Source organism: Hyposmocoma kahamanoa, unplaced genomic scaffold (assembly GCF_003589595.1).
Source record: "Hyposmocoma kahamanoa isolate Upper Pololo Valley unplaced genomic scaffold, ASM358959v1 86, whole genome shotgun sequence".
NCBI lineage: Eukaryota > Metazoa > Arthropoda > Insecta > Lepidoptera > Cosmopterigidae > Hyposmocoma > Hyposmocoma kahamanoa.
The window spans coordinates 10,726,097-10,798,185 of NW_020654289.1; the positions used below are offsets into that span (position 1 = coordinate 10,726,097).

At 36.7% G+C, this 72,089-nt stretch overlaps 2 protein-coding genes across 2 annotated transcripts in view; both read right to left on the reverse strand.

Moving 5' to 3' along the window:
• Window positions 1-4,533, reverse strand: part of LOC113234903 (alpha-(1,3)-fucosyltransferase C-like) — a 5,457-nt gene extending 924 nt beyond the window's left edge. The window contains exons 1-2 of the mRNA XM_026470425.1: window positions 3,991-4,533; window positions 2,559-2,770 (exon numbers count right to left, since the gene is read on the reverse strand). Of these exons, the coding sequence (XP_026326210.1) occupies window positions 2,559-2,770; window positions 3,991-4,481 (703 nt within the window). The 5' untranslated portion in view covers window positions 4,482-4,533. The remainder of the gene's footprint in view (window positions 1-2,558; window positions 2,771-3,990) is intronic.
• Window positions 4,534-34,717: 30,184 nt separating this feature from the next.
• On the reverse strand, window positions 34,718-35,521 carry LOC113234904 (alpha-(1,3)-fucosyltransferase C-like). The gene has a single exon (XM_026470426.1). It carries the CDS (start codon window positions 35,519-35,521, stop codon window positions 34,718-34,720), a length of 804 nt encoding a protein of 267 aa, XP_026326211.1.
• Between the last annotated feature and the right edge of the window lie 36,568 nt (window positions 35,522-72,089).

Below are 72,089 nucleotides of genomic sequence, written 5' to 3' on the forward strand. Positions count from 1 at the left end.
ACAATTGATTGCTTAAAAATTTTAACTTTAATTTTTAGTCAACTTCAAATATTAAAATTATTGTCCTTGAAATAATATAAGCTTATTATATAACTGTCTTTTTGTAATAGAAGATCTTATCTATTTCTTATTCTTTTGTTATTTGTTTGTTGTTATTTCTCGGATTTCTAACTCTGCTACTGTGCATATTTGAATAGCATCTTAGGTGGGATAAACTAGACCACCTTCGTCCTCGAAAGCAACGATCTCATACATACCAACTCCAGGTTTTTGTAAAGACAGCGCACTGTTAATTCTTTGGATCATACTTTTTTTGTATTATTCGTAATAATTAAATAATAGTAATAATTAATATGTAATTATTGCATCACTATATTCGGACATTCGAGGCAACGTGGCCTCGAATGTCCGAATATAGTGCTAAAATTATCGAAATTACAGATACTACTAATAATAGATACTACAATACTGAAAAAAAAAAACGAAACGTTATACCAAACGTTACAACACAAGAGTTATAAAATATTTTTATAATATTGCTAAGGTCATAATAATTTTCGTCCCTTTGTTTTCAAAATCGATCAGAATCGAGAACAGTGTTGCTTAACGTATACATCACTAAATGTTAAATTTAGCCAAAATAATGTACAAGCGGCCGCACCACAGAAACTAAATGCATTATGCAAAAGTGCGTTCGTTCGATATTCATGGCGTATTAACAAAGGATCACAAATATATCGCACCAAGTAAAAGCCGCAATGTATTACAAGTCAAGAGGCATACACTGGGTTGCATATTTGTTTTCTCGAAATTCATACAAAACCAAAATAATTGTTTTTAAAATAAATTATGAATCTTCTCATTACAAAATCACTTGCCCGTGGAAGGTAACGTCCCTGTTTACCCCTTTACCCACAGTTATGGTGCTTTTCCAATTTATAATAGCATAATTATGCAAATTTTCGCGTTTTCGACTGGTGTTTATCTACGATAACGGTCGAGCGCGTTCTGAAGTGTAGCAGCGGCAAGTAAGTGAATTTCACTTACTTTGGGCAAGCGAAGTACGTACACTTGCGGCGTCCTATCTAGATATATGTCTATGTTATGTAAGGAAAACCGCTCGTATGACTCAACTGAACAAATCGATTCATTCAATTATTTAATCGATGTGTATTTGGCGTTACAATTGGACATCACTAAACCGTCTTTGGTCGGGTCAGTGACTTGTTTGTTTACTTTTTGTTCAAAATGGATTGAAACGAAGTATACATACATAATTTTGCATACCTACTACATCGGTATTTGCCTTATTCTAATTATACACTCGTCGCTTCTAATGTGCAGTTGATACCCTAAGATACGAATATGTGACACCCTAGCCAACCTTTTGGTTCTGAGAGCCTTCTTATGCATTGAACCGAAATGACGTCACACCCGTACGATTACTCAAACTTCTCGACCGGCAAAGGCTACAAACATTGTTCAGAACACAGTTATCGAACGAAAGTTACCGAACGTCCTATTGTTTACAAATCAAGAATGTAATATGGAAATCTCTTATTATTTTACGTAAAGTCTGGATTGTTTTCAATTTTAAGAATTTATTTTAATGCAAGACTAAGGCATTCCTATATTTTAGGCCTTTAAAGTCTTAAAAATGTATATAAAAGGATTTTCATTCTTCAAAAGGATTTACATTTTTATTACAATGTATTTCACCGACTAACTCCGTAAACGCTCTTGGATAAAGATGTCGTATCCGAATCCGAATCGAACGTTTAACTCGGAATGTTCTGAACAGCTCCGAAAGCGCCCTTCGATTTGATAACGATATCCAAACGAACGATTCGGTTAAAATATCGAAGGGTTCTGAATCAGGGGCCAGGTATCCCAGGGCATCAACTGCACATACATAGCAAAGATAGGTTTTCCATGTAATCGATTGAACATCCTAACAGGTATAAATAAATAGAGCAGGTTTTATGTTTGCCAAGGGAATATTCATATGTTCGAGCAAGAAATTCACTAATATTATGCAATTGCAATTAAGGGCAACTAAACGAAAAGCACCAAAAGTGTTAGTAGCAGTAAATATCTTTGTGAAAGAGTTCGTCCAAGGATGTACTGCCACTTTACCTATTTCTGCCGCCAAGCAGTAATGTGAACATTACTGCGTTCCGGTTCAGAAGGGTACGGGTGTAAATTGCAGGCACATGGGACTTGTCAACTTATGTCTTACGGTGTCGGGTGCAGTGGCCCTTCAGATCTTTGTGATTTGGAGCTCTGAGTGGTACTGCAACTGTTATGGACAGGCGTGTCGGTTACTTATTCGTCTCGTCACTTAGTTATTACAAAAAAAGACACTTATAACGTAATAAAATACGATTATATTGACGTCAACATCAAATTATTTTACGTTTTAAACATAATATCATTTAAAATTGAAAAAACATTATATATAATACTTATTGTACCACTTTTGTTTATAATACTTTGATTTTCTCCTTCTTTATCATTCCACCAATGGGTGATGCTTGTATACACAGATATTTGTTTACCTTGGATCCTTTTATTTAGCTTAGTACAAACGTTACAAATGAAATATGTATCATTGGAGTCAAGCCTATGACTGTCATAGAAGGTATAGTATCCATGCCATTTGAAAAAGTCAATGTATCTTTGTGGATTGCTTATAATGCTACTCATTTCTTCTGCGAGTTTCTTCACCCCTAACGTGCGAGCATTTAAATACATCCCATCGGGCATGAACCTAAAAAAAATGTAAGGTATACATGAACCAAAACAATAAAATTCACCAAAACTACTTCAATAAATCAATCAGCTTTTTATTGCTGAACTGCCACGCAGGGATCCCGGGTTCGACTCCCGGGCCGGAAGAAATATTTGTATGACCTACATTTATTTCTCTCGTGAGTTTGGGTGTAATTTATGGTTGCCTGTGTGTATGTCCATGGTACTCGCGAGACAGGGTTTTCCTAGTGTGTGCGTTATTATTATTATTATTTTTAATTATATCAAATGACTGGACAAACAAGTCCTGCCTGATGGTAAGCTACACGCCTGTCCATAACAGTTGCAGTGCACTCAGAGTTTTAAATTACAACTGAGGGGCACTGCCACTGCCCCCATTACTCTAAGACGTAAGTTGACAAGTCTCATGTGCCTGTAATTTCACCAGCACTCCATGCCCTTCAAGATAGGAATGCAGTAATCCTGACATTATGACATGGCGGCAGAAAAAGGGTAAGGTGGTAGTACTTCCCTAGACGAACTCTTTAACAATGAGCTCTACTGCTACTAAAACGTTAACCCATTTACACGTCACACTGTTCGTCTGAAAAAAGACCCATGGTCTCCTTTCAGGTGAATGTTTGGGTCATTTCGAGGGTTCATTTCATGAGTTGGGGTTTTCCTTCATTAAAAAGCTCATGGTAAATTTTCGGACATATATTCCGAAAAACTCGATGGTGTGAGTCCGGATTTGAAAACACGGCCTCTGCTTTAGAGACGGTAGATCAAACCATAGAAGACCATGGCGTAAAAAACGGTCAAAACACTTACTTTTCGTTAAATATATTTGTGAACTCAGTACAAAATACTTTGCATATAATAAACGGTATCTCGTGTGCACTCACACGCATAGCCCCGCAATAAGGAACCCTGTGTCGCGGGTGCCAAAGACACACACATAGACAGCCACAAATTACACCCAAACTCACGAGAGAAATAAATGTAGGCCATACAAATATTTCTCCCGGCCCGAGAATCGAACCTGAAACCTCTGCATGACAGTCAATGCAGACAATGTTAACCGTTCGGCCACGGAGGCAGTTGAAAGACGTTCAGTAATAACGATGCAAAATTGAACACTACTGAAGGAACTTACTATTAATGGGTTCCTTTATCTTCTAGAAGAGTAAAGCTATTAAACTGTAATATGAACACTACTAACTATCTTTACATTATTACCGAGTATAATTTGCACCTCCGTAGACCACGGGCACTGCGAAGTGAATTAACGCATGCAATAACTTTTCTGAGACGTAGTCTTCACAATGCGAACTTTCAAATGCTAAATAAAAATAATAATTTGACTCTATTTCAGAAGAACAACCATTTATTACTCCATCTCTCTCTCCTTGTGCCCTCGGACATTTTAGATTAGCAAATGAACAGCCGCCATAGATGTCTAGTTTCTCTCCATATAGCAGTAATTCTTCTTTCAAACTTTTGATGATTTCACTACGATTATTCTTAGCGTTACAGTCTGATACAATCACCGCTGCAGCAATGCTTTTGTACTGCAACTTATTCATGATATCTCTAGAGGTGGGAGCCATATCTTTGATATCATGTTTCCAGTGCATATGTTTTCTAGGTCCTATTACTTTACCGTGTTTGTTTCTTATAACGACATATGGATATATAATGCTGGATGTGAGTTTGTAAGCCAAAGACATATTAAATATCCCATTGAATTTTTCAGGTATGGGGTTGTAAAATGCCGGTTCAAAACCAACCAAAATGTACAACTGAGACTGAGATCTAATTAGTGGAAGACTTGTTTCTGAATTAATAAATTTTACGTTAAACAGCAAAACATCGAAATCTAACACGCTACTAAAATATGTCCGATTGTCTGTTACAAAACAGTTTTGGTAAAAACAGTTATTTTTAATAAAAATGTTTGCACCATTTTCAGTAGTAAGATATTCCCACGCACTTTCAATTGTCCACCTGAGTATGTAAATCAACCCAGGTAGCTTTTTATTACAGCGTACGTGTGACGTAAATACCACTATAATTAACAGCACTCTGATTGGGTAAATGCAGGCACTTTTGACTAGTTTTAAGTTCATGCTTGTTGTAATTTATAAAAATTATTTTTATTTCAATAACTTGTTTTTCGTATTTTGTGCAAGAAACTAATCACTGCGTGTCAGTGAAGACAGTAAGATTCAGTTGTCAGAAGAATGTATCTGTTTTGTTATAAAGAAAAATCTTTATTAGAAAGGAATTATGTTGAATTGTCCATTCAATTGATCTATTCATGAATAATGTAAATTTTTAGGATTCCTCTACCATAGCCCCTGAGTTATATTATACATTTGTAAAACATTTATTTCTCTCTCTGACTTTAAGCTAGCACCTCGCTGGCACTAGTAGTACCCAATAGTAATAGTGCATTATTTAATAATCTTGATAGTTCACAAACAGCTTTATAAAAAAATATTTTAAATGCGCTGCTTCCCCATTCCAAACATTTGCTAAATGGTGTCGGTAAGTACGTAAACCAAATTGAAACTTTAAAAAAGTGACACTGTTGCTTATTTTTCTTTAAATTCCATAGCCGTGTAAATGTACATAGTAATATATATAGTATATAGATAGATACAGTTCCATTGGGAATTTAGTTCGTGTATCTTTTTTGCAATTTCTATTAATTATTTTGTAATGAAACTTTACTATCCCCACTTAGAAGTACTCTTAAAAAAACCTAAAATACGTCGCACTTGATATATGTTGGTCCCATATGGTTTGCCATTATAATAGCCACTTGTCGCCTTATGGTTACATCTAACAAAAATGTATCTACAGCAAATTAGATTTCAATATTACCTTAGTCAATCGGTTACAATTTTGAAAATAGTGTGCTCACGTACCCTCAGTGCGCTAGGATCTTCACATAAAAGATTGGTTACGTAAATCATAAGCAAGTCCACGCCATTGGCCAATCAGACGGCCGTCAGCCGTTACCATGAGACCCTTAAAGAATATACGCGATTTGTATCCGAACATTCTCAGTTCAGAGTACTAAAAAACCGACCCGAAAAGTACGTGGAATTACATATAATTACCAAGCTTTATTGACATCGGTTACCGGAAAGTGCACTAACCCGGATTCATCCCCTAGTTCGCCACTATCCAGGACTTGACAAGAGATAATAATGTTTGGAATGGCGAAGAAAACGATAGCTATCAGTTATAATAATATATATTCACCACAATTTTATCCGTGCGGTGACGGATTAGAATACAATTCACCGCCCCTCTCTTCCCGTGGGTGTCGTAAGAGGCGACTAAGGGATATTGAGCAACCAGCTGCTCCACTGGTGGTAGGGCTTGAAAACCCGCCTGGTTAGTGACCACCGTGCGCATGATGGAAAACCCGCCAAGTATTCGCTAGTCGGATGCGTTCCGGGATCAGTCAGCGTACAACCAGAGCCCGAGGGAACGCTGCCGCGACATTTGTGGTCTGTGGAGGCTTCCGCCGAACCAGTGCCAGGACAACTGCATTGACCCGCCGGCCAGGGAGACCCGTAGAAACGGTTGTTCCGCTGGCCGCCCGCGGTACAGTACAGGGGCCCAAGCGTGCTTAACCAGCTCGTGAGGCTGCCTCACCATGCCGCGCATAATCTCGGTGTGGTTCGTCGTGCCGGTTGGTGACCGGGAGGTGGGGTCCCGGCGGCCATTCCCGGGGGGGTTCGGGGGCCCTTCCGTCCGGCGGATCAGCGCAACTTGTCTGTAGGCAAGTCTCTGGGGAAGCAGGCCCCGCGATTTGACCGCTTGTGTCGCGGCACTGTTTTCTCGCTTCACGCCTCTTTTTCCCTCCAACATGTTAGCGCAAAGTACAAATTTCGGTCGTACAGCGGTGCACACCCCCACCACTAAAGCGCTCTTTAAGGTGGAGTTCACGAACATTCGAGGACTCCACAGTAACATCCACGCCGTCCATCAACATCTTGAGACGGCTCGACCAGAAATGCTGTTCCTTACGGAGACGCAAATACTCTGCCCGGCTGACAGCAGCTACTTGAATTACCCTGGCTATATGCTTGAAGAGTCCTTCAAAGCGAAAGCTGGGGTCTGCTTGTTTGTCCGGGCAGATGTTTGCTGTCGCCGTCTGCGTCATTTGGAGGACCCCTCCTTCTCCATCCTTGGGGTACATGTTGACCTGGGCAGTCATTGCCGTGTCTACATGTGCCTCTACAGATCCCACCACGGCGACATAGAGACAACTCGTCTCATGGACCACCTTACTCGGGCGGCAGATGACGCGCAGGCGCAGTTTCCTACAGCGGAATTGGTGTTTTTAGGGGACTTCAATGCTCACCACGAGTCGTGGTTAAGTTCCTCTAAAACTGACCATGCTGGAAGAACTGCCCACACATTCGCTCTCACACACGATTTAACCCAACTGGTGAATCAGCCCACCCGGATTCCAGATAGGGTTGGTGACGCGCCCTCTTTGTTGGACCTTCTGCTGACGTCTTGCCCGGCTGGATATCGGGTGGTGGTCCAAGCCCCTCTGGGCACTTCGGATCACTGCTTGGTATCCACTAAAGTGGCAACGTTACTGCCACCACCACCTACTGTGGCTAAACGCCGCATTTGGCATTATGCGTCGGCAGATTGGGACGGTATGCGGGACTATTTTGCATCCGTTCCCTGGCGGCAGCGCTGTTTTAGTGAGGTGGATCCAACAGCTAGCGCGACTGCCGTTGCTGATGAGATCTTAATCGGGATGGAATACTACATCCCGCATTCGGATCTCGTCAGTAAAGGGAGGCGCAACCGCTGGTTCAACCGCGAGTGTGCTGTGGCTGTTGAGAACAAACAGACTGCATACCGCGCTTGGATCAGGGGTCTAGCTTCAGACGATCCCAATACGAACTCACTTAAAACAGCCTACAATAATGCCACCAGGTCTTGCAAAAGAGCGTACATCAGAGCGGATGCTCAGCGCGTCTCACGAGTTGGCCAAGAACTCTTGACGCATCCCACAGGTAGTTGTAGCTACTGGCGTCTGGCCAGAGCCGTTGCGTCGAACTTCTGCCAGCCCTCGCTGCCACCGCTGAGATATTCTGACGGCAATCTAGCCCACAAGCCGCAAGATAAAGCCGACCTCTTGGCAAATCTGTTTGCGGCTAACTCCTGTCTCGACGACTGTAACGCACAGCCACCAACTCTACCTCACTGTGGCTACACGATGTCTGATATTCGTATCAGACAATGCGATGTGCGTACGCAGCTGCAGTCTCTCGACGTCCGGAAAGCTAGTGGTCCTGATGGTATCCCAGCGATTGTACTTAGGAATTGCGCAGCTGAGTTGACCCCCGTGCTAACGCGACTGTATCGTCTGTCGCTCTCTTCAGGTCGCGTGCCGGACTCTTGGAGAGAGGCTAATGTGCAACCAGTTCCCAAAAAAGTCGACCGATCAGACCCGCATAATTACCGTCCCATAGCCATTACTTCCATAATATGCAAGGTTTTAGAGCGGATCCTTAATAAACAACTGACCCAATACCTAGAAGATCACTCCATAATTAATGATCGGCAGTATGGGTTTCGTCCGAAACGATCAACGGGTGACCTTCTAGCGTACTTATCGCATATTTGGGGTGAGACTATAGACAAACGTGGCGAATCGTTGGCTGTTAGCCTCGATATAGCCAAAGCGTTCGATCGGGTCTGGCACAAAGCTCTTCTCTCCAAGCTCCCGGCGTACGGTTTGCCAGCCCAGTTATGCAGCTGGATTGCCGATTTCCTTCGTGAGCGGAGAATTCGCGTCGTTTCTGACGGCAGCATTTCGAGGTTCGTGAATGTGAACGCCGGCGTACCGCAGGGATCCGTCCTATCTCCCACGCTTTTCCTTCTGCATATCAATGATATGCTTCCACTTGGGAATATTCATTGTTATGCAGATGATAGCACTGTTCATGGGGGATATCATGGATTCCCCGCAGCTGGGCGCGCCGATACTGACAGAGAGCGATCTGATCTTGTCGTTGAGCTCAATAGGATATTGGACCTCATATCTGCATGGGGATCCAGTAATCTTGTTGAGTTCAACGCCAAGAAAACACAGGTTTGCGCGTTAACAACAAAATTGTCGCCGTTCCTTCCCATGCCTTCTCTGATGAGCACAGCACTCTCACCTCGGAGCAGTTTCACCTTGCTCGGTATGGAAATCTGCTGTGATTTGAATCCAAGGAGTTACATCGAATCTGTGATCAAAACAGCCTCACGGAAACTCGGAGTCCTGAACAAGGTGCGACGTTTTTTCACGCCGGACCAGTTATGCCTGCTGTACAAAACACAGGTCCGGTCTTGCGTTGAGTATTGTTCGCACTTGTGGGACGGCTCCGCCAAGTACCTACTCGATGCCTTGGATAAATTACAGCGTCGTGCTACTCGAATTATAGGCGACGAAGAGGTCTCATCACGCCTTGAACCTCTGCAACTGCGTAGAGATGTTGCATCGCTTAGCGCCTTTTACCGCATGTACCATGGTGAGTGCTCTGAGGAGCTGTTCAACCTCATCCCCCCTTCCCTGTTCCTGCTCAGAAGCACGCGTGCTGGCCTTCGTAGTCACCGTTTCACTACCTGCCGCATTCCATCGCGTACTAAAAGGTTCGGTGGCTCCTTTCTCTGCCGCACGGTTGACAAATGGAACTCCCTTCCGGCACATGTCTTCCCTCCCTCTTATGATATGGGGTCCTTCAAACGAGGCGTGAAGAGGCATATTGTAGGCAGGCAGGGTGGAGGCGGCTAGTGCAGTGAGGATTCCATCGCTGCACTAGGTTCCTTCGCGTTTGGATACCACTTTCCAATTAACATCAGGTGGAGTGGAGTCATTTGCCTGTCAGGTATAAAAAAAAAAAAAAACAAATAGAACAACCACATATTTAGACGATGGAGAAAAAATAATAGTAAAACAATGCTTGTCATCGTACAGCTATGAACAAAACTAAGCGGCCAGTATAAATCAAATCAAGTTATATTTAACATATGCCTGAATTTAAAGAATTTATATGTTTCCTAACGATTTAGTGAGAATGTTTGCAACATTATCTTCCGAATTAACTTTAACAATATCAATAGTTCCATTCTTAACATTCTCATGAACATAATATTAATGTACTTCAATATGCTTCGAGTTCTTCGTGAAATTACAATACCTAGCAATAGCTACAGCACCTGAATTATCTTCATAAATGTAACAAGCTTATCACAGTTACAGCTTCTGATAACGGTATATATTCAGCAAACGTGGAAGACTTTATCACAACAATTTGTTTCTTTGACTTCCAGTACAAAGCGTTACTAAATAATCGAATCACAAAACCAGTAGTAGACTTACGGTCAACGATATCTCCGGCCCAATCGGCATCTACGTAACATTCCATTATATTAGCCTTTAAATTCCGATAATAAGTGAGCTTTAGACCTTTTATCAAGTATAAATATTTAATAACACGTAATGCATATTTGAAATGAATCTCACCGTAGCAGTTCTGAAACCTGCTCAAGTAATTGACACAAAAGGCGACGTCTGGTCGAGTGCCAGAACTAGTATATAACAGAGCTCCTACCAAATTCTTGTATTTAACATCTTCATTAAATTCACATTTCTCAAGTTTGGCATTAATCTCCTTGGGTGTTTTAAACAATTTACAATTCTCAATTTTATATTTTTTGGCTAACGAATCTACGTACTTTTCCTGGCTTAAGGTTTCGCATTATCATACTCCACATCAATATCTATGTAGTTCCTAACCTTTCCCATGTCCTTCATTCTAAAATGGTTACTTAATTTATTTTTAATTGTAGCAATCATTTGCTCATCTTTGCATGCAATCAATAAGGCGTCCAGATATACTAAAATATACACAGTTTGATTATCGTCTACTTTGACATAAAGACAATAGTCATATTTACTCTTTTGAAAGCCAATAGTTGTTACAAAACTATTAAAGCATTCGTACCAACCGCGTGTATTATTTTTCACTAGGCTGTTCATCTCACGGTCCATAGCCTCTTTCCATTGTTCAGCCTCGTCACACGTAGTCGCCTCCTGAAAAGTATCTGGCACCATGGCGTCACAATAATTAACGGTTACACAGTAGTTGCCAATTTCTTCATCAAATCAATGGGGCGCTTTAATTTGTCTCTTAGAAGTTCTCTTCTCATTATTCATTATAACTTCATTACCACTATTATTAGGTATCGAGTCTCAATCGATTTCAATTTCATCTAGTATATCTTCCCATTTTTCTTTATCTTTTTTATTTTCCTCTTCATTATCATCAAAAGCAATAAGCTTAACATCTTCCTCAATTATATCCACGTGTCTTGTAACGACTACTCTATTATGGATCAATACTTTGTACCCAACATCTGTATATCCTAGTAAAATGCCCATTCTTGCCTTTTTGTCCCATTTTGACGTTCGGCTTTCTTCAGGTACTCTTATATAGACTTTACTACCGTACATTCTCAAGTATTTTGCAGTTGGTTTCTCATGAAAAGCTATTTCAAATGGTGTTTTTCTTTCTTGGGTATTTGTCATTATACGATTTTTTAAATAAGCGGCGGTCTTGACAGCTTCTAGCCAGTAACGTCTGTCAACCTTTGCTTCAGCTAAAAGACATCGTGCCATATCCATTATCGATCTATTATGTATTTCCGCTGTACCGTTTAATTCATGAACATATGCTGGGCAAAGTTTGATCATTATTCCTTTTTCTCTTGCGAAATGAAATATTCTACTATTTATACACTTAACTTTGTTTTTGTTCATATAAACAGGAAAGTAAGTTGTAATGCTTCCAACCTTTATCGCTTTCAATACTCTCCCATCTCCAACCCTTACGTTTGTTAGTTCTTTTAATGTTACATATTTGTCGAAATATTCGTCAGTATTTATTATATGGTCTGTCCATCCACTGTCTAAAAGCCAATTTATTTGTCCTGCCTTAATTGGAGCATCTTTACTAATCGTCGAATTGTTCACAATACATGTGTGGATACTCGTTTTATAATATTCCATGTTATAGTAATTGCCTCTACCTGTATTTGGTGCAAAATTGTAGTGGCTACTTTCGTGACCACGACTTCCAGCATAATGTCCGCGTCCGCGACCGTGATTTCTGTTCCAACAATCTCTTTATATATGCCCAACTTTTCCGCAGGTAAAATATGTTCGCTTATTCTCCGATACCACTTTGAATGAGTTCGAGGTACTCGGCATTTCTTCGTCTACATTTTGGATTTTCTTCATTCTTATTTTACTTTTTAAATATTTTACGGCTCTTTCTTTTTCTGGCAAAACACCTATTGAATCGCCAACGTAACTGTAATTTACGGGCAACGCTTTAAGCATATACTGTAATTTTTCACTTTCCGACATCATGGCGCCGGCCTTTTTAAAATCGTTGACACATCATTCGAAATCATCGAAGAAAATATTAATATCCGAATATTTTGCTAACTTTATGCTATCTAAATTATTTCTGCATACAACTTGTAACGCTGTAGATTGCTTTAAATACATTTCATCAAATTTTAAAATAATTTTGTATGTTGACTCTAGCTCGCTGATATATTCCAACTGTTGATTGGTAATCGCGCTATATATATAATTTGTAGCTTGCACATCCATTTCATCCCACTGAGTACCGTCATCTCTTTCCGTTTCTATTATATTAACTACTTCCTTACATTTCTTAAATTGAATAAATTTCAATAGTCGAATTTTCCAATTTGCATAATCCGTTCCGTCAAAAATTGGTATTGCGATATTATTACTCATTTTACTTACTTGTTTTTTCTCTTTTTGTTCAAAAGCTCTGCTACCATGTTTGGAATGGCGAAAAAGACGATAGATATCAGTTATAATAATATATATTCACCACACCGCCACCACTACATATTTAGACGATGGAGAAACAAAATAGAAAAACAATGCTTGTTATCGTACATCTACAAACAAAACTAAGCGGCCAGTATAAATCTATTATCTAAGGGTATAGAACATCAACAAATAAAAATCAGTTCTCAATAATCAAAGTATATTGAGAGAGAAAAACGCCTTGAATTGGAGAATAGCAAAATCAACCATTAAAATAATTGCTCCTAATAATAAAATTTAGGCGCTATTTATAAAAATGAATCTTCATGCGTGAACCAGCCAGCCACCTAGAGGTGGATGATTTTCTTCTAAATTAAATGGGACCACTATGGAGGTACCTTCTTTCCAACAAAAAAATAATCATGGAAATCGGTTCACAAATAGCAGAGTGATCGCGTAACAAACATACGAAAAAACATACAGTCCAATTGAGAACCTCCTCCTTTTTTTGAAGCCGGTTAAAAAATAGTTTCATTTCCTATGTGTAACAATCGCGAAAACTCAAAACCTATTATACTGGTGTTATTATTAATAAAAATATCGAAGAAACACAAAGAAAAATTCCTTAGATCCGGCTGAATTCGAACCATCACCTGTTTGCCAGACTCAATAATAAATGTATCAATAATGACACCAAACTAGTGGAGTATTGTCACAAAGAAAAATGAATATCATGGTAATAAAACATAATATTTATTTTAAAATAAATATTATAAATTAATAGTCGTTATTGGTGTTTCTCATACATTATATCATTATTAATAACATACATTCATAAACAATGGATGACGTCACGAACATATTTATTGTAGAGTTACTAGTATTTATGTGGTCTGTGGTAGAATTCAACGACATAATACGACAATATCATATGTAGTGTATACGTACAGGAATGTAAATAAAAATTCTGTTGTCTCAGACAACACACTATGCTGAACTGTGGAGCGAGAAGATGTCAGGACTCTGCCTACCACCATGGGCTAAAAACGTAGTGTGTGTGCTAGCGAGACGACATTCTATCCGTCCTCCAAGGACCTACCTACCTATTACGTAATGCTACACATACATAAAAAAAATACTTATATTAAGTACAGTTGTTAGTAAAAGTTAAAATAGTAGAATATGTTGTCTTCGATACGCTGAAACTTGATGTAAGTGAGTTTGTACCCTGCTGCGTAAAACATCCAAAACTGTATGGGTTACCAAAAATACATAAGGCTGACACCCCACTCCGTCCCATAGTTAGCCAGATTGACACACCAACTTACAAACTGGCTCAACACATGGCAAAGGTACTGTCACCATTGAGAGGGAACACTTCTACACATGTGAAGGATTCACACCATTTCATCAGTGGAATCAAAGATCTACGGTTAACTGATGATGACACCATTGTCAGTTTTGATGTTCAGTCGTTGTTTACCAACCTACCAGTAAAAGACTGCACTGAAATCGTACGTAGAAAGCTAAGGGAACATAATATGTCCATAGAATATGCAGAATTATTAGAACACTGCCTAACATCAGGCTATCTATTACGGAATAATGAATTCTACCTACAAATTGACGGTATAGCGATGGGCTCCTCGGTATCTCCCGTTGTTGCCGATATTTTCATGGAAGACTTCGAGGAGCGAGTTTTCCCCATGGCCCCAGCTAGGCCGAAGATTTTGAAACGGTACGTTAATGATACTTTCACAATATTACCTAAAGATAGCATACCTTCTTTCTTGGACCATCTTAATTCTTTTAGTACTAAGATCCAATTTACTATGGAACAAGAGAATTGTGGTACTTTAACTTTCTTAGATGTTTTAATTAAAAGAAATCCTAATAACACCTTAGGCCATACTGTATTTCGAAAGAAAACCCATACAGATAGGTAATTCCCATCACCATCGTAGCCAGTTAGCTACCTTGGGCAAATCTTTGTTTCAGAGAGCACATGGTGTCTGCGACAGTAATCATCTGGCAGGGGAACTTCAGCATATAAAGCAAGTCCTAAATGCGAATAAGTTGAAGATTCCACGCCAATGCCGCAGGCCCCGTGTGAAACCACCAACAGTCGAGCGAAGATCTGCCATCTTACCTTACGTGAGAGGTGTTACAGATAAGATCGGAAAAGTCCTCAGGCGTGCATCTATCAAGACCTATTTCAAGCCCCTGAGGAAGATTTCTCTGTTCATGAGACCCGTGAAATGTAACATCCCCTTACAGGATGCAGGAATTTACAAGCTTGACTGTGAGTGCGGTCTCTCTTATATTGGACAAACAAAGCGAAGTATTTGTACCCGCGTCAAAGAACATATAGCTGATGTCAAACACCGACGCGTAAACAAGTCTGCAGTCTGCGAGCATGTCATGGTTAAACCTACACATTCAATGAAGTTTGAGAAACCCCAGGTCCTTGCAAAAGAAGTCCGTTATCTACCCAGGATGCTGCGAGCTGCGATTTAGTATTTTCTGGTTCATTGGTAGCTCGATAGTCCTATATCATCAAATCCTATGGCCGCGCCGGGAAGAAATTTTCTCTAAGAGGCTTCAGGCCGTAATCCACCACTCTGGTCAAATCGGGCTTCACTTGTCTTCTAAGAATCATGTGAATATTCACCGATATGCAGATTCCAAATTTCATTGATTTTTTTGCAGGAAGTGATGCGATAAAGTCAACTAAAAAGTAAAATAAACACAAGAAAACGACTTTTTTTTATTAAAATACATTAGAAGTATGTTTGTTTTTACAGGGTTATTTGTAAAGTACCATAAAATACTAACACTCCCAGGACGAATTACTAAAATCATCAACAACAACTTTACTTCAGTTCCGTGACTTTTTACAAAACATAAAGAATTTACTATAACTAAAATTTTGAGTTTTGTTGTACTGCCTGACGCTTTTTAAACTCCCCCCACACCAGCGTCTTTCAAGCATCGGCGTCTTACCAACGTACACACAGAGTCGACTCGACGTCCACACGGCGCGGCGGCGCAATGCCAGTGAGCGACTGCTGGGGAACTACTCCCGTACTTTGAATTAGTCGAGTATTATTACTTAATTGACAGTAATTGTTTCGAATGAATGGCGGACGAGAGTAGACCCTCTAAATAGTGCCGAACATCGGGTATACGCCGCGCTGGCGTGTCGACGCTGTGCGTGTGTTGGCAAGACGCTAACGTTTGAAAGACGCTAGTGTGGGGGGGTCTCTTAGATCTGTTCAAACATGCATGATGCATGCACCGACGATCACCTCCACAGAGTCACCGATTAGAGCGATCGATTTAAATACATACGAAAGTAAATCTGTTCAATTATTAAAAGTTATGGAAACAAAATTTATTGTTCATGATGTTATTAATGTGGTCCGGCAAGGTTGTTATTATTCTACAAATAACTCTGTATATTATTTCTCCAATGACCTCGAGCTCTTATGATTAGCTGTTTATGCTAGCTGGAACTTTAGTCACTACATGAAACACAGCAAAAAGTGCTGCCAAGAAACCCAGGGTCCTTTGCAAAAAGATACTTTAGGCGGCACTTTACGTTGGAGTAGCTACTTCATCTTCATCAAGTTCAAGTTTGCTTTTACCTTGTCACAATTGGGACGGATCCACTGCTGTTAGTTGAAGCCCTAAAGTCGCTGTAGCGCCACGTTATTAGACTAATTGGCAATAAATTGCTCGAGGAGGTAAATCTCCAAAACTTCAAACACTGTCATTGAGTACCAGTGGCGAAACGTGAAAATTTTCCTTGGTAAAGCCGAAGCTTTAATTATTTCAAGAAAAAGAAAACACTTATTAGCACATAAGATTCAAATTCACTTCATTTCACTGGTTAACTTATTTTACACATAAAATAACTATAGTTTTTAAAGTAAATTACTAAATTTTTTGTTGCTCTTCGCGATAATAATGAAAGTTTGATGATAAACAATGAATGCTAAATGTTGCTTTTTTAATTACCTACGAATTACCATGACCTTCTACGTTCTTTATGTGGTTTAAGTTTTACATCTGGCAACGATTCTGACATTAAAGCATATTGCTCTTTAGAAATATACTGTAATTGGTTGTAATAAGGTTTAAATATACGTGAACGCTATTTTACTATAACCCGACTTATTTCTGCTTGTCGGCCCCCATTTCTTCCATGTTATGCTACGGATCTTTGCGAACGTGTGCGTGTATATTGATGGAAGCGCGTTGATTTCATTAATGGAATAGAGGTCGCAGACCCGCCGGCTTGTGCCTCGCGCTGCACGCTGTGACTAGTTGAGATCCATTGGGACAGGTTTATTACGCGTTTATTATTGAATATTTTGAATATTAGTTTTTTAAGTATCCCACAAGCGCGATGTCTAGTACAATATTTTGTTAATACGTGGAAAATTGTAGGCAAGCGGGTAGGAATCGCGTCATGTGAACGAGTACCCACCTTTCGGTATTTATAAGAAGTGTCTATCTAAGTGGGAATGTGTAAGTGGAAAAGTGGGTATCGTGTCCCGATTAATTTCCTTTCAACCACCGATCAACCAGAAGCAGCAACTGATTTCACCCGTTAACTATAATGTGCTATCATTCTGCGCGAAGAATATAAGAACTTGAATTTGTCGTATTCTATACTAGCTGGTGCCCGTGACTTCGTCTGCGTAGAATAAGTACATAGAGTAGCCTAATGCACTACTTTCATAAGAAATAATGGACAAAGTTTCATCCCTTATTTCACCTCTTTAAGATTTATTTTTGTGACTAGAAGTTATCTATGTCCTTCTCATAGGTCTCATCTATCTCTATACCAAACTTTATCAAATTTGGTTTGGCCGCTTAGGCGTGAAAATGCAGCAGACAGAATTACTTTCGCATTTATAATATTAGTATGAAAGGATATAGTTTGGATTTCTCGAACAATACAATCTGAAAAGTAAAAGGCGAGAGTGAACGACGTCGTCTTGACGTGTCTGTAATCATACTTTTTATTTATTTATTTATATATACTGGTCCATCATTGAGATATGTTGGTAAATGCACGCTTAGCTTAAATGAAATAAAATAAAATAAAATATAGGAAATGAAACTATTTTTCCGGATTTAAATCGCGTATATTTGTTTTTCCATGTGACCTGTACAGGGTCCAAAACATTGGTTTGCTTAAAAAAATAGAGAAACTGCAGAAAAGTTTGAAGTTTGGTAATTTAATTGTATACAATACCCGTTATTACTTTTTTCATGCATAAATTTGGTCTGTGTTTTCCTCGTAAAAATAATTTTGTTCCAAAAAGTCATTTACTCAGTTGAAATGCATTGTAATTTTATATAGTCTTAAATGAAACCCTGCCACTGACTCATACAATGTTAACAATTTTGCAGAAAACGCTGCGATTGCGACACCAGTATGCAGGAAAATTTGTAAAAAAGCTAAAACGGATCATACCATCTTATATGGTTTTCATCATTATTTATCTAGCAAATAAAACGAGAACACAATAAAGTTATCTAGCATAACAAAATATAATTCAATACGAATATCTAGGTACTTAAAATATGTAATAAATGTATCTAGTTTAAAAATATATGTACGTATTCCTATTGGATGAATGATTTTTATTACGTCAAATAGTTATTTACGTTTCTATTTTCTTACAAAGATAATAGGATAATAGGCTTATTCAACTGACTTTTACTAACAAAGAATAATGTTATGTTTACAATATTGTAAAAAGTAAAAAAAAAATTAAGGTACATACAGGATGTAATCGTTCAATGTGCCCAGGCGATTGTTACGTAAATATTTTGAAAGATAAGCTACACGCCTGTTCATATCCGTTACAGTACCACTCAGAGCATTAAATTGCAAAGATCTGACGGGTACTGCCATTGCGCCCATCACCCTGAGACATATGTTGACAAGTACCATGTGCCTGTAATTTCACCAGCACCCATACCATTCAAAACCAGAACACAGTAATACTGACATTACTGCTTGGCGGCAGAAATAGGTAAGGTGGCAGTACTTTCCTGAATTAACTCTTCCACAAAGAGCTCTACTGCTACTGAATATCGAGGAGTAGTGGGAAAATCGGGCTCAAAATAAAGCAAGATAAAATTATAATATAAGAAAATTTTGCCAAAACAGAATAACAGAAACAGAAAAAAATGCATAAACAATGATCAATAGAAAAATAAAAAATATATTTATATTTGTCCGTCCAGCAGCCGGTCCGCAACTAGCACATCAATAACTTTTAAAAAATAAAACTTGAAATATTCAAAATTTTAACGTTCAACGCGGCCATACATTGAGAGAGAGAGCCGTTTAAACATTATTGTATGACTTCGGATTCAGGCATTGTTGTTACTTTATCACATGTCATGATCACTTATCAATCAATATGATTTTCAAGTAGATACACGCGTTTATATTATCTTACTTATTTTAGTAAGAGTAAAAGCTCCTTGTGAAAGTGTTTGTCCAGGTACAACTGCAACCTTACCTATTTTCGCCGCCAAGGAGTAGTGTGAGCATTACTGTGACCCGGTTTTGAAGGGTGCTGGTGAAATTACAGGCATATGGGACTTGGCAACTTATGTGTTGTAGGCGTGTTGATTATCATCAGGCGCACGACTTGTTCGTCCCGTCACTTAATGTTATAAAAAAAAATGTGGGTGTGGGGCGCAGTGGCAGTGCCTCTCAGATCTTTGTGATTTAAAGTTCTGAGTGGTACTGCAACTGTTATGGAAAGTTACTCTGTTGTAACTGTTATCAGATGGACGTCACTTAGATATTATAAATAAAAACCATTTCAAAACTGTTTTTATAAGATTTGTACAATAAGTTCCAGTAAGCCACTACGACGAAATGTAATTGATTTAGAAATGTCACGATTATTCTAACATTGAAAAATAAGTATATAGTTAGGAGACTTTTTTTCCTCCTTTTCTCATTGACCACTCCTATATAAGCGGCGCTAGAGCACAGATCACAGACTGACGAACCTATCATAACCCCTCAGTCCAGCGTGTAGTAGGGTGGACCTACTCCTACAGCACGACTTTCTGGCGGAAGTCTCCAGTAGTGTTCTGAGCCGATATCCGTGTCCACTTGGGCGCCCTAAGACCTCCTACTTATATTTTTAAATGGGTTAAGAGTCTACAGCTCGCCATTTTGTCCAGTGGGGGAAACAAGGCCAAATACAGTGTCAGTGTCAAGAAAAAAGATATACCTAGTAGTACCTTTTGGTCGTTGTTTCTCATCTTCTTCTTAGAGTGCCTCTTCAATCATGAAGGTTGACTGCCAGCTTTCTATATATGTCTATACCAGTAGCCAGCCGGAACAACTGTTCGAGGAAGCAATGCCGATCCACTCCCGGATTTTCCGTAGCCAAGATTTCTTTCTTCGACCAACGCGTCTCTTTCCCTGCACTTTGGCCATCCTTATCAGCAGTAACAGCGTGTATCTATCGTTCCTAATCACGTGACCAATATATTCTATCATGGCATCATTTTCTGGGACATACACACTTTGAAGTACGGTTTCGTTCGTGATGCTCTGCGCCCAACCAATGCGCAACATGAGACAGCAGCACCACATCTCAAATGCCTACAAGCGTCTTGTAGTGTCTTCTGTTAAGGTCCACGTTTCGCAACCGTACATGACGATAGGCCAGATGTAACATAAAAGTAACCTGACTCGGAAACCTCCTCGTGTTGTTCAAAGAGGCAATTTCTATCCGGGTCTTGATTTCCTGATCAGATTCCTATGCTTCATTTACCCAAGCCCGCAAAAACTTGTACTGTCGTATCCGCTCTAGTTGTTTCCCAGCTACTTAACTGATATATTACACCAACAGACTGATGTGTTTGACTTTGTGTACACAAAGGTAGTGAAATTATATAATCAACAACAATAGTGTAACACTATAATGTACCTGCAGCACAGCTATCTAATCGCTTTTAACCATTTTCATACATTAACATCTAAATTACAACTACTAAGTGATGAGACGAAAGCAATTACGAGTTTAATCCACTTGAGTTATTACTGCTTGTTGTCACACACGTATTGATAGACAGTTTATTCAACAAACGCTTATCGGTATGAATTAGATATTTATGATATTATATTACCTGTCAATGTATTGTTGGCTACATTGCGGCTTCTATTACAGAAAATTTGAATGTCATTAATTAATTACAATGTTTTTTTTAGTCTCAAGTGACGAGACAAATAAGTCGTTAGTCTGGTGATAAGCAACACGCCTATCTATTACAGTTGTTGCAGTAGGTACCACTCAGAGCTTTAGATCGCAAAGATTTCAGAGGCACTGTCAATGCACCTGTCATCCTGAGACAGAACGTTGATAAGTCTAATGTGCCCGAAGTTTCATCAGCAAGCACCTTTCTTCAAAACCGGAAAGAAGTAATATTCACATTACTGGTTGGCGGCAGTAATGGGTTAGGTGGCAGTATTTCCATGGACGAACTCTTTCGCAAGGAGCTCTGCTATTGGGGTATACTCTACGAATGTCATGTGTGACCAAGGAGAAGGCTAAGTCTCAAGGGGAAGGATAAGTCTCAAGTAGATAATCACAGTCGATTACCATGGGTCCAAATATTAATAAAGCGATATCGCTAATACTCTGAGTTATCTCAAAGTTAACGATCTGCGTATTGACAAGCGATATGTCTAATGAAAGGGCAAGTCTACTACTGCTACAGCGCATTCAATAATAGACAAATACTCCCGAAAATTAGATGAATACAAAACATCATTTGTGTTCGTCACGTCACTTAGCGTCGTAAAAAAACTTTTTCTTTTTGCAACCAAGCTTCGTGACTTTATTCAGAACAATTTGTTATTAACGGACTTAGGTTCTTAGATGACGAAGATAACGCCTACCGATTTTGCCACACCTTTTTCGAAAGACCAAACGTAAACCACAGTGTAAAAATTACTTCTAATGGTCCAAAGTTTCGATTAGTACCGTGGAAATGCGAACTTGGGTAGTCCTCAGGGCCCATCTTTGGGAATTGTTGTTCCTGACATTTATAAATGACTTAGCTAGTTTTGTAACAGGCAGTTAAATAGTGTAGTTTGTCGGCGAGACCGTTGTCATTATATACGCCCGTACTATACATATAATAGGTAGTATAAACTATACACCAGTAAACTTAGTAACGTTAAGTGAAAATTGTGCGAATAGACTTGTCTTAATCGATGAAGTCTTATGTTATTCTCTGTCTCCTGTTGAGTGCCTTTCATAAAGGCAAAGACATACATTCATATAGTTTGTGACTTTATGGATGTGTCCTTGTCACATCACAGACAACTGCCTTCCACTTGCAACGGTCCGGACACAATATCTTTAACATGCATCAGTGTTTTCATACATGCTCGTCAGAACTTAGCTTTTCTTGGTACAATAAAAGCTTAAATACTAGAAAGTAAAACTAGGATTAATTTATACGAATAAAATTCGGTCCCCGCGGCAAGGTGCCCAAGATGCTAGCGACGTTCCCCCTTTGTATGGCTATGCTATGCGTTGGGCAAAATAACTGCCAGCTCTTGGGCTTCCCAGACAGTCGATTAATTTTTTTGGATAAAATAGCCCAAGTAAAATAGGGGCCAAGGATTTCGATTCCAACGTCTGTAAATAAGGTAGTCGGAGCCGAGGTCCAGGTACTTATTCATTTTTATTCTTTCCATCAGCTCAGCTGCGGAGCCAGCCCTCTTGCTGGTGTGCTGGAGATGGGATGGGGCAAGTGTGTCAGCACACGTGGCGTCCCATACCAGTGCCCGGCACAAACTCCAAGGGATGAGAGTCATTCAGTCCGGGCGTTTGTCATCTTCACTTTTCTTTAGAACGTCCTCAAATTGATCAAGCCCCGCCTTGCTCGGTCCATATCAACTTGTACGCTCACACTTGCCTTATAAATCTGTTTTATAAAATGTGAGAACGAACCCTAAGCTCCCCGTTCACACAGCACAATACTGCACATTTTTTGCGGTGTAAATCTTACCGAATAAACAGTAGCGCATACATTATAATTTATTTAATAAAGAAAAACAATAACATTACAAGGTGCATGAGAACAAGTAGTGATTCCTCCAACATTGGGTATCAAATATTGATAGAAACGTTCACACGTCGTTTGTACTGCAACAAACACGCGCGTGTATAAAGGTAGACGATTAGGGACTGTATCGCTACTGCATTGCGTTTGCATCGCTGCTAAAAGTTGCCGTGTGTATGTAACACGTTTTTTTGGTAGATTTCGTAAATTCAAAACAAAAACAAAATTTCTCTTCTCTATTGATATGACATTGTAGTTTAGGAATAGTTAGGTAAATTATTTGAATTCCTTTAGTGTTGGTGTAATCTATTATTTAAACCTTTCACATTTTGATTACTTGTTGGTGAACGATTTTTCTATAAAATCAATATCGTGAATGGGTATCCGTTAGTTTGACATATGTTTGAAAACACCAATCCTAGCTAATTTTTCTTGTATGGTAACGCAGAATACTAGTGCTGCGGACCAATAACCTTGATTTTACTTCTGTAGTCGAGCTTCGTATAAATTATAGCTTTCCTTAATATTTCCATATCGAACGCCGCCGATTAGTTTCCTAAGTACTTTCTGTAAACTTATATAGGTAAACCTGGAATCGCCCTGTATTCTAGCGGGTTTGGGTAATAAGACTTGGGAGCTTCATCTGGATGAATCGATAGATTGTCTGTGGCATTGTTACGGGTAACAACTAAGTTGTCTTTTATTTTCGACATGGCGGCTCATAAGGTGTTCCAGATTTTTGATCTTCAGCGGTGATTTATCCCATTGGGGGCATGTTCCCCCAATGCCTCCTTTTTTAAGGATAATATTGAATAGCCAGATGCGGTAATTTTGGGTCTACGAACCCTGTACAAGATGTAAAATGTGTCACCGTACCGCATGGTTTTTTTTGTACTTTGTAATTTCGAGTTTCGCCATCAACTAAATGGCTGAGACAAAAGCGCCGTAACTTTTGTTCGGCTGTGAACGACCACGTGTCATGTGCTCCACGGGTGGTCAGCATCCATATGTATTGGCGTTGCTCCTGCAGAAACTACGCTGTCTTCGCAGCAGGTCTGGTATGTAAAAAAAAAGTGCATCCGGTAACCGTATATAGCGGGTCAGTGACGTATAAGTGACGTGTCCATGTCCTATTCATGCACTTTCAAAATCTCTTAATGCAGTGTATTAGCTCTAAGTATACTTAAAGTGAACCTTTTATGTGTAACTGATAAAAGCAAAAAGCGTATCTGTAAACTCTGGGAAGTAAAAACAACTAGTTCTTCATACTGTAACCCTATAATTAACCACAACGCATGTGACATGTTATAGCTTTAAATTTAAATAAATCATCTGGTTATTTCTACTTGGAACTTGTTTCCGTTGTGTGTAAGGCGCCCTTCCTTCTCCTCGCTTATAAATTTTACTCGCAGCACCGGGTCAACCAGAATTCACGCACAACCAGTCTCATGCTCACGCAAACCGACTGGAGCAGACCTGAATGCTATATGAGTACTGCAGCTTTTCGTTTTTTAGACATATTAAGATATATTGTGTGAATATCCGCTGTTTATGCGTTAAAATCGAATACTGCGAAAATCGTGCAGTACAATGCTACGTGAGCGAAGCCTAAAATATATTTATTTGCAATCCACACCGCCGCGGCAGTTTTCTTATTTCGTATCATCGAGCTATTGTGCGTGTTATATCCTTTATGAGATGATCCTTTTTTATGTTCATTCATTACCCCGCTATGATTATTTTTCACAACTAAATGGGGATGTGTAACATCGGATATTAGTTTGTAAGTCCAGGTCGTGTAAGGAAAAAAGGATGCTGGTTCAAACCAAACGAAAAACTTAAGCTTCTGAATTTCAGATCTTTTCTTTTCAGAAGAATATTACACACATTTTAAAACGACTTCAAAAAAATGACGACTGTATTGTTTTTTGTGTGTACGTTAGGCAATTACTCCGAGTTTTGTGAACCAATTTAGATGATTCTTTTTTTGTTGGAAAGAAAGTACTTCACTAGCGGCCCCATTCAAATTTGAAGAAAATATTCCATTTCTAAGAATGGCAAATTAGAGGTTCATCCTCTTTTTTACAATTTATCGAATTTCACTCACTGTCCGTTAACAGTTTTCAATAAAACTTGGCAAATAGATGTAACTCCACAAATTTTGAAGTCGATTCCTTTTACTAAAATAGTTGTGTGTTTTTATTTATAAATTTCAATAAACATTATCAATACGCAGGTATCATAAAAACCATAACTGATATGACTAAATACTGTAGAATTCATTTCTGACGACATTACATAATTTCTACATACTAAAAAAAACCAAGCCACACTAGAAAGCAATCTTAAACGATAACTGGGTTTTTAGGTAATTTTATTAAAAAAAGAAAACTAATTTATTGCATCGAAGCGCAAAAAACCATGGCACCAGAGTAGAAAACAAGCGCCGTGCTTTGCTTTCCACACCCGCTAGCTGGTCGGCTACGCAGAACAATAAATACAATTAAAACATTTTTTTTTCTTCCGTGATCGGCCACCATCAATATCTCGCACTCCATTCCCATTGCGCCAATTTATAATAATGAATTATGTTACAAGTTTATATTTTTAAGCAAAATTTTTTTTTCAGTTTCGCACCTTTAGAATAAAAGTGATCCAACACAACATTTCAACTTTTTGGGAATACGTTGACTAAGTTTTGAAGATTTAACATTATTTTATTTGTTACTCTTGAAGTACCGAAGGCAATGCCTTGTTAGTCCTTGAAAATAATGATGAAGAATTCAGGTTTATATCTTCAAAAAATAATTCTGATTATTTTAATACAAAACATAAAAGTAGTCGTTATGAGGCAATTTTTTATTGATTTTTTTTATTTTGTCTTTTCACCGAGAATTAAGTTTCTTTCATCTTCACCAGCTAAAGAAAATGTTATGACCTTATCAAGATTAAGCCGTTTTAATTGTGAAAGAAAGTTCTCTAAGCAAGACAGAAGTCACTAAATCACAATAGTGATTTTTAGAATGAAAACGGCTCCATTGCTAATTCGTCACTTTTTCACCAACAATGGTGACGTGTTGTCTTTTCAGATACTGATTCAACACTAAATGCGACGTTTATATATCGACGAGAGAGTTGAATTTTTAACGTATCAAAGAGACCCATATAGAGAGTCTTTGCCATTCAAGCCTTAATGAATTAGTTTCAAGTTAACAATCTTATAAACAATAAAGTCGTTTTACAGTGTAAACTTATTAACTGACTTCAAAAAAGGAGGAGATTCTCAATTCGACTGTATGTTTTTTGTTTTTTTTTTGTATGTATGTTACGCGATAACTCCGGTAACATATATAACATTCCGATAATATTTCACCGACCAGCCGATTCATATCCGATAACATTCGTGAACCGATTTTCATGATTCTTTTTTTGTTGGAAAGGGGGTACTTCTATAGTGGTCACATTTCATTTTGAAGAAAATTATCCACCTCTAAGGGTGGCTGTTCACGCATGAAGATTCATTTTTATAAATAGCGTCTAAATTTTACTAAGGAGCAATTATTTTAATGGTTGATTTTGCTATTTCTCCAATTCAAGGCGTTTTTCTCTCCATATACTTTGAGTAGTGAGAACCGATTTTTATTATCTCCAGTGTCAAGTCGTGTATAGTGGCGAATTCAATGATATTTCAATAAAACTTTCTATTTGCTAGACATAATTCCACGTACTTTTGAGGGCGGTTTTTTTAGTACTCTGTACTGAGATTATTATTTTATTCATTTTCCTTAAAAGTGCTCCATGTAATTTTTAATTCCAAACTTAAAAATACCACAACTGAAATAAAACATCACCATAATCTGGTATTTATAAAAATTGAGCGTTTAAAGATAATGGGTATAAACTGCAGGTCGTTGATGTGCGGCAAGCATAAAGTGGTACAGAGGACAGATGCCTGAGAAACACAGGTTTTGATGCCGTGTAGAGTACTAGCTATCTACAAATAAACGGATTGGCCTATCCCTCAGAAAATGTATCTATGTGCAGATGCCGACAGTAATTCAGTAAGCTTGTTTAACAAGCTATCACACCAGACCCTGTCAAAAGCCTTTGAAATGTCGAGAGACACGGCAAGGGATTCATCGCATTCCTAGACGGCTTTACCCTGTAAATGAGTGGCATACGCAAGAAGGTTTATACCTCTTACGATAAAATCACTATAAACACTTAGTGGAACCATGACTATATATCGTACATAAAATCAAATACTGTCGTAACTCAAATTCACAATGTGAAAGTTCAAAAGTACTGAATGGACCAATAAATTCCAATTTTATTTTTTTATATTATTTCCAATAATATCTAAACAATAATTTTCTTTGAACTTTTAAATCGGTTTTTCTCAATTTCACCAATTTTGACATACAACAGTTAAATTTAAATTGCCCCGTTTCAATTTGAATATAGAAAACATTTTTATGGACTCCTGTAGTGCACTACACACTTGTCAATATACCTTTCTTGTTGTCTATAAAAGAAATGTGAATTCGATTCCTAAACGTTTTTCATGACGGTAAAATAAAAATAATAAAAAGAATAATATACCTATTGGTATTTGACTCTTTTTCTGCAAAAATATATATGTCGTGTATAACACGACTCATTTTAACGACTATCTGGATTCCAAAATATTTAACTTATTACTATAAAAACAATTAGTATTGTATTCGAGGCATTATAGTTTACTTGTTATTAGGCTAGTTTATTATTAGAATGTCCTTTTTATAATAAATATTACTTCATTTATTTACACTATACCAATTTGAAATTTAACATGTAATGTTTGTATTTATATCATGTATAAATTCTCTACACAATCGATTCAAGTACAACCCGAAGCCACAGATATTGTATAGCATCCGGGGTAAGTGTTTCGTTCTCATCTGTAGTTACCTATTCTATTTTAAGTTCGATAATATTAACCCTATGTTGTGGTTCCCCGACGCATTTATTGATCAAAAATTATTTGAAAAATAATAAACAGATCAAAGTCAATATCAAAGAATTATTATTCCATACGTAAAATAAATTTACATTTCAAAACGTCACATTTAAGCTACTGTTCGTTTACTACGCTGACTTCCCTGCGAAGAACGAGCAAGAAACTCTAGAGATTGCTCTTTTCAAATAAATTTAAATACTATGAAATACACTTTGAATCAAACTTGTGTGGAATCTAGAGCCTTGTTGTCTATCTATACATATTTATCTAACATCTAGTCTTCAATTTTGTAATATGAGATCATTTCATATTACAAAACGACTTTTAGGAGGTCATTACTTACTGTTGGAAGACACCCACAGACACGGTGTTCACACAAGGCGGGTCTATGTTTAAAGCCGAGGTCCGCCGTGTTTTGAAAAAAAAACAAAAAACCACACCAATTACCCTATCTCAAACTAGGGAATTTCCTGTACCATGCATACCAGAGCAAAGGAATTACTCTGGCGCACTAACCACCACATCCAGAATCAATTAGAAAAGTTCATTTTCCCAAATTGATCCTACCGGGAATTTAACCCGGGACCTCATCTCCGCTTTCACAATCAAACCGTCGGGATGCCGAGATCGTCAGTAGTAAAAGAATAACTTCCAATTCTTCATATGGATATTTACTCAAAAAAAAAACAAAACTGAGAAATCGATGAAATACTTTATCTGTTTTGCAAGTCGTAAAAAGAAAGTTGCCAGATAAGAAGATTTCGGATTAATTTTATAAGTCTTTTATTAGCCTAACTTGTTCTAAAGCTAATGCAGATGCATAAAATAGTAAGCAGTTTACAAAAAAGTTATTAATCAGTTCATAAATCAAATAAGAAATCCGATAAACTTGATATAAATCCGGACTCGTCGCCTTTCAAAGGCTTTTCAACCATATCATTTACTATATCTGGTGTAATATCAATTATATTAGAAGATTCATTTTCCCCATTCCACCACTTAGTAATGTATTTATACGCAGTTCTTTGATGTCTTCGCGTCTTGTTATTCAGTAAAGCGCAAAATCCACAAATCGCGTCGTGGTAGTTATCTTCATCAGAGTTACGGAAACTATAGTAACCGTGCCACTTGAAGAAATTAAAATATATCTGCGGATCGCGTATAATATCATCCATCTTTTTTGCTAGTCCCTGGGCTCCAAATTCTTGCGCATTTAAATATATTTCATCCGGCATGAATCTGAAAAATCCACTGATACCTGAGATTCAAAGTATGAATTAACTTTGATTCTCAGTTTGATTGTCTTGAAATCTCATGAAATATTTGATCTCCGATTCCAAAAGACAGTACCTCGTTCTTAGCTAACTTGATACGAATATACTCGTATTACTCAATAAATAAAGAAATCAGTCAAAAGTACTAATAATAAAAACTAATGATCACAAGAAATTTTAATTTGTCTAATTACTCTAAACAATTTGTATTTTAGACATTTTTTTTTCTATACACCATTTGATAGAACTGAGTAGAGTTTAATGACTTCCCTTTTATAAAAATTAAACTCGTAATCGTACTCCTAATAAAACAAAATACTACCCAATTTACTGATTTTTGTGTCACATTGCTACCTTAAATAACGTTACCTTGTGTAATTTGCACCACCGTATACTACTGGAACTGCAAAGTGTTGTAAAGCATGTAACAACTTTTCAGTGACATAATCTTCGCAAAGTGAATTCTCAAATGCCAAATAAAAATAATAATCTGATTCTATCGTCGAATAGCATTCTTTCATTCTTTTACCTTTGGGGCATACAAAATTTCCACATTTGCCAAAGATATCAATTCGATGTCCATATACAGCTAATTCTCTTTCCAAATTTTTAACTACCGTCAATCGATCGCCAGCGTTTTCACAGTTTGATGCAATCCACGCAGCTGCAATACTCTTATTCTGTATTTTAGATAGAACACTGACATTTGTGGGTACCATATCACTTACATGTATCCATTGCATATTCTCTTTGGGTCCTATTACATCACTTCGATTATTTTTTACTATTATATATGGATAAGGAACATCAGACGAGAGTTTGTATGTCCAAGTTATGTTGAAAAAGTTATTAAATATAGCTGGAATTTTGTAGATACCTGCTGGTTCCAGACCAATTAAAACATACTCTTGAACTTCAGATCGAATGGGAGGGATATGCGTACTGTCGTTTAAAAAAACTGCGTTGAACAGTAAAACATCGAAGTTTATTATACTATTGAAGAATAAACGGTTGTCTGTTAAGTAACAGTTCTGGTACGAACAATTCTCTGATTTAAAAGCTTCTTGTCCCGCTCCAAGGTAATTTAATGGTTCCACGGCGGCTGATGTCCACTCGAGGATATAAATCAAATTGTTGCATTTTGTACTAAAACTATTAGCTAGTACAAGCATGATGATTTGTTTTAAATAACCAAACTTCAATAAAATTTTAACCATTTTTTCATAATATTTATTACTTATGAATTAAAATGAGCACATGAGACGATTGCCAAGGTCCTCTTTTAATAGAAAATATGTTAGCTGTTGTGAGTAAATAATGATAGTAGATATTTAAATAATGAGTCTGTTGAAGATACATCTACTGGGGTAATTGATAGGTAATCTGAACGCTACGCAATCTTAAATGTTTGAAATATTACAGCGACAATAATAGAATTCAATTTGATCTTTAAGTCATTATTCATTGACTTGACAATTGTTGTTATACATGTCTATCTAAATAGTTTTCTAAAACGCTTTACGACAACGCGCTTGGGACCTCCCTCAGTTAACTTTTGCTCTGAACGTGAATTCAACGTACATCGGAAAGTGTGAAATGAATTCGGAATTTCGACGTCTTCACAATACTCGTACCATTGATACCATTTTACAGTACGACTTCAAATGTAACCACTTTACCGTTTGCACTTGAATTTCTCAAAGAGCTTAAAGAGTTCGTCAATCACGAGATAGTATACGAATTGTGTAGAGTGCGTCACGGGAAGAATTCAAACAATGATAAAAACACATGTACGTAATAAAAACCTTGCTAAAAACTGTATTCAACGACTTATTGGGGTGCACGAAAAGATCCATATCCATATCCTCTTCACATCTGGCACACCCTGGGCAACAATTTGCGTGTAGATAGATTACGCCAATCGGCAAATCCTTTCATCACAATGGCAAATATGTCCCACACTTTTGCACGATGACTACTACTAGTGATGCGGGTAGCGGCAATAACTTCTGGGCCATAATAATATAGTGTACGCCATCGCTTGCTAAAACGAAATCATTTCTGCTGCTTTAACGAGTATAAAGAATGGAGTGAACTTATTTTTATTAAAGACAAGATAAATCCAACTGAATTTACGAGCGCGCAATTTTGATCAATTGTGGTAAAGAAAGTTTTTATAATAGTAATAAAAATGTCAGACAATCACTTGTGATTGAAACTACTTCGGCTCTATCTGCAATAACCACAAAAGGTACAATGAACAAAAATTCTATTTCATAGATCAAATAAGCTGGGCCTAAAATCACTTCTCTTAAAGCTCTCAAGATCATGCGACAAAAGGGCTTTTGTCACAAAGAAGTCATAAAAATAATATGAACTACATGAAACAAATTACGTATATTTGAAATTTTATAACTCTCCTATTTAAGCATAAAAAAGTTATCAACTACTTTCCTCTTTCCACAAAAAGTTGTAATTTTTGAGATGCAGATTGCACCAAGGTTGCGATTAGAGAACGAGTCGAACAATGTTGTGGTATTATTTCATATAGAATATTGAACCACCACATGTTTTTACTACCATAATATTCATCTTGGTAGCAGTAGAGCTACTTGTGAAAGAGTTCGTCCGGGGAAATACTGCCACCTTACCTATTTCTGCCGCCAAGCAGTAATGTCAGCATTACTGTGTTCCGGTTTTGAAGGGTAAGGGTGTTGGTGAAATTACAGGCACATGGGACTTGTCAACTTATGTCTCAGTGTGACGGGCGCAGTGGCAGTGCCCCTAGCTCTGAGTGGCACTGTAACTATTATGGACAGGCGCGTAGCTTACTATCAGGCGCACGCCTTGATTGTGCCGTCACTTGATACTATTTAAAAAAAAGTCTTATTTGTGGAAATATTCCATTACAGGCCTACCGCTTGTCTAAGTCGGTTCCTGAGATAGCTGCGCCGTGCGGGAGGGGTGACAGTCTAAGTAACAGTTATGTCGCCCTGCACACGGGATAATTTCAATAAGATTTTTCTTAAGATATTAAATAAGCGCAGCTACTTCAAGAGCCGGCTCAGTTAAGCGGTTTCCAATCGAGCTACGGACCAAGCAAATCTTACGAATTCCTCTTTGTGTTTCGGATCTTTGTATAGGGCTTAAACGAGTTATGTTTTGATCCACTTTAATTAGTTTTGAAACATAATAAATTAGCCCAGCTTTCTACAAGAACGTTTGTTGCGGGGGCGGACTGACGTCTCCAGCGCATGCGAAAAATAGGTGCATTGGTTTCTTTTTAACAGAAAAAGGGAGCTGACACAATTGTGACAATATGTTCTCCCCATTTCGACCAGAAGGCAGCCTTTGCCAAAGGTTAATTGTTTTTAAAAATAATAATAGTAATATGCCACACAACACCAAGTAGCCGTAGAGTCTCACCAGGAATGAAAGAGTTCGTCCAAGGAAGTACTGCCATATCCGTTTCTGCCACCAAGCAGTTGTGTGAGCGTTACTGCATTCCGGTTTTGAAGGGTAAGGGTGCTGGTGAAATTACAGGCACGTGGGACTTATTAACTTATATCTATCTCATTGTGGAGGGCACAGAGGCAGTGAAAGCAAAAAGTTTAGTAATATCAGCATTACTGTGTTCCGGTCTTGAAGGGTAAGTATGCTGGTGAAATTACATGCACATGGGACTTGTCAACTTATATCTCACGGTGACGAGCGCAGAGGCAGTGCCCTTCAGATCTTTGTGATTTAAAGCTCTGAATGGCACTTCAACTGCTATGGACTAGCAGCATGTCGCTTTCACCGGGCGCATCAATTACTTGGCTTGAACTAGAGAATTCCGTGTACTATCTGTACCACAGCGCCGTTGTTCTGGGACTACTTCCCAAAACACCCAGACCAGAACCAATTTAGAAACGTCCATTTCCCAAAATATGGTCCTCCCGGGAATCGAACCCGGGACTTCGTCAACCAGCGCCCGCACTACAAACTGTTGGGGCACTGAAATCGTCTAATATCTAACTCACAAAAAAATTGATAATAGTAAAAGAAGGCACAAAAAGGAAAACACTCAATTTCTTTTTGCTGCCACGCTTGGCCTTTTGATGCCAAGCATCGGAAAATAAACACTTTTACTGGTAAACAAATAAAAATTTATTGTAACATATAAACAAACATTAATTTTAATACTAACTTTCTTGAATGTCACGATGTTTTACTACCATGACATTCAATTATTTTTGTGAAATTACTCCACTACTTTGTTATAATTATTAATACAAACATCAAGCACAAAGAAAAATTCCTTCCATCCGGCTGGACTCGAACCAGGGCTCTCGGATGGAGCTATCGCTATGGCAAGGCCGTTCGTTCGAGCCAAGCCGGATCGAAAGAATTTTTCTTTGTGTGCGATCTTTGTATTAATAATTATATGAAACATAAATTTGTTATCTTCTATACACATAACTTTTTTGTTGTGAGTGTGTTGGTTTATTTGTTGCATTGCACTGTAGAACTTCCCTTCTCAATTTTTAAACATCAACAAAAAAGTAGTCATACAAATTTTTAAAAAACCCAACGACACCTGTACCCGTATATTTTTCTTGTGGCACAAATTCAGCTGGATAATAAAATGGATAATCTTCTTTGTAACCGTTCCACCATTTAGTAATACGTTTGTATATTGTTCTTTGATTTCTTCGCGTCTTGTTATTAAGAATAGCGCACAACCCGCAGATGGTATCGCGGTATTTGTCCTCGGTAGGATTGTGGAAACTGTAGTGTCCGTGCCATTTGTAGTAGTCAAAATATCTTGCAGGGTTGTTTATAATATCGCTTATTTCTTTTGCTAGTTCTGCTGCTCCTAATTCATAGGCATTTATGTATATTCCGTCAGGCATGAATCTAGTAGGTTTAAATGAAATATTATTTTTATATATTGCATGTAATCTTCCAAAACATCATCACGATATAATGGACTTTGTACAACGAATAGATGTCATCTATATATAGGGCAGTGTTATTATTTTTTTATTATAAATGTGAATAAATATACAGGGTTATTTGTAAAATACTACCAACATCGCAGTTATATTACTAACGTCATAAACAACAACTTTTGTTACATGACTTTTAATAATTCGTCTGAATTACCTTTGGTACAAATACAAAAATATTTGAATAGATCGCTCTAACGGTGATAATTTTGTGCGGTAACAAAAGAAAGTACTATCGTAACAGTCCGGTGCCAAACGCAGGAGCGGGGCATCGTTAGTACAAAATATAGATCTATAATTGTCAAATAGTGCAACAAACACTTAAGTTTATTTTTGGCTAATTTATTATGTTTTGTAAAAGATCATGGAACAAAAGTTGTTATTTGTGACCTTAGTAATATAATCTTGCGAGGTTGTTAGTATTCCACACCCTTAGAGTTCTTTTACTCATTCTTGTCCGATGGGCATACTTTACGAATGAGACGTATAGTTTAATATTTTTAACGTTTTTTTTTTCAAGATTTCAAGTCTTGTTTATTTATCTATGAAATAAAGACATCTTGAATTTGAATTGAATGTTTTAATCTGAAGTTATGTTTGACATTCCTAAAATTCAAATAAAACATTATGAACTTTGTTTTACCAGTTTTTATGCGTTACTAACACCATCTTACCTTGAATAATTTGCAGCTCCATATACAATTGGCACAGAAAAGTGTTCTAAAGCATGCAACAACTTTTCAGTAACATAATCTTCAGCAAATGAATTTTCAAAGGCCAAATAAAAATAATAATCTGATTCTATTGCTCCAAAACATTCATTCATTCTCTCGCCTTCAGGACAAAATAAATTTCCACATTTTCCGTAGATGTCCACACGGTGATCATATTTTAATAATTGGTGTTGCAAGTTTTTTACAAAATAATAGCGGTGACCACCGTTTGCGCAGTTTGATGCAATCCATGCTGCCGCAATACTTTTGTTATTGACTTTTGATATAACGCCATGATCTGGTGATAACATGTTTTCTTCCCAATTCATATCCATTTTGGGTCCTATTGTTACTCCGCGACTGTTTTTTACTGTTATGTATGGATGAATTACGTCTGACGAGAGTTTGTATGTCCAGGTCATGTTAAAAAAGTTATTAAAGTTGGGGGGTATTGGATACAGTGCGGCGGATTCCTGCCCAACTAAAAAATACTCCTGCGTTTCACTGCGATTTTTTGGGATATCCTCAGTGGGACCCGTATTTAAATGCCATGCATTAAATAATATAGCATCGTAGTATAATGTATTATCAAAATATGTACGGTTACTAGTTAGAAAACAGTTTTGGTATGGACAATTTCTTTTTGTGAAAGCTTCTTGACCTTTATCCAGGTAATTAAATGGTTCTTTATCTGCAGGTGTCCACAAAAGAATGTAAATTAGCCCACTCTCTTTGTCGTTACCTTCTTTTCCTCCAGTCATAGTGCAAATAACAAACACCAGGAAAGTGACAATACTCACTACTGTCTCGACCATTTCAAAAAGCAATTAATTCGATGCTACTAATGTTTTTAATACAATGTTTATTAAATTGTTTATTACAAATATTAAATTGCGTAGGTATAGAAAGGTGTGAATACGATATGCACTTCTTTAGAACTATCGTTATGTAGCCTGTAAATCATCGATATATGGGATTTTATTATCTATATAGACACAATACAAATTCATGAAATACTGGGTCTATTCAAGAATCATAGATCTGTTGAAGAAATATGTATGGTTCAACACACCAACAACTAGATTCTTTTTTATAGAATTGCAACGGAAAAGTTCAAATTCCAGAGTACAAACGTCGGTTGATAAAAATATAATTATTATGATAAAAATATTCTGTGGAATTGCACGATTTAATTGCGCCTTCCCCTTTCCATACTCGGGAGTATAGACGTAGACATTATTCAGATGTGCTAGCTCATCATCCACAGTTTTCATCAGGTGAGATGGAGATCAAATGCGTACTTAAAAAAACTGTTTCTGTATTCTTAAATTGAACAAATCACTACAAATATATCCAATACTAATCAGATATTGAAAAATGGAACTGGTCACAAAAACAAAGTGTACGCTATCCTAGGAGTTCTGAATAATTATTTTAATTTTAGTCTATTATTTTTAGTCTCCTACAAGATACGTATAGGAATTGTTAGAATCATATAGCAGTGCACATACTAAGAATGATGCAGGACCAAAAATACTACCCTGAGGTACACTAAAATGCTATTAGAAGTTGTACCAAGTAGATAGTAAAGATATTTCAAAACGAAACCAATTACGGATTTAATTGTCTGCAGAGGGAAATTTTCTCGTAATTAATTAAATGATCGTACCCTTCAAGTTATTAAGTTCTTAGGTTTTAGCGATTGTTACACCCCCATGACGATGTCAACCGTGACAAAGGAACCTGGGCCCCAAAATTGCTAATTTTCTTGAAACCACTCATCATTATATTCCATTGAAACTTCACTGAGATTATATTGCAATTATGACAACATTTGTTATTCTCCTAAAAGCTATTTGCAATGGCAGCCAACAAAGTATCAGTGCAGTAATGGTATTCGTTCTTTCAGTCACTAACGATGTTGCCTTAAAGTACCATGGAAATAATTACTATTTATATCAATTCCATTTTCAAATTAAATGTATATTTTATGTCAAATAAGTTATCCACTACTACTACGCTATCGACTCACAATTGAAGAGTAGAATGCCAAAATATTGCAATCGCAGTTGTCAAATAGCTCGATGGCTAGCCAAAAATCCTGCCATTGGCACTCTATCATCACCCAACTGAGATGATTTAAAAATTGGCAAACTTGGAGCCCAATAATTGCCCTGAAACGATGGCTGATTAGAGAACCGAATTATACATGATACAGGTTTTTTAAAAATGAGTTTAGCGTCCATTATAGAGCAGCTCGCATACGATTATAGTCGTGTCAAGATAGCATCCTCTTTTTGACAGATATAGTTTTGGAGTCGTGACACATCCACTTTAATAAGTATCATTAATACTAGTATGGTACTAGTTACTAATATAGTATAAGAATTTAGTAGTATTCATACCCGCCTGAGATCACTAGGAACAGAAACAACAAACAACAAGACGCATACAAGGCTATCGCATTCGTATTGAGATGCGATGTGCAGCATACAGGGTAACCAAATCAAATTTTTACTTTACCCATACATGTTTTGAAAAGTTGTGGTTACTTAAAGAATTATATAGTATTTTTTCTTCAAAATTAACGTATATTTGTAAATAACATAAGTAAATAATCTTATAAACGGTGTCTGCAATGATTGATTTGATATTTTATACATTTTATCATGTTTTTTACCGTATAAATTTTCGTTAATGGCAACACTTTTGCTTAATTTCTGGGGATATTTCTACTATAACAACTATACTACAATTTTTTTAATCACATAATAGTACTATCTTAAAAAAGTAATGTAAATGTAATGTAATTAAAAGTAATGCTAACGAACTCTTATAACAAAACATGCAACAAAATGGTTACTTACTATTAACTATAATCGATCAGAAGTACTCCGAAAAGCTCCTAAAACGTCTAAACCGTAATTATAGTGATTTAAGTGAAACATAAACACAGCCTCCATCCATTTAATTGTCCCTAATGTAAATAAATAAAACGTTCTTGTAACTAAACACTTCTAATAACAGTGATCTTAAATTTCTTAAACTTTATTTTACTTCAATTCTATGGACGTGATTGTATCATTATTTTTAAATACTTCTTTACTAGCTTTTTCTGGAGCTATGGTTAGGTTAGCTTAGGTATCGACACTGTTATAAGATTATTGCCTACTTGAAGTAACCTCGGACTATTTCTTTCTAACAACATAAGTAGTAAATAAGCTTCTGATATATTCTGAAGAATACTATTCAAATATGTACAAATGTATGTACACATATAAAAATTTTTCCTACTGAGTTCACGGAAACGTCGCTGACGCTTACAGTAGGATAAAAACCTACGTATTGCATGCATTTTCATTGTTTCTTTATTAAACTATCTAGGTACATTACAGAGATGTAACATATCACAAGTAATACATTTGTTTTGAAGAAGTGCGATACGTATACGAGTGCGTTTATTAATAATTAAAAAAGGCATTTAATTAAGATGGATAAAATGATAATGAGTCTGATGAAAATCGCTATGCTTGTCATATTTGTTATTTATACTTGCCTGTGTTTGGAAAAGAAGAACGGATTGATTTATATACTCGAATGGACACCTTTCTATAGGGAGCCATTCAATTACTTAGGAATGGGTCAATATGCTTTTATAAAAAGGGACTGCACCTTCCAAAATTGTTTTTTCACCAACGATCGTTCATATTTCGATAACCTGATAGATTTTGATGTCCTGATATTCAATGTGTTCTTTTATGCACAGGGTATTGTAACCATACCAGACAAACGTTCTGAAACTCAAGAATATGTCTTAGCTGGAGTAGAACCTGCGTCATACTTCCCTGTATTCCCCGAGTTCAATGGCTTGTTCAATATGACCTGGACGTACAAACTAACATCCGATGTCATTTATCCATACATATATGTAAAAAATAAAGATGGTGAGGTAATAGGACCCAGAAAACATATGCACTGGATAGACATAAAAGATATGGATACAACAAAATCTGAAATTATCAACTTAGTGGGAAACAAAAGCATTGCAGCAGCATGGATTGTATCTAACTGTTTCACTACAACTGAGCGTGGTCCGTTCGTCTATGAGTTGCAAAAGGAATTAGATAAATATGGACACCGTGTAGACATTTATGGTGACTGTGGGACTCTAGAGTGCCCAAGAGGTTCACAAATGAAGGAATGCTATGACAAAATTGAAAGAGATTATTATTTTTATATCGCGTTTGAGAATTCTTTTTGTGAGGACTATGTAACAGAAAAAATATTACATGGTTTGAACCATTATGCAGTTCCAGTAGTTTTAGGTGGCGCTAATTATACCAGGTAAATTTTTAAGCTTGTCAAAGGTTTTGAATTCGATCACTAACAAATAGATAAGTAATGGTTTTATTTTAAAAATTACGGTAAATATTAATTTACAGATTTATGCCTGATGGAATATACTTAGACGCCGGTAAGTTAGGGGTACAGGAACTTGCGAAAGAAATGAACGACATCATACACAATCCTCCGAGATACTTAGATTTCTTCAGATGGCACGGGTACTATACTTTTCATAACGCTAATGAAGATAACTTTTATGCTGCGGTCTGTGGATTTTGCGCTATGTTGAATAATGAAACACGAAGAAATCAAAGTACCTTTTATAAAAATATATCTAAGTGGTGGAATGAATGGGGTCATGATCGTGTTTATCCTACAACTGTAGTGAAAAAGTTAGTACAAGAAGAGCCTGCAGTCTTAACCGATATATTTTATAAAGTATACGATTACTTTTTTTCGGATTCAAAAAAATGACTTACTCTACTCACTGAAATTTTGGACACGAAGATTAAGCATTACGAGAAAGCAGCGATGGCTTAGGTGAGAGAATCCTTACCTACATGCGTAACTCGGGATTCCATTTCAACTGAGAATCCTGCAACACTAGTTTTTGGGAACAGGTGCAGTTTTTGCTAATTATCCTTGGATGTGCAAATTTAGCGACGGGTGTAAGAAACGACTTTGCCACGTAGCCATGATGTTAGCAACATAAAACAAATTATTTTCTTGTGCATTATTAAATAAATAGCGTTCTTCGTCATGTTTTTATCGCAGCGATTGCGTTTTCTCGTGATTATGTACTTATAATTATGTGTCTATACGTACAGGTCAAAAGGTTGTGTCGTCCTATTAATTTGTTGTATGATATATATTTCTCCCTTATGATACCAACTGACGGAACGAACAAGTCGTGCGCGTGATGTTAAGCGCCTGTCCATGGCAGTTGCAGTGCCACTCAGAGCTATAAATCGCAAAGATTTGAGGGATTGCCGCTGCGTCAGTCACCCTGAAACATAAGTTGACAAGTCCCATGTGCCTACCTTCAAAATCAGAACGCAGTGATGATCACATTACTGCTTGGCGGCAGAAAGTAAGGGGGCAGTACTTCCCTGGACTAGCTATTTCACAAGGAGCTCTACTGCTACTAATGACTAATCTAATTGAAAGACAAAAATGTGTAACAAAGAATAAACATTAATTAACGTTTTTTTTTACAATAATAAGTGACGGGGCGAACTAGTCGTGCGCCTGATGGTAAGCTACACGCTTATTCATAACAGTTGCAGTGCCACTCAGAGTTTTAAATCGCAAAGATCTGCACTGCCACTACGCCCGTCACCCTGAGACATAACTTACCAAGTCCCATGTGCCCGTAAATTCACCAACACCCTTACTGTTATATGATATTACTGCATTACTGCGTTCCGGTTTAAAGGTATATACAACTCCTATTTTTCATACATAATTATTTGTGAAATTAATCAGAAAAACAACTTAATTGAAGTTGTGAGGACAAATTGTCGACACTTAAGTATGTCATTAATTCTAACACCTGTCGTCGTTCTAAATGAGTTTCCCTGCCAAATCGTTTTCTTAGTCCTTTGAGGAAAATTTTGGATAAAGTTTTGTCATTATTGTTCATATAGTCAATATAATAAATTAGTTCTATAACTTCTAGCTTTCTTTTAATAATACCGAGTGACGGATTGAAGAAATCGTGCGCCTGTTGGTATAAACTACACGCCTATCCAATACAGTTGCAGTGTCACTCAGAGTTTTAAATCGCAAAGATCTTTAGAGCACTGCCACTGCGCCCGTCACCTAGAGACATAAGTTGACACGGCTCATGTGCCTGTATTTTCACCAGCACCCTTACCCTTCGAAACCGGTACCGAAACCAGTACAGAAATAGGTAAGGTGGCAGTACTTCCCTGACGGAACTCCGTCATAAGGAGCTCCACTGCTACTAATATTACTAATACTAGTTTTATTATCAACTACTATAATACCTTTGACATGTAGGCACTAAGTCTAAACCCTATCCTTAGAGTAAATAAGAGAGGATTAAGTTACAGTTTATCACAGTACTCCTTTACGGGTGGCTAGAGACGTGTAAGTTTTAAAGAGCAAGGTGATCTTTTCCCAACATGCTGACTAAACGTTAACGTTTACGTTCATGTTTTAATGTCACAAGCAGTGATAATTTAGTAAAGTAAATTGCACATAGTTGAGAAGTATTTAGTGGCGAGAATCGAATATATAGTTACATTGTAGCCATCATTGTTCTGAGTAGTCAGTCTTTAAGAAAACATCGATATGAAGGGTTGCAAAGAATTAAACGTATTTAAGTGATGTAATTTACATTGTATATTTCAATGCTAACTTATTTTTTACATTAAACCATAGATTCCCAAAAATTTTTGGCTGACCGCCTACTTATGCAAAATTTCAACGTCTACCACCAGAAAACACGTATTTTTTGTATCAACACAAAAAATCACAAGGAAAAAGAATTATATACATGTAGTGTAGTTTATGTAGATAATTCATGATTTTTTATCGAAATGCGGTAGTATCAGCCCGACAGCATCATCTGTAGATGATGAATCTACAGCCCGACTTCACCCACTGCTGGGTATAAGCCTCCCGTAGTTTGTGCCATCCACCCTGTGCTAATCTCACCCATCCACCGCCTGCAACTTTGACAATGTCGTCCACCCATCTCGCTACAGGATGTCCCACGCTTCTACATCCATTTCTTGGCCACCATTCGGTTATCGCCTTACTCCACCTGTGTTCACCACGTCTCGCAACATGTCCCGCCCAGCTACATGTTAAACTCGTTATTCGGAATTGGAAACTCGATCTAAAAGTTTGATGCCGAGCATGACTCGCTCCATGGTTCTTTATGCGACTCTCATTCTGTACACAGCCGTCTCTGTGAGCGTCCACGTCTCGCATCAACATCATCAACAAAATCCAGCATCAACGTCCCTCAATTGCTTCCGATACCGCCTCCCTAGGACTCTTCAGCGTCCACTAGGGGGCGGTAGGGACCACTTTGGGAAACTATGCATTACACAGAAGGATATTTTGGGTCTTTTAACCAGACGCCACGCGTAAGCAATTAAAATAAATATAGTGAAAGAAGCTTCTTAAACATATTCACTACCTTCATATAATTATTGCATTTTTTGCTTGTAATATTCACTAAAGATGAAAGAAAATGTTCTATCTTTACATACTAAATCTATTTCAAAAAATTAACACAAGTAAAATATCGTGCCACTTCTAAATATCATTTGTCATGTGTTTGTCATCAATTCTCACTTTGTGTTTCTTTACTATAAGTTGTTTCTTTACTATAAACTTTATGATCACTGCATTTTTGTTTACACTTCTGGTAATTTAAAAAAACGAAGCATATAAACATTATATTTTTAGCTTAGACTTTTTTCCATTTAAGATTTTTAGACACAAAATTACAAAGAAATAAATTTATTTTATGCATTAAATATTTATTTTTTGTAAATGGCTACGAGTGTTTTGTTGCCCTCGTACACTCAAAGGGAAAACATGCAAGTCAAACATATACAACCTTTTATTTATAAAAAAAAATATGGTCCATTAACAATATCGGTTAACAAAAAGGTGATATCCCAAAATCATTGTTTCATACATTGATTTAAAAATTAAGCTCATTTATTACTTTATTAACATGTAAATAACGCAATAATTATTACAGACGGAAAAACTGCGAAATAGGCTCTATTACAACCATACCTCACATTGGTCTGTAAATGTAGTTAAAGCCAAACATGCGAGAAAACTGGGTAAGTACCTACCTAACCTTCGTAGCTGAACGGTTATCATGCTGGACTGCCACGTTTAGGTCCCGGTTTGATTCCCGGGCCAGGAAGAAATATTTGTTATATGGCCTGCATTTATTTCTCTCGTGAGTTTGGGTGTAATTTGTGTTTGTCTATGTATGTGTCTCCATGGCACCCGTGACACAGGGTTTCCCTAGTGCGGGGCTATGATTGTGTGCATTATTATTATATTATTATTATTACATGGAGAGTATTCCAATTTGTCCGGTATTTCATGATATTAATGACATGAAATTCGTATCACAAAGATGAAAAAAAAACATAGCAGAATAGCTAGCAAAAGAACTCTTTGTGAAAGAGTTCGTTCAAGAAAGTAAAGCTACCTTACCTATTTCTGCCGCCAAGCAGTATGTGAGTTTTACTGCGTTCCAGTTTTGAAGGATAAAGATCAAATTCATTCAACGAATGATATGATCGCCGACATTTTAACTAAACCTTTTTTAGATTTAAGCAAATGTGTGAATTATCTAAGTTTACGTTAAATTAGTGTAAACACTAGGTTATTGTTAAGGTGTGTACGTCAATGAATATATACGATGCCTCTTTAAATGTGTCAATATATAGTGTGTTTATTTTTTGTGTTGGTGTTAGTCTTCAATTTTGTATACAGTTTATTTTGATTTGTCTTTTACTTGTTTTTTTAATTATACAAGCTGTTAAACCTCTTTGGTTATTAGCCTTTTAATTATAAACATCCTGCCCTGTTTTATAAGTAATCTTTTGTATGATGTGTTTGATATTCCAATTTGTTCTGTTGTTTCTATCTGCTCCCTTCATATTGTCACTTCACTACGTATTGCTAAATTCTCTGTATATTACCAACAAATATAACTGTGCATTTTAGTTCAACCTCGGCTTATTCAATTGGTATCATAAAATGTAAAAATTGTACCTGATACCGATTACTTATAGTACGTTATTTTGCTGTGCTTACAAATAATTTGGATCTATAATGCACAGTAACTTTGTTAGTTAATAATCAGATTGCCTATGAAATCCTGAATATGGTGTGGTCTAGCTCTATGCAATATCAAAGTACATATGAAAATCATTTAAAAAAATAAATATCCTATCGTTTGCCGTCTTTCAGGTAAATTTACAAACCCTTTCATAAAACAACCTGTCCCTACTTATAAAATATCTCTCGTTTGATGATCTCTTCATTATCAAAGTCGTACCCCCAAACAAGTGAAGATCTAAAGGGCCAATGTGGGACGAATACGAATGCGGTGGGTAGGTAACACATACCAACTAACTGCAGTAGGCGTTGTAAAGATGTGTGTAATTTGATATTACAGTTTACTAGTTCTGTGTATTTTTCGTAAATTATAAATATAAAACTTTCCTAAAATGCGCGTTAAAATTATTAAAATGACCAAAGACAATAAACATTTAAAAAAAGTTAACGTTCAAAGCCGCACTGACTTTTTTCGCCAACTCCATTGCCTACTTACAAAATATTTATTTGTAGTTTTATTTCAAACATTTATTTTACTATAGATTTTATATGTATTAAAATGTACATTTTTTATTGCCAACCCAGGAACGGTGATTTCAGTATGCTAAAGGAAAATGTCCCTTTAGAGAGGAAGCGACACAGTGAAGTGTATACATACATTAAACATTTTTTTACCTTCATGAATCTGTAAAGAAGTAATCGTATAATTTGTTAAATACATCCATAAGAATATTAGGCTCTTCATTTACTACCTCCGCTACTTGTACAATTGTAGGATAAGCACGATTAAGACCCCATTCATTCCACCACTTGGTCATATTTTTGTAAAAAGCCCTTTGATTCCTTCGGGTATCATTATTGAGTAGAGCACAGAACCCGCAGACTGCAGCATGGTAATCATCTTCAGCAGCACTATGGAAAGTGTAGTATCTATGCCACCTAAAAAAATCTAAAAATCTTGTAGGGGTTTGAATGATGTCGTTCATTTCTTTCGCCAGTTTCTGAGGCCCTAATATTCCAGCGTCCAAATATGTTCCGTCTGGCATAAATCTGAAAAGGAATAAACAAATATTCATCACTTTTTTTCACATGAAATACTTCCTAAAAAACTTACTTCTAACAAAACATAATAAATACTTATGGCAATGCCACAACATAAAAATACACAAAAAGGATGAATAAAAAAAAGACAAAGCAAAAGTAAAACATAAAATGAAAAAACAACGAAACCAACGCCTCAAATTTTAAATAGTCAACACAATTTACTGCTGTCATGTATGCAGCTGTGGCGTATTCAAAAGGGTCCCTTCAGCTAAAGCCACAGTCGTAATTAGACTGTGATGCTGATTTTCAATCGTAGAGTACTGGTCGTATATGTCGCGTATATAAACTAAAATAAACTACGTGAATATTTATACATATATGCTTTATACAATATACTTTCTTTGACATTATTTCTTCTTACATTAAAAACTTACCTTGTGTAATTAGCTCCACCTAACACAACTGGCACTGCATAATGGTTTAAACCATGCAATATTTTCTCAGTGACATAGTCTTCGCAAAACGAATTCTCGAACGCTAAATAAAAATAATAATCTTTTTCAATTTTGTCATAGCATTCTTTCATTCGAGTCCCTGTAGGGCATTCCATACCTCCGCATTCTCCATAAATATCCACTGTTTGTCCGTATTTTTTTAATTGTCTTTGTAATTCGTAAACAAAAGGACGACGTTCCGTTGTTGTGTAACAATTGGACACAATCCACGCTGCTGCAATGCTTTTATTCCTTACTAAGTTTATGATTTCCGGTTTTGTTGTCTCCATATCTTTAAACTCTATCCATTTCATATTTTTCCTTGGTCCTATGACTTCACCATCAATGTTTTTTACGTATATATATGGGTAAACGACATCAGATGCGAGTTTGTATGTCCACGTTATATTGAACATACTGTTATATTCTGGCCATACTGGGTAGTATGACGCAGGCTCAACTGCAGCCAGAACATATTCTTGAGAATTACTCCGATTCTCTGGTATGCTATGCAGACCATGTTTAAAAAAGAACGCGTTATATATTAAAACATCAAAATGGATAACGTTGTTGAAATATGATCGGTCATTAGTAATAAAACAGTTTTGGTAAGTGCAGTTTCTTTTTATGAAAGGATATTGACCCATTCCCAAATAATTGAAAGGTTCTTTGATAATAGGTGACCACAAGAGTATATAAATCAGTCCACTCTGTTTTTCCCAACATAAGCAATAAGTAAGAAATACAACAAGTATTGGAACCTTTTTCATGCTTCCTTTTACTTTGCCAGTTTTGAAGTTAATCTTCCTTTTTTATTTTCAGTAAAGTATAATTTTATCTCACGTATTATACTTCCACGATCGTCGATAAAACTGTATGTATATTGTCAATAAATGCAATATATTGATGTTATATTATGTAATGTAACTGGTTGGATGGTTTGAGAGAGAAACAATGAAAATGCATGTAATACATATGGTTTTATTCAATTGTAAGCAATCAACGACATTTCAGTGAACTCTATAGGTTGTTCACAAACATTCATTATTATATATCATTTTTGTATTTTTTATTAAGCATTGGTCGCGCTATTTCTGTCACTTTCTATGCAGCTATGGTGGTTACGTTCGAAATTGTTGGGCATACGAATCTATTTATACACAACAATAGTTTTTTTCTGTCCCTACATAATTTTATTATTATAAAAAACCTATTATATTCAATTTGGACCTTTGCAATATTATGGAGTTTAAAAGAATAGCAATTTATGAAACATTTCACATATTCATTTACTAAAAATATAACAGCTTGCAACTTCGATACCCTAATAGATGTACATTGTACTACAAGAACTAGAGCAACTATCTTGGACACTCAGATCAGACCATTTTATAAAAATTCATTTCCTTAATTTATCGTACTTGCAAGTGGTAAATTTGATCCAGATACGGTTTTGCGAAATGGAACACTAAATGGAGTAATTTTGTTACGGGAACACGCAATTTTAATTTTTGAAGCAACTGAGGACAATCTACCTTGTGATGAAACATTTTTGACACAAATGACATGTCCAAGAAGGTTCTTCGATTATCCAATGACATAATACTGACATGTGATAAACGCTGCTGGTATGATGAGAGTTTCTTCTTGGAAATACCATAGCAATACATTAAGTGCCAAATAAATCTATTTTGTATTCGTTCTAAACGCAACGAGTGTATTGCATAATGTGGTCTCCAAATGACACTGCAGTACTCCAAAATACTACGTACTACACTATTATAAAGCAGTATTTTACCTACCTACATTTGCTGCATTTTTTAAAATTATAGTAATTATTCTTTAATGCCAGTTAATTACACCAATTACTTGGTATCTAATTAAAGAATTGTCTGTGCTATGAGAACCGAAATGAAATTTGGAAGCATTACCCAAAGCACCTTTTTTAGTACACAACAACAACACAACAATACATTTAGTAGCAGTAGAGCTCGTTGTAAAATAGTTTGTCCAGTGAAGTACTGACACCTTATCTATTTCTGCCGCCAAGCAGTAATGTCAGAATTACTGTATTCCGGTTTCGAAAGGTAAGGTGCTGGTGTAATTACAGGCATTACTTATGTCTCAGGGTGATGAGCGCAGCGGCAGTGCACCTCAGATTTAAAGAGCTGAGTGGCACTGCAACTGTTATGGAGAGACGTATAGCTTACCGTCAGGCGCACGACATTTTCGTCCCGTCACTTGATAAAAAAAAATAAAAAAAAAATAAATAATTAATAAAAAACCTAGATTAGAATCAAGGTATTCCCAAAATTGTTCCCACCGTCACATCATCTGGCTAACAGAATGCTAACTCGTCATGTAAGACCTTTATAAGCTAAATAAGCCTGTAGCATGTCATGGATAAACTTACATACTCAGTTAAATTCGACAAAACGCAGGATGCTGCGAGAGGCCTTTGAAATAAAAAATCATCATAATTTCAACAAAGAAGATGGTTTCTTCGTGCCACCAGTTTGGGATCCAGTATTTCCTCTGATGAATATTTCCAAGCAGACTGTACTGATTACTATGCTATGTAAAGAGCCCGCAACGTTGGTTTGTTTGAAAAACCAAGTATACGCAATCCTATCTAATCCGACAAAATACTTTCATTTCCTGGCATGCTAACTGCTAATCTAAACTAACTCTAGACTTTTTTTCTCTATATTAACACATTACCTTACACGTTCTACTGTTACACACCAACTTCAATTATTAATATGATCGCGAGGTTTATAATTATTATATATTCGAAGAGTTTCGTGGCTTTCTCCTTCGTAGGTAAAATATATTTTAAATATTTGTATTCATTGTTAGCTTCCGTCGAATAAATTTCTTCTTTCGGAGAATTTGATATTCGCTCAGAAAACTCCTTTGCGGTCACGTCTAGCTTCTACTGAATTTTATTCAAGTTCTTATCTGTTGAATTATTGACTTGAGAATAATGGGACCACCGTCGATGAATTAAATTATGAATTTATTGGCAGTTACATAATACTGTAGGAATAAGTATATCGTGTCAAATCAATACAGTGTAGTATCAAAAACAGCATTTTGAGAAAAAACTGCAAAAAGGATTTTTGGTTTTACGTAATTTTTGAGAGTGATAACTTAAAAAAGTAAAAGTTACATAAATTTCTCACAGAAAAATAAACGGCAAAAAGTCTTTAAAAATCAATACAAGCAAATAAAAAATTCCTAACATTTTTTTTTAAACGGTACTCGTGGGGCTACGAGCACTAGGGAAACCCTGTGTCGCGTGTGCTATGAACACACACATAGACAACAACAAATTACACCCAAACTCACGAGAGAAATAAATATATTCCATACAAACATTTCTCCCGACCCGGGAATCAAACTCAAGACCTCTGCGTGACAGACCAGCATGGTAACCGTTCGGCCACGAAGATAATTTTGGGAAAAAAGTTTGGAGATCGTCAACCACGGACTGGCGAAGTTGATGGTTTGAATCCAGCTTGATCGAAGGATTTTCTTTCTGTTCGATCTTTGGTATAATAATTTGAAAAAGATACATTTAACGTACTTGTACATAAGATATTAAACCAGCTATTATAATTTTATTTTGCAAAATAAGCTACTCCTATTGAAAAACTAATAAATTTGGTTTGCCAAAAGATTATTGTTGTTATTAGATTACAAAACACTATACTGAGACTTGCAGCAATTTGTTTTGATACTGTAAAACGTAATATTATTTGAAAATGTTGATGTTTTATTAGTCGAAGCAAATCTTATAGATAGAGTTGTTTTATAATAATAAGTATAGGTAAATTCTTCTTAAGACTGTTTACTAATGCGTTTGATGACGCTGCATAAATTTTCTTTGAAAATACGTCATGCACGATCCCTTTGGGGATGGTAATGTGACAGAGGTAATAAGCACAAGTGGATCCCGAGTGGTGCAAGGGACACGATCATCCCTATTTTGCTTTTTATAACTATTAGCTCTAGAAACAAAGCTCCCATATCCCCGTCCACCATTCCACAACGGATTTTTTTTATTGCACTGTTAACATCGACTGAAGAGGACGAAACGAACCTTCTAACACGAATGTGAAAGACTATTTCTGTTTATAACCACCACAGACGCAAAAAGAGGGGAGTAAATAAGTTCGATTTTTTTATCTGTTTGTTTGTTTGTATATATGTATAGCATAGAAGCTCTTAAACGGATGAACATATTTTATCAGAATTTAATCGCGATTAATCTTAGACAGACATGTTTGATTAATTTCAGTTCATCTGTTTAAAGATCATCAATTCTTTTCCCAGGTAAGGCGATACATCAAAGGAGTTGCGGGAAGAACTGTTTTGCTAAATCAAATGCTTTAGGTATTTACTATCAAATGACGGTCTTACGGAAGATATACAATACACCTAAGGATATTATCTAAAGAATGTGCTAATTTATTACACGACACGATGTACTGCAACCTGATCATATAAAATCCTGAAAATATCTAACTTTGCACATAATGTTTACGTGGAGATATTTTTCTTCAAATACTACAGAGAATATGCAAATTTTTAGATTTCAACTGGAACCCTGTAGTTATTAAATTCACATCTATCCCACAATTTGAAAATTGCACAGTCAGTCGCCATGAGGCACTTATCGACGTCGGATCTTTGTAAAATTTTTGTCCACCTGTTCTTGGTCTGATGCTGCAATCAGGACAGTTTGCAGACTACTTAGCTCCTCAAGTGCTTACAAAGAACTATCATGTTTGAGTTCATTAAATTGGTCTTGAAGAGTTGTTAGTTCACCAATGATGACTTTATTGAGTTTTTGGAGTACACTGCTTTTGTAAGAGACATCAACATCATCATTGGAGCCAAAAGAATCCCACCCTTAATGCCACAAGGACCTGTCCAGTGTCGCTTTCATCCAGCGGATTCCCGCCGCCTTCACCAAATCATTAGTCCACACTGCATCTTCCAATACGCGGTCGCCACCCCAGAACCCTTCGGCCCCATCGGCCCCATCGGCCATCTGTTCTGCGAGCAATGTGCCCTGCCCATTGCCACTTAAGTTTTGCAATTCTTTGGGCTTTGTCGGTTACTCTGGTTCCCTTGCCGATATCCTCATTACTGCTTCGATCGCGCAATGAAACTCCAAAAATAGCACTTTCCATTGCCTTTGAGCGACCTTGAGCCTTTGAGCAAGCGACCACGTGTCAGTGCCGTAAGTTGTCACTGAGAACTGTAAGACGCAATTCTTTAACATTTTAATAATTTATTACCTAAAAAGACACAAGGATCAAGGTAACATACATGAATGTCTTAAATATTTGGGCTAGATTTAGTGCATGAAATAGGGTCCTCTCAGTAGGGTGCTTAAAATTCCGCAACGTTCACCCTTTGTATAGCTAGACTAATAATTTTGGCAAGTTGCCAGTTGTGTAGTCTTCCTTTTGGTTCGTGATTGTTTTAGATTTGATTTTGGAGAAAGAATAGGCATTCGAAACCCTAAAAAATAAACAAATAACATTCTGATGTGTATTAAAATTACTGATCATTCGTAAATTTTGCTTTTTGAGAAGATAACTAAAATACTCTTTTGGCACATCCTACTTCTAAATTTTTTAATTTATTTCAGTATTTTAATTATTTTCATTAGTGCAAGTGCAATAAGTGCATTAAATTCGAATTAAGTAACATTTGTTGCGCCCTCGATTAATATTATTTTTTAATATATCCTGTAATCCGTAGGTTACCTGGAAGATATTGCTATCAAGCAACAAGACCGTCTGTTTTATCTGTCTTTTGTTTATTGTTTTTTTGTTACGTATTTATTCTTATGTGAAATAAAATATATTTGTATTATATTTACATAATCGTTGGCTTAACAGCAACATTTTATATATTTCAACATTATTACCATGTATTAACTAGTGGGTTAATATGATTATTTATATAATAAAAATAATAATAATAATAATAACAGGCATTATTTCTAATCATCATCTCCATATCTTTAAATTATTAGGGTGTCAAGAAAGCCTCTACATAACCTTGCAAAAAGCTGTAATTTTAAACACATGCCGCACCGTCAGAAAGTTCATGCAGATGGAAAAGGATGAAGTAAGATCTTCTTACACACCACCACATACTCGTAGATACACGCCATACTGCATTTACTTGACTTAGGTCCGTAAATGTAGTTCAACAAGCTAACCGCTCACGCGATGCGCTCCTCCTACCGCAAAATGGCGGCTATTTGGTTTCGCAAAATAGAAAAGGATTCAGTTTAAATACAAGTTTTTATAAATAAAAATTATTATTCTGCATTGCTAAATAAATACCCTCCATACTACCAACAAAAACATCTCAAATAAAGTGCAGTAATACACCGCAAATCCTGCACTTAAAAAGCACTAATGAAATTTTTGGTGTACTTGGATAAATATGATAATATTCCGTTTGAGTGGTTCTAACGTTTACCCTGAAATTACTCCTTGAAGTATAGTTTATAAACATTTATATTCAGGGTAAACTTAAAAAATGCTACTTACGGTATGTTTTCAATAAATAAACACCGAAATCACCAGCCCAAACAATAACACACACGATTGTCGTGACGTATTTTTGAAGTTTTTTTTTTAAATGACAGACCCAGGCATTAAAAACTTTATGGTTTGCTAGAGTATTTACCGAAATAGCAATTAATATTAGTTCTTTTACCTGTTATGACTTCGAAATCCGATAAATCGGTATAAAATCATCACCGGCACCTCTAGGTGTGGTATGCGTCTACGGCTGCATGTATCGCGTGAGCGGCTAACAAGCTGAGAAGACTAAAGTAAATAATAATACTAATAATGGTCTAGACTATCACACTAATTGTCTGGTTTTGAAACTAGGGAATTCCCTGTACTACGAGCACCCGAGCAACGAAATTCCCAGCGGGGCACTACCCGGGACACCCAGACCAGAACCAGTTTAAGAAAGTTCATTTTCCAAATTGGTTCTACCGGGAATCAAATCGGGACCTCCTCATCAAGCTCACAGTGCAAAGCGTTGGGCCACGGAGGTCGTCGAAATACATCTAATATATGTATCTTAAAAATGTATACATACCGCCTAATATTAATTGTAAGTAACCTTCTCATAGGAAGGTCAATAGAAATTCTCCTACTGCTCATAAATTATCAGAAGTATATCCCGTGTGTGATAATTATTCTTAAAACAGGAACACTGTTTTTGTACCAACAATCCTTTAAAGTATATTTTGCCAAACGCGCCCACGGATCCACCTTTGCAACCTTTCTTTGACCTTTCGGTTAGGCATGGCCAATTTGGAATTAAATAACAGCCTAGGGAATATTTAACACACAAATGTCAATTTCGTGAACAGGTACTTAATTCATTTAACTCGTCTTCTATAAGGACGTGTTAGTCACTATTTACAAATATAGGAATTACGTATGGAATAATTTTATTACATTTCTTCATAGTAAAATTCAAATATCAATTTCAAAATCGTGTATAACGACGCTTACAATCAGGCGCATGACTTAGCGTCAGTTCTATAGAGCTAGTAAGATAGGGCGCGACTAGAGCGAGAGCGACATAAAACGCAATGTAAGCAATTCTCGCACAGAGATCTCGCGCTTTACGTCGCTCTCGCGCATGTCGCGCCGTATCGTGTTAGCCCTACAGATAACAAAAACTTAACGAGCATCTAGACATTCATACATTTTACATGCACTCGTTCATAAGCGGCCATAACGTGCATACCGTTACTGCTGCGTTCAAAGAAAAAGAGTAGGTACAAAACGCGTGTCACCGCTGCATACGCACGTCGTCACGCGTTTAGAATTATAGGCACTAACAGTGTTCCTGGGCTTACTCTCGAAACACGAAATCCGTAGTTATGGACACATTTGCCACTATGAATGATCTATGAAGCTATTCTCGGCTTGTTCGTCCCGTCACTTGATGTTATAAAAAAAAGACGGGCCTGTTTTTGAAACTGTCACATCTCGCTGCCATACATTCTTAGTTTTAGCCCCAATGGAAAGTCTGTATGTCATATTTGTAGGTCATCTGTAATGTGCCATGTTGTACTAATCGTTATTAGTTACCTACAATGATCCTCTATTCCGTATGTGTCGAGTCTATAATGAAATTTACGAGGACAGGAGTTTAGGCATATATTTTCAAAGTTGTCTCGCATTTTTAAAATCTTCTAATGTTAAGATAACTCAGTAGTAATTTTTAGACCGTTGCTTTCGTTAAATGTGGTTTGGTAATTTAAGTTATAATTGTAGTCTTCTGCAGTCATATATTATTGTATTGTATTTGTTAAATTAATTTTTTGGCTGTGTTCAATAAAACGACAAACAGTGCGCGGCTTCTTTTTTTTATAACTCTTTCGCAAGAAGCTCTACTGCTACTAAAAAGTAGTACTAGGTTGTTAGTGGAATGCAGATTTATTGTCTACGTAATATAGCAATATTAGTATAATATTCTATATAATAATCTGTAAGTGTGCCAATAAATAAGTAACTACGGATTTCGTTCTTCGAGAGTAGAGCCTCTGTTCAAATGACCGCACGTTATTGTTTACTGCAAGTAGGTACTTGCACCGCGCGTTGCCTGTCGTCATCTGAACGTTCCAACGCGAGTAGAGGCGCGACAGATGTGCGTCCATCTGAACCAAGCCTTAATTGTCCCGTCACTTAGTAATAATCACAGTACAGAGTACTAAAAACACCGACCTCAAGAGTCCGTGGAATTACATTTATGTACCAAATTTTGTTGAAATCGGTTACCGGAAAGTGCGCGAAAACGGATTCATATATACGGATAGTTTGCACGCTCAGAGGTGGAATATTTTCTTCAAATTGAAATTGTACCACTACTGACTTTCTGAGTTACCCTCTTTCCAACAAAAAAAAATCACCCAAATCAGTTCACAAATGCCTGAGTGAATGAGTTATCGCTTAACGTACATACAAAAAAAAATTACAGACGAATTGAGAACCTCGACCTTTTTTGAAGTCAGTTAAAAAATCGTAATAATAACTTAGTTTTCGCCATTTTGTACAGACTCCGCTCTAACATTTCTGAATGTTATCACTTTGGTAAATAAATCTATACCACGACTTAGTGACACGGTAAAATATTATACCACATCGCAATTTTTGTTGCGCCTGTGGTGATCACAATACAGGTGGCATAAAATATACGAATACACTCTAGCGACTATCGATGCTATAAACTTACGGTATATATACGTAATAGATTACGAACTTTAGGAACTTGGCATCGACAAAGCAAACAACAGTTATCCTTAAATAAATTAGATAAATTGGCCACTCTCACCATAAAATAGTTGTACCACGGATTTTACAAGTGCACGCACAACAGCAGAGAATAAAAATCTATGTGGCTCCGTTTTGGCTGGATCTTCTTGTAACATATTTTATAAAATTGCGTCTCTTGTAGATAAACATTCTTATCTTTCAATATTCATAGAATGTCGAGGAAAATTGATTTTTACTCGCTAGAGACGTCCGCTTTTGTAGTCGGGTATACATATACCCAACCACACGCAAAATAGGCGCTTTGTCGTCGAGCTGCGATACCAGCCCATTGCACCAAGTACCAAGTACCCAAGTTACATTTTTTTTATATATAGAATATAAGTGCGCATTTGACCTGATGGAAAGTGACGATGAGGTCGACGATGGAGCATGCACACCTAAATAATGCCTATTTACTCTCGCGTTGAAAGACTCAAGTCTCAACGTTCAGGGAACATGTCTGCAGGCAGGGAATTCCACTCCATAGCCGTTCGCCATATAAATGTGGAAGCGTAACACTTCGTGCGAATCTTTGGAATATCCACAACATAGGGATGGAACCCAAGCCTACGCATAGTCCCCCGGTGTTGGAAAGGGGAAGGCGGAATTAAATCGTGTAATTCCATCGCACACTCTCCATGATATATCCTGTAAAATACCGATAAGCAGGCAACTTTACGGCGATGTTCAAGGCTCTGCAGCTTCGCCTCCACTAATTCTGAGTCACCTATAAGCCTCTTGCCACGGTTGTCAATTGAATCCAAAGTGGCCAGTTGATATGTAGCAGAGCCATCCCAAAGGTGGCAGCAGTACTCCATGCACGATCGGACTTGTGCTTGGTACAGCTGAAGCAACTGTCCCGGTGTAAAGTAACGGCTCACCCTGGAAAGAATCCCAAGCTTCCTTGCTGTATTTTTGGCCATGGATTCAATATATCTGCCGAAGTTCAAATTGGACGACGGTCCATTCCAAGTAGCTGGAGACAGTCGGCTATCGGTATGGATATATCACGAAAAGTCAGAGTCAGCTCAAAGGGACTCCGTTTTGTGGAGAATAGACACGCCTATGTTTTGGTAGCGTTAAATTTAATAAGATTGGCATTGCCTCAATCGGAGGCTGCCTGGAATGTCAAATCTAATCGGTAAAACCATGGTTAGCCGTTTCATCGTCAACTCTCGACAAGATTGGATTTCCTCTCCACTGACCCTTGCATTGGTCAAGTACCTATCTACAACTGTGCAGTCATCAGCGTATGCAAAGGTACCTGGAATTAACATATAATTGATATGCAGCAGAAAGAGAGTTGCAGACAGTACGGAACCTTGAGGCAACTTGAGGCAACCGGCATCTATCGCAATATGTTCGGAAGAGTAGCCTTCTAAGACCACTCGAATCGAACGTGCGCTCAAGAAATCCGAGATCCAATTGCAAAGGTCAGTGGAAAGCCCAAAACATGGAAGCTTGCTGAAAAGGCTTGAGTGCCAGACCCTGTCAAAGGCTTTGGAAATGTCCAAAGGCACTGCAAGTGTTTCGCCTTGCTTTTCTATAGCCTCGCTCCATATGTGACAGGCATACACAAGATCCCCAGTAGATCGCCCTTGTCGGAATCCGTACTGGCGATCACTGAGGACGTCATTGTCTTCAAGGTACGATAGGAAATGGTTGTTGATTACACGTTTCATAGTCTTGCGGAGTATGGAAGTGAGATAGGTCTATAGTTGACAGGGTCAGCTCTACTTCCCTTTTTTGGCACAGGTTGCTCGTTTGAAAGCTTCCACGATCTGGGAACACACCAGTCTCAAGTGAGAGGCGGTACAGGCGTGTGAGGACAGGAGACAACTCAGGCGCACAGTTACGCAGGACTATTGCGGGAATTCCATCTGGCCCGCTAGCTTTATTCACGTCTAGATTTCGCAGAGTTCTAAGTACCTCTTTTTGGCGTATGCCAACTGGCGCCATATTATTGCTCTCCAAATGAAAAAGGCACCACTAACATTTTTTTTAAATATACTCATACACTCATATTCGAGATCAGAAGAAAAAGCTACTTAATTTCCACCTATTTCTTTTAAGAAATCTCAATAATAATTGTTGGATATACAGTGAGCTGAAAAGGTACTTATATCCACAATCAGATTTCCTACCGTTAAACAAATTATTTTTGAATTGTTGATTATATCATGAAAATAGGTCATTACATTATCTAGTTTGATATTTTGATTAAATATCAAATTTATTAATAATTATTTAACCATTATCCTGATTAAAAACCTCACTATATGTATACTTACTAACTACAATAATTATTTCAAGACTAAGCCAAGTTTTACTTTTTAATTTTACAGCAACAAAATAAAGTGCCCGCAACTACGTCTGCGTAGAATAAGTCTTTCGAGTAGCCTACTTGTACTTACTTAAGAAATGATTGGTACTCCATACAAACTTTCATCACCTATTTCTCCGCTTTAAAATTTAATTTTGTGGCAAAAAGAAGCCTGTGTCCTTCTTCTAGGTCCCACTTATCTCTGTACCAAAATTCATCAAATTTGGTTCAGTGGTTTAGGCGTGAAAACGTAACAGACAGAGCTACTTTCGCACATATAATATGAGTTTGGATATACGTTTACCAGGCTGTCTGGGCAACCCAAGGGCTACCTTGCCTAACGCATTAGCATAGCCATACAAAGTACCCAATTTTTTATTTATATAATTTAATCCAAGTTCTACTTTCTAGTATACAAACTTTTATTGTACCTTACTTATTGTCTAATAAGGATACGTTATGTAAGTATACCTAAATAACTAGTTCAATATTTCCGGAAACAAGAATCATATCTGATTCGATTAGAAAAATTATACTTGTACCTACATAAATTAACTATTTAATATCAGGAAAATATTTTAAGTAGTCGTTTTCTCATACAAATTTTCAAAACGTTTAAACTCTTGTGTAAATTTTAAATTTGCTGCCAGTGCCTTTCTTTCTTACGATGACAATATGTAAAGCCGTAAGTTAACTAACCGGTAAATTAAAGCACACACCATAAAAATGCAATAAAGGACACGTATTGTAATTTTTTTGTAAACGGTGGTTTTTGTGTATCCAATTGAATTTTGACTGTTACGGTGTTTTTAACCTAAACGAACACAGAGAGAATAATGAGATTTTAAGATCGTATACGTTTTTTCTTTTATTTTGCTGAAGAGAATAATCATGCGAGCGCGACCTAATGGATATTTCATCCTATTTTGATATTAGTTAATAAAACCCTATCACATAGAGTACAAATTACCTAGAAACTAATACTGGTTATGGTTTCTCACCCACACTTATTCTCATTTTTCAAGACAGTCGAACATTTTTGTAGATTAAAAAAAGACTCCTTGGAGATGGATTCCTTCAATAACAAATGAAACTATGTTTTCGGATCGGGTAGGTTTATTTTTTTCAAACAAACCAACTACTCGGAATCTTTACAGGTTTTATGATGACGACTGACTTCGTACATATTTTTTTTTATGATACAAAATTATGGGACGAACAAGTCTTGCGCCTGATGGTCAACGACACGCCTTTTCATAGCAGTTGCAGTGCAACTCAGAGCTATAAATCGCAACGATCTGAGAGGCACTGCCACTGTACTCATATTTCCGCTTGGCGACAGAAATGGATAAGGTGATGATAGTACTTCTATGGCCGAACTCTTTGACAAGGAGCTCAAGTATTGCTAATAAATTATTGTTCATTATTAATATAAAGATCGAGCACTTAGAAAAAAATCCTTCGGACCGGCTGGATTCGAACCGACGTCTTCTAGCAAACAAAAAAAAAGTCAACTATGCCACGGAACGAACCAGCGACCCTCACGAATTTTCCTATGTGCTTGTTGTCAGATCTTTGTATTTGGTTTTCAACGACTTTTTGAAATCGATCTTTTTGAAAACGATCTATGAAAAATCTATGAAAGTATTTCGTCACCCAGTTAGGTTTTTTCTAAGTTGTTAAAATTAAAACTTTTTCTAAGTGTCTTTTATCTTTGTATTAACAATCATAACAAACTAGTGGAGTAATTTCACAAAAAGTATTATACAAAATTAAATTATGGTTAAGTTATATCAACACACACGTACATACATATGTAGCATATTATTAGAATGACTATATCAAATATATCAAACTACGAACTGACCAGCGCGGCCACATGGCTCGATGAGCTCGATTTACATCGCTTTTGCTCACGATTTGTACCGCATCCATGTGGAGGTGTGCTGATAACTCAATTTCCGTTAGGTACGATCGATCACGTACTAATGGATCACACACGACCTGATCTGAGAAAGCTCACATAATTTCCGCAAATGTCTCTTTCGTCACAATGCAGTTGTATTTGACGGAATTTGAACGTTATACCTACATTTAGATAGTTTTGATTTTAAAACACCTTTTATTATTGCAATACTTTTTAATTTATTGATTATTATGATGTTTTTACTACCATGATATTAATTTATTTTTTGTGGAAATACTCCTTTAGTTCTCGACATCTCTGTCAGTTTTCTGGTAGCTGTAAATTGTGAAACTTTTTATTTTCTCAAAGGACGCGCTACAGCAAAAATGCCGTTTAATAGTGGTTATACACGGTTATATTCAGCGACTTTCGATCGATGCAGTCGCGCGCTTGTATCGCGTTTGCATCGCTGCTTAAAATCGCGCGCGTGTATAAAGGTAAACGATTAGCGACTACATCGCCAGTGCATCACGTTTGCATCGGTCCTAAAAGTCACCGTATATAACCACTCTAAATCCAATACAAAGATCCGCCGACCGGTAGCCACGTAGAAGCGACAGGTGCTTGTTTGTATCCAGTTGGATCGAAGAAATTTTTCATTGTGTTTTTTCGGTCTTTGTATTGTATATCTTTGTTTGTATATTTGTGTATAATCTTTTATTACTTTTTATATTTCTCTTTCGACGTAATAATTATGCCTAGTAATTATTTCCCGAGTTTGTAATTAAAACGAAATCAGATATGTCGTACTTTATTGTTCCTTATTTAGAATTTTTTTGTTTGATTATCGGTATTCGATCAAATTTCAAAGCCTGAGACGTAAGATTGACGTACATTTGACGTCTTAAATTCAATTTGAAGTTACGGGTCATGTCTTGTGATTGAATAGATGATTGTTATATAAAGTAAAATTGAATGTTAGAATGATTCGTCTCTAAACAGTGAGTGACAATTATAATTCACCATTTGTAATGAACATATCGTCTATAATGGAAAATATTGACAAATTATACCTTCTTAATCCATTCTATTGAAAAAATTTTGAAATTTTTGTAACCTGTCAGAAAATCGTACCACTCCTGGAAGAATGGCATAAGTGAAGTTACGTCAAAAAAGTTTGTTGCTCCATTGGACACAGAAAAATATAACCCACATCCTCACCGATTCTAGCAACTCTATCGTGTAATATTGTCGATAATAATGAAGCGATAAACATTTTTGCGTACGAATAACTTCACTTATGCCATTATAATAATAATAATAACGCACACACTCAACACAGCCCCGCATTAAGAAAACCTTGTGTCGCGAGTGCCATGGACACACATAGACAACCACAAATTACACCCAAACTCACGAGAGAAATAAATGTAGGCCATACAAATATTTGTCTCGGCCCGGGAATGGAACCTCGGACCTCTGCGTGGCAGTCCGGCATGGTAACCGTTCGGCTTCGGAGGCAATTAATTCTTATAAAGTCCATTCTTTCAGGAGGGGTGTGAAATTTTTGTTTTTGTTGTTTTTGAAAAATAACATTTGACAGGTGCTCTAATGACTGATATCTTATTCAGATAAAAACACGTCTGCGATCTTATAAAAATTAACAATACTCTTTCCAGAATTAAGAGTATTCTCACTCATTAAAAGTGGTCATATAGACGTGTATATTGATCACGTTGAACGAATGTAGACTAAACATATTATAATAGAGGCGCATAATTTATTTTCTTGTGCAAAATTGTTATTATAACTGAATTGTAATATTCATTACAAAGTTTAATTCTACATTAACTTTCGATCTTCAAAATACAATTAAAACGACACTTATGAGTTATTATCACGTGGTACATAGTAAAGGTGACGTCATTGTTTAGCCACATAAACATAACGCGTTACCGCTGAACGGATTAGTTACGTCCATATTGACAACGCAACATTGTTTCGCCTTTAATTTAATGAATAATGCACAAAGCATCATTTAGCTGTGATTCACCGTGATGTAGGGATGCCAAAACTTCCCTGATCCGACTTAAACTAGATAAGGAGAAGATATAATTTTGTTGACTTAGTTTTGAGATTCAAATAATTATCTCACGACAACGCATCATTTGCTTGATACTTTTAACCGACTTTAAAAAAGGACGAGATTCTCAATTCTACTGGTTGTTTTTTTATATATGTATTTTTTGTTGGAAACAGGGTACCTTAGTAGTGGTCCCATTTCAATTTGAAGAAAATATTCCACCTTTAAAGGTGGCAAACTAGGGGATGACTCCGGTTTCGCGCACTTTCCGACAATCGAATCCAATAAAACTTGGCAAATAGATGCAAATAGTTGTCTGTACTGAGATTATGTTGGTAGTAACTAACATGTCAATTTTACCTAGTGTATTAAAATCTGATCATAATAACTTTTAATTTAATAATTCATTTTATTGTATCGCTAAACCACCCACTGCCAACATCCTACGAACAGTATATATACGTGAGGCGCACTATAACTTTCCGGAATGAATAAGAAACAAATATACTATAAATGGTCAGAAATGAATTTATTGTTTCTCAAAATATCCTCCGTTAGCGTTAATGCACTTTTTCAAACAAATGAACCAATTTTGAAAACATTTATGCCAATCCTCCGTGACAATCTTTGAAACATACACTTCGACAGCCTCTTCGGGTGATGAAAATCGTTGACCGCGTAACTGGTTCTTAATTTTTGGAAATAAATAAAAGTCACAAGGTGCCAGGTCGGGACTGTACGCGTGATGCCTCATAAGGTCAACGTTGTTCACATTTAAAAGTTCATTTGTCTGGCCATGTGGGAACTGGCATTATCGTGGTGCAAGATGATACGCTGTTTACGGTTATTTTAACGGAGTTTGTTAATAACTTCTAGCAAACAAATGGTCATATACCAATTACTATTCACGGTACAACGATTCTCCAAAGCAACAGTAGCCACGTGTCCAGCTTTCACACCCAAATGTTTGTATAGTATTGATTGTATTTGACTCATGTCTATGCCTAAAGATGCCCAAATCTCATCTTATGTCACATGCCTGTCTGCTTTGATCATACGGCGCACAGCATCGATGTTTTTGGTGTTCACAGCAGTGGACGGGCGATTTTCATCACGATATTCGTCACTGAGATTCACACGACCGCGTTTGAATTCTGCGAATCAGCTATAAATAATTGTCTTGCATGGTGCTCCATCGCCAAAAGCAGTTTGAAGCCGAGCGAAGCTCCATTGAGCTGTTAAATTACACTTCAAGTCGTAGAAAATCATACTACGATAATTTTCACGAGTTAAATCCATGGTGATGTAGACAACCAATTTCTAAAATAACGCCACAATGTAAAAACAAGTGACAGTCAGATAAACAAACTGTATTCTACAGCCAAAGAGTTCCATTTTCAAATGTTATAAATACTTTTTTAATTTTGTTTTTGTAAGTGGCCAGTTCCGGAAACTTATAGTGCGCCCTATGTAGTATTAGTAGCAGTAGAGCTCCTTGTGAAAGTAATGTACCTAAGCATTACTGCTTTCCGATTATGAAGTACCCTTCAAAACTAGAAACCAATATGTATCGAAAGTCGAAAATATTTTTTATACGTGAAACTTTATGTTGTACTAAAGTTTTTCATTTAGTCGTTCCTTATATTAAGACGTTAAGCATTTTGCTGCTTTAGCTGATGTTAAGTCAATTTCAAAATAAGGCATCCTGGCTGCTGTCAAGCAATAATGAGAGCATTACTATATTTCGGTTTTGAAGGGTAAGGGTACCAGTGAAATTACAGGCACCACCCCCTCAGATCTTTGCGATTTAAAGCTTTGAGTGGCATTGCAACTGTTATGGACAGGCGTGTCGCTTACTACCAGGCGTACGACTTGTTCGTCCCGTGACTTTGTATCTTAAAAAAACACACATAAAGCTATTCAAAACGAGTACCAGACGTCTCTAATAGAGTTCAGCGAATTTCATATCCAATGGTTTTCCGAGTTCTGTAACTTATTATTTGGTTGTACTTAGAGCTAATATGCACAATGTTGCCTAAACAGTGATATGCGATTATAGCGAACAAACAAAATCCGTACAAATCCTACATTCTCGGGTGATCCAGTTATGTTTTAATTGTGATAAATCCCTGTGTCAGCCCTGCGCGTGTTTCTAATTGTGACACAGTCCACGGCTTTTGTTCGTAAATTAGAATTTCGTTTATAATTTGTAAAGCCCGCGAAGCCCACAGTTTCTTTGCGCGTTTGTACACTTGTAACTCTAATTAAATTTAAATGAATTCCAGAGCAAACTTTGTCGCAAGACTCGACTCAAATGCTATACATAAAGAAGTTGCGGCCATTTTCTAATGAAGATTATTGAGTATGAATTAAGCTGCGGCCGACCTCGCCTATTATTAATGGAATTTGGAATTATTATAATTAAATTGATGGTTTTTGGCTTCTATTAATTATGCGAAATGTTGGTTGACGATTGGAGCCTTCATTGTCTCAAATTTAGGGGAATTGAACAGATTCTACTCTTAAAAGATGAGGGTACGTGCATAAACAAGAAAGGTCATCATCATCATCATCATCATTAACCAATTTATACGTCCCATTACTGGGCACGGGTCTCCTCTCAAGAGAATATTACAGACCCAGTGCAGGATGGGGACTTCACATGTTTTCCAAGGGTTGTGAACCTTCGACGTACAGGTTTTATTACTATGTTTTCCGAAAAGCTAAAGGAAAACTTCAAATTAAATTTCGCACATAAATATTGAGAAACTCAGAAGTGCGAGCCCGGATTTGAAAACACTGCCTCTGGTTGCGAGGTGATAGGTGAAACCATTAAGCTACCATGATTTTAACAAGAAAGATGTTGTAGTAAAAAGTATGAACTTAAAGACTTGGCATTGGATTGAAATCTATTATGAAAATTTACATTTTCATTGTATAAATATTTCTTAAGAAAAGTCACGGTGTATATCTTATCCTTTTTTATACGTTTTATTACCACAACAAAAGATGATGTATGTATGTACTCGCGTTTATTTTCTCTCGTTGCGGAAAATTTATCGGCTATTAAGCACTTCCATTAGCGCGGACGTACACAAGCAACGCAATGAGTGGATAATTCTTATTTATGTAACGTTTCTATCAAAATTAGCAAAAGGTTGAACAACTCCGGTCGGCGTCGATTATAGAAATCGATAAATGGTTTTACGAATTGCAATTTAAAATTTTTTATTTGTAACAAGAATTTTATAACGGAAAAATGGTACCTATTTTGATAAGACATTGATTTTGGCATATATCGCCAATTATAATACAGTACATAAACAATTAGTTTTAATTTTATTGTTTACGTTCGTACGTCCGAAGGTCTAAACTACTATTTAGTAGCAGTAGAGCTCCTTGTGAAAGAGTTCGTCCAGGGTAGTAGTGACACCTTACCTATTTCTACCGCCAAGCAGTAGTATCAGCATTACTGAGTTCCGGTTTTGAAAGGTAAGGGCGTTGGTGAAATTACAGGCACATGGGACTTGTCAACTTATGTCTCAGGGTGACGGACGCAGTGGTAGTGCCCGTCAGATCTTTGCAATTTAAAGCTCTGAGTGGCACTGTAACTGTTATGGACAGGCGTGTAGCTTACCATCAGGCGCAAGACTTGTTCGTCCCATCACTTAATGTTAAACAAAAAGAAACTCGTATAAAGTAAGCACTCCCTGTTCACCCTGAGGAACTTTTCGAATTGGTGTCACCGTCACATTATCACCGTAGCTCCTCTCGCCAAAGGAGTAGAGTCCCCCGCGGGCATCACGTTCGACTTGGGATTGTATCAGTAATAAACCAGATTTCTAGTAACTATTTATTTAAACAAAGGAAAGTAATGAACAAAACTGCACTCGCATTAGATCACATGTAGAAGAGCGCCACCAGGTGACAAAAATGTACACTAAGGATTATGGCAAATGATTTGCTTACATACAGCCTAGTTTTATATATATTACTTATCAACACTCCCACTAAATATATATAAACTAAACTTTGAATTCACAAAAAAAACTTATTATTACTTATGTGTTCTCTACAAGGAGGAAAGCATTTGATCTCTAATGTTAATTAATTTTATGGCAGGCAAAGCCTTTGTAAATATATCAGCCAATTGTTCAGAACTCTTTACAAACTTAACATCAATTAACTTCTGTTTTACTTTTTCCCTAATAAAATTATATTTGACATCAATGTGTTTAGTTTTCTTATGGTAGACAGGGTTATAAATTAATTTAATTGCACTTTGATTATCCATATATAAAGTTGTACAATTTTGATCAATATCTATTTCTTTAAAAAATTGTAGCAACCACAAAAGACTCTTAGTAGCTTCACAGGCAGCCATAAATTCAGCCTCCGTGGTTGATAAAGCAACACAAGATTGTTTTTGACTAGCCCAAGAAATGGGTCCACCATTTAACATAAACATATAACCCGTTGTTGACTTCCTAGTATCCATATCTCCAGCAAAATCTGAGTCTGAATATCCAACCAAACTCTCCCTACCTTGATATTTTATACATAAATGTTTAGTATTAATTAGGTATCTAATTATTCTCTTAACTTGAGCAACATGTTCAGAGCTTGGATTGTTAATATATCTACTCAGTAAATTGACACCAAATGAGATATCTGGCCTAGATGCAGTAGACAAGAACAATAATGAGCCTATAGCTTCCCTGTATGGAAATAGTGTCTGCTCACGATCAATACATTTAGTTATTTGAATATTTACATCTACAGGTGTACTACTTGGATGAGCAGAGCTCATATTAAATCGGCTTATTATTTGTTCTATATAGTTTTTCTGACTAATACAAATACTATCTTGAGTTCTGGAAATTTCTAAGCCAACAAATCGGTTTAAATCTAATTCTTTAATCTTAAAACCCTGTTGTAAATAGTTTACAATTTTATCCAAAACTGTTTTTGACTCTGACATTATCAATGCATCATCAACATATAAAACTAACAAAGCTTGAACACTATCAAAATTTCTTATGAAAACACAATTATCTGCTTGTGACTGCACAAAGCCGAATTTTACTAAAAAAATCTGTGAACTTCCTGTTCCAGCAGCGAGATGATTGTTTTAGTCCATATAGAGACTTGTTCAGTTTACAAATTTTGTTTCTATCTGCCTTCACACCTTCTGGAATTTCCATATAAATATCCTCTTCTAGTGTTCCATACAAAAAGGCAGTTTTGACATCTAATTGTCTAATAATCAAATTCTTTTGAGCCGCAATACTTAACAAAATTCTTATTGACTCATATCGAGTAGTAGGTGAGAAGGTTTCAGTGTAATCAATTCCCTTAATTTGTGAAAAACCACGTGCACAAAGCCGGGCCTTATACTGTTTAATTTCACCATCTTTATTTCTTTTAATGTCGAAAACCCATTTTGAAGTTATAGCTCTCCGATTTCCTTTATCAATAATGCTCCAGGTGTTATTTTCATCATGAGCCTCCAGCTCTTCTGCGATGGCTTTTAGCCATAATTCAGAGTCAGGCCTGTTGACAGCTTCTTCGTAAGTTGATGGGATACTTAACTCCATTATATTTGCTTCAAAGAATTGATTTCTGCGCGGTCGTAATGTAATATTTGACTTGTCAAAATCACTAAAATCATCATGTGACGGTTCATATGTTTCATCACCTTCATCATAGGCACTACATAGGCTATCTTCAGAACTTTCTATACATTCTGTTACTACTGAATCAGAAGGTTTATCTTGAGCCTCTTCTTGTTTTTCTCCTTCCAAATATATTTGAGCTATGTTTCTTTTGAATTCAGGGCTTTTCTGTTCATTGAATATAACATTTCTAGAAATTATTATTCTTTTTGTTTTCAAATCATACATTTTATAGTTTGTGTGTTCATATCCAACTAGCATCAACTTATGACTTTTACTATCAAGTTTTGTTCTAAGCTGATCTGGTACATGTACATATCCTTCACATCCAAACACGCGGACATGTTCTAGATTGGGTTTCACCCCATGCCAAAGTTCGAAGGGCGTTATGTTTGGTGTTTGACTTGAAGATGTTCGGTTTAACAAATAAACAGCACAGTTTACTGCTTCTGCCCAAAGATTGAGTGGTACATTGCGGGCATATAACATGGAACGAGCACTTTCTACAATGGTTCTAATTTCTCGTTCTGCCCGACCATTTTGTTCAGGCGTATATGGTGCAGTAAGTTCATGAGTAATACCCTCATTGTCTAGGTATTCTTTAAATTCCTTACTTTTATATTCACCACCATTATCTGTATGCAGCACGCGAACACTGTGCATAAATTTAGTTTTAATTTTGGCATTATACTTCTTAAAACACTCTAGTACATCACTTTTGTTTTTCAAAAAGTAGACATATCGAAAACTTGTAGCAGCGTCTTTGAAAAGTACAAAATATCTCATACCTTGCACAGATGGCACGCTGAAAGGTCCACAGACATCACTATAGACAACATCACTTACTTGCAGTTGTCCTCTATTTGACTTCTGGAATGGTTGACGAGCGTGCTTTCCATAAGCACAGCCTTCACACACAAATTTGTCACAATCAGTGAGGTCCACACCAGTGATTATATTATTTTTGCACATTTTCTGTATTTCTTTAGTATTCAAATGTCCTAAACGTTCATGCCATGTTTTAAGGTCTAATTTTTGCACTACATTACACACTTGATTTTGAATTGTTTTCACTTTAAGTTCATATAAATTATTACTCTGTAAAGCTGCAAATAACACTAAGTCATTGCCTTTATATATTTTTGCATCACTGTCCTTCTTTATAATTTTATATCCTTGTTTTGTCACTACGCCTTCTGAAAATAGATTTCTTCTCAACTGAGGTACATACAGAACATTTTTCAATATACTTGTCTCCCACTGACCGTTGACATACTTGTTTATTAAAATATTTCCTTGACCGTTTACTTCAAGAGTCTCTTGGTTACCTAATTTCAAGGGAGGTCCCACATATTTGTGTAAATCCACAAAATATTCTCTTTTGTATGACATATGGGCTGAAGCGCCACTATCTAAAATCCACTTTTCATTCTCAACATCACTCCATTCGCTATTACATACATTGAACGCCAACATATTTCCTTTCTGCTGGGTTTTCTTGGGGGCACGGCATTCTTTTGCAAAATGACCCCGTTTGCCACAGTTATAGCATGGGAAACGATGATGCTGATATGCTTTACTACAATCTCCTTTATTTGTTTCTTTCTTTACTTTAAATGGTACAGTTTTGTTTTTCGAGGTTTGTTTTGCCACTAATAAGGCAGTTTCATTTTCTTCTTCTACATTTAAACTGGCCTCTTCATCTAATAGGCGCGCCGTCAAGTTTACAACAGTTTGACAGCTTGGAGCGAGGGACATCCAAGCTTGGCGGAGAGATCTGTACTTAGAAGGAAGTGTACTTAGAATTTTTGTCATAATAGCGGTATCGCTTATTTTCTCTCCGTTTTCTTTTAATTGCTTCGCTAAGCTCTCCACTTTCGCTATATGTTGAGCTATACCATCTGTAGGCGCCATCTTATATTGGTAGAAACGCTCGTGTATCATCATTTTAGTAAGTTCGGACTTTTGTTCGAATATTGATTCAAGTTTAGTCATAACCTCAAACGCTGTTTCGCAGTTTTCTATTAAAGCAATTTGATTCAAATCCATTGCCGACGTGATGATGAACATTGCCATACCATCATCTTTGTTCCATTGTTCCATCTTTTTCTCATCTTTGGGTTGCGGAATCTGTATATCCAGTCCTTTAGCTCGTAGGGCGCACTTAATTTGAAATTTCCATTGTTTAAAATTGGATCCATCGAACTTATCGATGTTCATTGATTTGCCGGCAAAATCCATTATAGGTTATAATGGCGGCTAACCACGTCGAAATTTTCACCGTCCAAATTCACTACGTACGTTATATCTTGCTCTTAGTTTATCAGTACTGCGTTCCTGGGCCCATAACCACTTGGGATTGTATCAGTAATAAACCAGATTTCTAGTAACTATTTATTTAAACAAAGGAAAGTAATGAACAAAACTGCACTCGCATTAGATCACATGTAGAAGAGCGCCACCAGGTGACAAAAATGTACACTAAGGATTATGGCAAATGATTTGCTTACATACAGCCTAGTTTTATATATATTACTTATCAACAGTTCGTTCCTTCCTCGGACCTGCATGATGTGGAATGGTCTCCTCGTTAAGTATTTCCTAAGCACTACGACATGGAATTCTTCAAAAAGCCTGTTGACCCACAGGGCTCTCAAAGTCTGGCAACGCATAGGCAGCTGATATTGCAGATGTCCACGGGCGACGATAACCACCTCCCATCAAGTGGCTTTTTTGCCTCCTTCGCATTCTATATTTATTACATTTTAAATAGATGTTACGGCAATTAACGATAATAAAGATTTCATTAATATCTTTTTACATTATTAATGTAAATTAATTATGCAAGAAAAGATAATTGTGCAGTCATTAGTACTAACTTGTAAAATTACGTCCCTATTGTTGCCTTCAAAAGTCATCATATTTCATGCCTTTGAAGAATATTCCAGTAATCCGCATTCTCCGTATCTTATTCGTTCATGAATATGTTTGTAATTTTTTGACGTTGACTTTGGAATAAATTCTCTAAAATTTGAATTTATAGAAGTCTAGTCGTTACATTGCATGAAATAAAGATAATGCCCGCTCGCGCTACGCTTGTATGGTCAAGGAATGAGGTCTCCGTGTCCACAGAAGTCGAATCTCAGAAACTATCTGCGCAATTTTCAAATTCTATTCAGAAAAAGATGAGTCAAAATTTTAGGGATTGCTTTTTGTAAAGATGTAGTATGATGTAACTGACTGGTTTCGTTTCGTTACGAGACACACACATTTATTGTTTACGATATTTATTTCAAATATCATAAGTAAACAAAACTTGAAAAATTTAATCTGGTCATTACCATGGATTTTTATTATCCCAGTACGCAGAAGTTAAATACCTCTAAAATGGTAAATTTTTAATATCAACCAGAATCTTATTATAAAAGAATATGATTTGCTCCCTAAACGATTTCGTGACTTTTCTATAGACCGACACTCATACAATCCATGAATCCATGAAAAAATGCAGCCGGGAAATTTGGCATTCTTTCCAAGTTGAGGCAGGACATCAGTTGCTTCAGCTGTGCCTAGCACTAGTCCGGTCGTGTTGCCACCTATGGGATGGCTCTGCTTCCACACTGCCGATCACCTTGGATTCAATCGACAAACATGCCCAGACGCTTATAGGCTACTCGGAATCAGTAGAGGCGAAGCTGCAGAGTCTTGAACTCCGCCGTAAAGTTACCTGCTTATCGGTATTCTACTGGATAAATCACGGAGAGTGTGCTATGGAATTACACGATTTAATTCCGCCTTTCCCTTTCCATCACCGAGGGGCTAGACGTAGACTTGGGTTCCACCCCTATGCTGTGGATACTTCAAAAACTCACACGAAGCGTTACGCTTCCATATTTATATGGCGAACGGCTATGGAGTGGAATTTCCTTCCTGCAGACTTATTCTCTGAATGTTATAATTTGGGCCTTTTCAAGGCGAGAGTGAATAGACATTATTTAGTTGTCCATGCTCCATCGTCGACCTCCTCATCACTTTCCACCAGTAGGGCTAGTACGATAGTGCGCAACTTGCGCGAGAGCGACATAAAGCACGAGATACTGCTGTTCTCGCATAGACATTTCGCGTTTTATGTCTCTCGCAAGTCGCGCCCTATCATGCTAGCCCTACAAGTGAGGTCAAATGCGCACTTGTATACTTTATAAAAAAAAGAAAATATCAGGTATTCCATCCTGAAGTATAATTTTATCAATTTCAGACATATTAATAGTAAACATTCCTGTACAATGTTCAAAATATAAAATACAAATCATGTTTTACAGTGCATCCACGCTGCTGCTAAGCGGTAATTTATTCTCATACAAATGGGTTAAACGTGACTCACTTGGCGACACGGCATTTATTACTATCTACTAGCTATTATTTCAACTGCAAGAAATTTACTGATGTGCGAAGGTGGAAGTGTAATGAAAATGAGTGGGTATAACAACATTTAATGTACTTTTAAAGGATATAATCAAAAAGTAGTATAACAAAGAAAAAAGCATTAACAATTTCATTGTGTGTAATAAACCTTCAGTATAACAAACATTAGGTATATTACTCGTATTTAGTTACCGTAATACTTTAACAGTTATAAGTTTTGTCAGCATAATGTATTATATTAATAAATTCATTATTTTGTTTTATAAATACTCGACGCTCCTAATTAGCAATTATATCGATGTAAGCGAATATGATTACTTTTTATTTATTATATGTATATATTGAATGTTTATATTCATACAGGGTTAGTTTTAAAATACTAACTACCTCGCAGAACTATATCACTAACATCATAAACAACGACTTTTTACTCCTTGACTTTTATTAATTCATCAGATTTTAATTTCACATAAAAATAAATAGATTAAATAGATCGCTGTAAACTGTAATAATTGCTTGCACGTTTCAATTTATTTTCCCAAATACAGACCAAAAAAGTGTCGGATAGTACAACAAAAACTTAAAAGTTTATTTATAGTCAATTTATTATGTTTTGTAAAAACTCAAGGAACAAAAGTTGTTGTTTATGTTGTTAGTAATATAGTCCTGCGAGGTTGTTAGTATTTTAAAAATAACCTGTTTATTTATTGTTCGTTTATATCTATTTATATTTTTAGGGAGTCATTACGAGCGTAGACGCATCCGTTCGGGTGTAGACACAGTATTCGGGCGTAGACGCAACCGTTCATGCGT

Bases quoted from the DNA above. Each gene is read 5' to 3' on its own strand.
- LOC113234904 (XM_026470426.1), bottom strand. From the start codon at position 35,521: ATGACTGGAGGAAAAGAAGGTAACGACAAAGAGAGTGGGCTAATTTAC.